This window comes from Cucurbita pepo, chromosome 6 (assembly GCF_057944985.1).
Source record: "Cucurbita pepo subsp. pepo isolate OVF chromosome 6, ASM5794498v1, whole genome shotgun sequence".
Taxonomy (NCBI): domain Eukaryota; kingdom Viridiplantae; phylum Streptophyta; class Magnoliopsida; order Cucurbitales; family Cucurbitaceae; genus Cucurbita; species Cucurbita pepo.
This window is the reverse complement of record NC_141803.1, coordinates 9,096,994-9,169,082: the sequence shown is the minus strand read 5'-3', so window position 1 is coordinate 9,169,082 and position 72,089 is coordinate 9,096,994. Positions and strand designations below refer to the sequence as shown.

The 72,089-nt window shown below is 36.1% G+C and overlaps 2 pseudogenes; both read right to left on the bottom strand.

Annotated features, from left to right (window-relative positions):
- Nucleotides 1–40,118: 40,118 nt before the first annotated feature.
- On the bottom strand, nucleotides 40,119–40,842 carry LOC147792272 (secreted RxLR effector protein 161 pseudogene; annotated as a pseudogene).
- A 22,271-nt stretch (nucleotides 40,843–63,113) lies between these two features.
- Nucleotides 63,114–63,794, bottom strand: LOC147792271 (secreted RxLR effector protein 161 pseudogene; annotated as a pseudogene).
- Nucleotides 63,795–72,089: the final 8,295 nt, after the last annotated feature.

Here is a 72,089-nt window from a genome sequence, read left to right as displayed (position 1 = left end):
AGTCTTCACTGAAGTAGTGAGAAATCATTTATTATTTATCTTATCATGAGGACTAACCATCATTAGACCTGCAGCATAAGGCTTATGAATGTCATCAAGATATAGTGTCTCGATATCGGCAACCATGAATGATTTCAGCTTCCCATAGGATATATCATTTATATATAAAGGATATATAAAGTAAGAAGTTCGATTTAGGAACTTTGAGTGATTGAATAAAGATAGAGAAGACGACTACTTTAGGTTTGTGTTGTAAGAGAAAAGTTCTCAAATTCTCAAACTCTACCTTGGCCACAAATCAAATATAGTAAGTCTTACTGTAACGACTCAAAATTTTCTACTTAATTTAAGGTCACTACTGTATACGTGCCATAAACATTGAATGTCGAAGACTTCATTCAAATTCCATAAAACATAACGTTTATCTTAAAACACAGCCATGAACTTGTTGGGATATGGAGCCTGGAGCCTGATGCAAATCTGGTACAAATATATTTGGAAGATATTTCATAAAGATATGATTTCATAGAGATATATTTGTTAGATTATATGTCTCGGTTTAAATCGCTATATTTAGTAAATTGAAATCATATATATACCCCATGAGGCAATGCTCTCAAAACGTATTCTCTTAATTCTCTATATTTTCTATTGTTGTACACGTCATCAATCATAAAACCTTTAGCCAATATTCCTCCTTGTATTTTCTCTCTCTTTCTTTTTGTGTTCATCTTGATCGAGTGTGTGCGTTGTTGAGAGATCCTAACAGTTGGTATCAGAGCTAACAACAGGTATCAATCCTAACAGAACTTACGTGTTTCAAAAATATCTTTAAAACGACACAAGAAAAGACTAAATAAAATAAATAAGCGTTTAAGTTAAAAACATCCTATACTAGCCTAAGTTTAAGAAAATAAATACCACTATCCTATGCATGTGTCATGGTCTCGAGTTGCGATGTCATCGTTAGCCGTACAAGAATGTTTTGCCTTAACCTGAAAAATGTAGTAGCACATGGCTTGAGTATTTAAAGAAATACTCAGTAAGTGACCCCACTATTGGGGTTAAATGCAAGAACATGCGAATGCAATGATGGGACCTATCCTTTCAATCTATTTACCTACGATACTGTCCTAATGGATAATTTGGATGTGTACCATATACTCTACACATAGCTTATACATGCGAGTATGGGCTCACCAGTCAGTTCCCACACCGCTGGGCCACTTTCATTGTCGGGCGAGCATACTGTGGGAGCTCCATAGGCCGGACACCCGTTAGAACTAGTGTAACGCCTCTAATTTTCTTTAACCTAATTAGTGACATCACCCATGCATACATAACTCATTAAGCGAAAACTCATCATAAATAATCTTGGAAGAGTCGTTCATAAAGATTCATAAATCCAAAACAAAACCTAAACTCCGAAAATAATAACTGAATCCAAAATAAATTCAAATAAAACCATACTCAATGCTATAACTTAAAACAATCTAATAAAAGTAAACTCCTAAAAATATCCCATCTCCAACTTCCATGGTGTCCTCGGCTCCGTTGTCAACCGTACATTGGCACCTTGCCTTTACCTGAAAAAATGTAGGTAGCACGTGACTTGAGTATTTTATGAAATACTCTGTAAGTCACCCCACTGTTGAGGTTAGGAATGCAAACACATGCAACATATGAGCGGGATCTAACTTTTCATAAACTTTACATGGCCTTGGGTGCTTTTTTATTCCGGGTAGGGTTGGATGTGTGGTACTCCTTCACACACGACCCATGTACGCGTACATAGACACACCAGGCGGGCTTGTATACATACCCCCTGGGCCTGGCTTGGTCGGGCACAACGTATTACACGTCGCCGGACACCACAGAAAAGAAAAAGGGCCGCATGATATCATGACGAACATAAATATTATAATTCATTCTTTCGTATCATAAAGGGGAAGAATCCCGATTCACGTGACATACATATATGCATGAGGTCCCTTTACATATCTAACATGGCATTACATAAGCAGTGCTAGCATCACATATATGTTTCTTACATTACATGGCATCTCACATGACTTACATTACATGACATATTATATAATATGAAAGTACATTCCAGTTGCATAAACATCTCATGACATGACTCGATAATTCTACGTGTATCTATGCCATCGATCAACATATTCATGGCATATAATACTAACATCTCATTCATAACTTCACATAACATAAAAAGTCAACAGTCAACATAATTCATACATAACATAACATACACAATCTACAGTCAACACAATCTATACATCACATAATCATATCACATAAATATGGTGCATGCAAGGGCCATAGGGCACGTACCATCATACAACACGATAACACGTAGTAAGCTAACTCCAAAGTAAGGTCACTTACCTCGATGGTCTTGGTTGAAGTCACTCACAACGAGCTAATCTCAGTGGTTAAATATGTCCTATGATAACCACATAAAAACTTAGGAACTTTTCATAACATACCCTAGCTAAACCTCATGTTATTTATCAAAATAAACCCCCGACCTAATCTGTCTTTAACGTTTAGGAACCATACTAACCTTGGATGGTAAAACTAAGGGCATAAACGACTTTAGAAGGGTCCAAAACCTTGGAATCGATATATTATAGTGATACCGAGTCACCAAGTTGAGCTGCCGAGCCGACCAACTAACCCGCCAAGCCGAGCCGCAGGATTTGACGGAGCTGAGCTACCGTACACATCAAGCCGAGCCGAGAACACGTGTGCAGAGCTGAGACCAAGGCTGCAGCGCGCGTCCGTGTTGGGCCGAAACGCACAGGGCCCGTGTCGTTCCGTGGGCCGGTTCAGAGGCCGAAACCTGACTCGACTTTGCATCTTCTCCGCCCGGTCCCTCACGAAAACCCTAATCTGATGTGCCACCGCCGCCGACACAACCCCTTCCGTTTCCGACGACGGTATGTGGCATCCTCCTCCTTCGTTCCGACGGTTTTCCTTCTTTGGCATAGCAATTCCGACGTTGATGTTAACTTCCACTCGACTCTTCCTCCAAAATAGCAACACAATCAGTTTCGAGAACTCGCCGAACAAGAAAACTACCCAGCAAACAACCCACACGTTTTCCCGACTAACACTCAATTTTCCCATACTCTCAGACACCCTCGAAAACACAAACAAGTTTGGAGAGCAAAAGTCGTTTTCCAAGGAAGGAGGAGAGTTGAATATAGAAACATAAAAGGTCTTTATGACTTTTCCTTTAAAGTAGTAACTTCCATGTTAGAAGTCGCATCCTTTTCCGGCGAGAATAAATGCTAGCATACTATCTTGTCATTTATAGAAATAAAAATAAAATCCAAATAAGGCAAAAATGGAAAATTTGAATCGTTACAACTAGTAACTGTCACGGCAGCGCTATGCAAAATATAATGATCGTTGTCCTGCAGTTGGATGTACTCGTCCGTACCCTCGTGATGGAATAGGGGTATCCCCCCAAATGCATGAGGTCCCCAATATTTCTACTTTTATCATTAATGAATATAACTCCGCTATCATCTTTCATGATTAACATGTCATTTCTCATTTTTCAGTCTACGTATCATGCATAATCCTAACGGGGTTACATTTCATTTCATTTATCGTGATATCATGTCATTCATAACATGCTGTATATATACAATTTAAAAAACATAACATAACGCTCCATGCTTTGAACATGTCATTTCATAACGTGCAATTCATACAAAAATTACCTCAATGGTCACACAAAACAATCTAAACATAACACATCGCATCACAATATATCGTATCATAAACATGTCATATCGTAAACACTTCGTGGTCATATCGTTTCCTAACATATCATGGCCTTAACGTTCTTATATCTATCACATTCATATCGTTACGTGAACGTATCTTAGTCATATCATCACAGGAATGTATCCTAACGCTATCGTTCTATCACTCTCTCACAAACCTATCCCTTTCTACCCATATCCTAACCATATTCTTTCATCAATCTCCCTATCCATAGCACTCCGGTATGTAACCTAACCTTAATGTTTCATGAACTTATCTTACTCTTATCGTTATCTTTCGTTTTGTGTATCCTTCTCGTATTCTATCTCAAACATATCCTTGCACACATCGTACCATAATTATTATCATGCGCTTCACATATTATGACATAACATAAACATAATATAAGCTACCGTTCCACAAATAATTCACACATATCATTATATATGACACGTGTGGAACCAAAGGCACGTGTCAACATCAAATATAACCAAGCCAATAGTAAGGCCACTTACCTGGTTAGCTTAAGTCGTTGTCACAAATATATCCTTAATTGAAGTTCAATTTCGTCCTTTGAAATCCAAGTCATCCTATGTGAGCCCATGACATAAGTTTCAAGTTATCCACACCCTCCTTTTTTTATTTCATTAATGGAATTTCAGTTATTGATTAAGGTGAAGTTCTATAAAAACCCCTGCCTTCTTTAAAATATTAGGAACAGTTCTGGTAGGTTGAGCACCCTTTTCAAGGAAATATAAAATAGTAGGAACATTTAAATAGGTTTGATCTCTTCCTTCTCTTCGGGCTCCAACATCAATTGCAATGATTTGATAAACGACTCATTGGAATAGATGTAAATTAACAATACTCCGCAGAACCGTATAAGAAGTTTTCTCTTCGTACGGCTCGAGGAAATTCAAAGTCATGTATAGAATTCTAATTAATGTCAAATAGATTCATAGTTTATGAAATCAATTAGACTATGATTTAAATACTTTTTGTTAATTCAAGTTTGAACCCTATAAAATTATTTCTCTCATAATACTTTTTGTTAAATTTAACTGAGTGTGTTTGTATTGGTCTTTGTTTTTTGAGTGTATTTATGGAGTTTGTGAAAGTGTGTACATAGTGGTTATTTGAGTGTATAGATTGAGAAAGGGGTCAATTTGAGTTTTGGGGTATAATAGGGGTCATGAGAAAAGCTTCTATCTCTATAGGATAACATTTTTCTAGGAGTACTTTTTTAAGTTTGAACCCTATAAAATTATTTCTCATTTACATTCGTCCTTGGTTCAAAGTCTTCAAATATTATATATTTATAATTATATTTTTATTAAAAATATTATTTTCCATGGTTACTGTTCTAAAAAAAAAAGTTATTATGAGCTTTACTACTCTTTGTATTTATGCTTCTCTCTATTTTTAGTTTGTGGTTTTTAACTCATGAATCTTCTTTCTTTTTTATCTATATTTATTCGGTTGCCTTTTAATTTTGTTCTCATGTATTCTAAATTTCTAGTGGATTCCTGTTTCCAAATCTTTCTTTATAAGTGTTTTTCAGTTCACAAATTTTCTTGGCCATTCTATATTTAATTTATTCATTTGGCTACTGATATAAATTTAACCTAATATTACTAATCTATCATGATTGACCTTTCTTAACTCAAAGTAAACCATTATAATAATTTGATGAAGATCTACTTATAATTGGTTGTGATTTCTAAAAAAAGAAATAGGATAAAAGAAAATGAAGATTTAATATATAATCAGATCTATCTTCACTTAAAAATCTTATTTGAATCTCAAGGTAAAGGCCATTCTTTTTTTCTCCAAGTAAATCTGACAACTGTTGCATTTCTATTTAGTAGTAGCTGTTACTTTCTCTTTCTGGTGTAAGAATTGGTTGAGGAGAGATAATTGTAGGAAGGGATGAGAGAAGTGAGGAAATGTGGTTTTTATTTATTTATTATTATTATTATTATTAACTATTTTTTTTATAATTACTTTTATTTGTTTCTTTGTTTAAATATTTCATTATTTATGATTTTATTTTTTTTATTTGTTTGGGCTATTACACATAGATCCATATGATTTACTAGTGCATTCAATTTGCATTGGTTGTTAGGGTGAAATTTTTAACCGTTTCATGTCATGATTTTGACTCAAAAAATCTACTAGAATTGGGGTAGGTAGCCCAAAGAAAAGAAGTATTACTAATTTCTTGATTTTGTATCGTCAAACGTGTTATATCATAAAATTTATCATATCTTTAGTACATCATCAGAACACGTGTCTATCTCATAGTCATGTTGTATCACACACATATCATGGACTTATCATCTTGTAAACATATCATAGTCATATTGTTTTGTCAGCCATATCATTTCATAAACATAACCTAGTCATATTCTTTCACAAAAATATCATAGTCGTATCATTTCATAAAAATATTCTTGTCATATCATTTCATAAAAATTATTATTCACCCTTTAAAATAATAATAATAATAAATTAATAAATAAAAAAATAAAAACAATTCTTCCCCACTTCTCTCATAAACCGTTTTGTTAAATCAATTTAGATCTTTTTCCCTTATCCAATTATTTAGATTTTTTTTTATTTTTTTATTTTTTTATTTTTTTATTAAGTTCAAATCACTCTAGAATCAATAAGATTTTATTTAAGAGTTTTAATAAATCATCAATAGTAAAACAATATTAAAAAATTGGCCTTGAATATATGAAACTTAAAAGAATTAAAATAAAATTAGGAAATACAGGCCAAGAATACTTGTCTTAATTAAACTTAATTACTCCAGGTAAGAAAATATAGAGAAATAAAATAAAAGTTTGGAAGAAAAATCAATTAGCAAAATTGGCCAATATTATTTGTAAAGAATATTTAATGAAAATAGAATTATATATATATATCCAAGACTCTAATCATAAAGTCTCCCATGTTCACGTGAGAAGTCTAACACATGGACCATTCTAAAATTTAGAGAATTGTAATTGAAATTGATGTCATGGTTCATATAGGTTAACTTGCTTAAGGATAAATGAAGGACACCAGCCTAAACTAATCAAGTAAGTAGCCTTACTATCGGCATGGTTATATTTGATGTTGACACGTGCCCCGTAGTTTTGCACGTGTCATATATATTGATATGTGTGAATTGTCTGTGGATTGATATGCTTCTTATATGTTATGTATATGTTATAATATGTGAATTGTATGATAATGATTACGGTATGACGTGTTCAATAATATGTTTGAGATAAGGATGCACAAAACGAAATGTAACGATAAGTAAGATACGTTCATGAAAAGTAAAGGTTAGGTTACATACCGGAGTGCTATTGATAGGAGAGAATGATGAAAGAATACAGTTAGATTATGGGTAGAAAGGGATAGGTTTGTGATAGATTGATAGAACGACAGCGTTAGAATATGTTATTTGTGATGATATGACTAAGGTACGTGAACGTAACGATATGATTGTGATAGGTATAAGAGCGTTAAGGCTATGATAAGTTAGGGAACAATATGACCACGAAGTGTTTACGATATGACATGTTTATGATACGATATATTGTGATGTGATATGTTATGTTTAGATTGTTTTGTGTGACCATTGAGATTATTGTTGTATGAATTGCACGTTATGAAATAACATGTTAAAAGCATGGAGCATTATGTTATGTTTTCTAAATTGTATGTATACAGCATGTTATAAATGACATGATATCACGATAAATGAAATGAAATATAACCCCATTAGAATTATGCATGATATGAAAACTGAAAAATGAGAAAAGATATGATATAAATGTAAAACGAAAGCGGCGTTATATTTAATAATGTCGAAAATGGAAAAATATTGGGACTTCATGCATTATGTGTGCTCATGCATTGGGCGATACCCCTATTTCATCACGATGGGCAGGGGTACGATCATTATGTTTTACAAAATGTTGCTGGCAGGGGTGTGATCATTATGGTTTACATAATGATGCCAGCAGGGTACGATCATTTTGTTTTACATAATGATGTCGCGGCGGTTACTAGTTCTAATGGGTGTCTGGCCTAAAGAGCTCCCAAAGTATGCTCGCCCAACAAGGAAAGTGGCCCCAGCAGTGTGCGAACTGACTTGTGAGTCCATACTCGCACGAATGGGCTGTGTGTAGAGTATATGGTACACATCTAAATTATCCGTTAGGACAGTACCGTAGGAAAATAGATTGAAAGGATGGGTCCCATCATTGCATTTTCATGTTCTTGCATTTAACCCCCAATAGTGAGGTCACTTGCTGAGTATTTCTTTAAATACTCAAGCCATGTGCTACTACATTTTTTTAGGTTAAGGCAAAGCATTCCTGTACGGCTGACGATGGCATCGTAATTCGAGACCATGATAGATGCATAGGATAGTGGTATTTAGTTTCTTAGACTTATGAAATATCGAGCAGTAGTAGAGGAATACTCAGCTAATAGTTGGAAACAGCAACAACAAGAAGATAGCAGCGGGAATAATTGCACTATACAACAAGCAGAATGGGAGAAAACGGTAAGAGTTTTTGAATCACTGGAATTAGAGGAAAGAATAAATTAATCAATGAAGTTATTTATTGATGACACACCCTTGAACTACATATTAGAAGAAGAATTATTTTATATATGGGAGATAGACTTCACAAAATTATTCCCACCCATGACAAGATGGAAACTTCCGAAGGGTCATCATTTCTTTGACAATGGATAACTAAAAAAAATGAAAAGAGAAAGAGGGAGCTAGTCACAGTTTGCAAACAAATATACGAAGCTTGGAGTAAATCATGAATAACTCGTATGCCCCAAAGAAGTTAGCCAATGTTGTAGATGAATTAAGAGGATTTAGATGCGGTTAGGAATGCTAATTTCAACATATTAAGGAGGCTAATTGCACTTATTAGTGCATGCTAGGATGTGATTGATGACAAATATTGTTCTCTTAGAGTGCATGTTGTCACATAGTTGTCTTGTTCATTTTCATTTACATGTGGTTTTATTTTATTTAAATGTTGTGCACTTTCTCATCCAACTACATGCAACGCACTACCAAAGAAATTTTTTTAGGAACATTCTAAAAGATTTTCTAACCCCTCAAAGGAAAGAAATTCATATGAAAAAGAGAAATGGACATAAAATAATTGTAAGACTTGAGTCCCAATGGAAAGTTTTAAATCTAATGTTCCTTTTATGTCAAACTTCTAAGATTTTATTGACCGTCTTAGATACCAAATTTGGAGATGAGGCATTAGAGAAATATGCTTGGAAATAACCGAGGAACTTACTAAAAATATAAAAGAAAAATGATAGAAAATTAGAAATATGGTCAAAGTCAACCCGGAGGGTAATTTGGTCACTATACCCTCCCTTCTCATTAAACACCTAAAATTGAGGTTAGTGACATGATTAAAAGAAAAAGGAGTATAACAGGGGAAAATAAAAGAATAGAAAAGGAAAGAAAGAGAGAGAAAAAAAGTTCTAGAGAGAGAAAGGGAGGTAACCGCCACTCCGCCAAGCCGTCTTCATGAAATCTTCACAAAACTTAGAGGAGAACATTCCAAAATCGTCGAGAAACGAGAAAAATCTAAAGGTAAAATTCTTGAATCTAGATTCTCGGCTTTCCTTTAGATCTTTGAGATATAGTAAGAGTTAGAATCTAAAATTTGAGTATGTTAATCTAGGGAGTATTACATTCAAAGCTGGTGAAGGAAGTTGTAGTTGATTCGAATTGGAAGTAGGAGTTCCGACATTTGTCAAAATAGGTAGGTATTGATGTTTCTTGTCATCTTTAGACTAAGATAATTATCTCTAAGATTAGAAATAAATTGCAAGAAAAAATACCTACTTAAAGATGGGATATACACTCTTTAAATCTCAGGAAGAAACCGTGTTTGTTCGAGTTATGTAGAAAGAAATATGGAGATGCAAAGATAATGGAAAAATAATCGTATTTTGGAAATCGCAGAAGGAAAATGGCGGTCGAGACACGATTCAGGCGGTGGAGCAATACATTACCAAAGAAAAAGGGACACGTGTCAATCATTAAACGACGGAGAAAATTTAATGAAATACTTTGCATCGGGTAGGAATAGAAGGCTAGCGGCCCGCTACCCGAGTTCGGGACCCGATGACCCACGCGCAACCCAGACCATCGACCCGGCTTCTTGTTGCCACGCATCAGCATAAAAGAATTTGGATTTCCAATGCATCCTTTCGGTTTCGAACCAACGACCTCGACCTCGACTGACCGCTCAGCAGGCGCCGCATGGCAATACCTCAGCACGCATCATCCCTCCCTCATGCGCGTTGCGCGTGGCCGTGCACGTGTAACACCTTCCCAAGCACGTGTGAGTACTTGCATGTGCGTGAGGTGCTGTTTTCAACCCGTTCGACTTCTGACCGATTTTCCAACTCTAACCCTATTTTTATATGAAATAGACCTAAATGGAGAAAATCGGTATTTGTGGACACGCTATTGGTGTAGAAACGCTAAACGTAGGACACACGTCAATCATGTAAGTCACCACACGAAACTTTAGGAAGAAATACTTGTAGGAGTCGCTTGGTTATGCATGCATGCAAGTTTAATTACCTTAGGTGGTAGCTTTCCATGATTGAATGTAGGTAACTTGTTTGCTAAGAGTATGGATGTATTATGTGAAATATTTTGAGAATTATCTGAGTGTTGCAATTATGTTTTAAGCTAGCGCTTTATATGTATATGTTTAATTCATGTTGAAAGAAAGATGGGAACTTGTGAACTCTGTGTCCCATTGAGCATGTATGTTTACTTTGCATGAATTAAGCATGATGATGCTAAATGATACTTGTGTGCACACTTAGTTAATTTTCATGACCCACATTTATGATAAGTCTAGGGATTTTTGGTTAGAGGGACGAGTTACTAAGTATAGACCTAACATGTCCCCTAAGAGTCTATGAAACTACCACGACATATGAACCACCTTCAGAGTACCCTTAGGTTACTTTTGGGAGACCAGGGGGTTCCTGATCAGGACTCGACTGTTCTAAAGCCGTTTTAGCATGAGAAACGGGAGACCCACGTTTAATGGACCATTTAGCTGGATGGGAATGGGGGAGGTAGCCCTCCCCGAACAAAGGGGGATTACAATGGGACTAGGGGGTTGTAGCTCACCTCCTAGGTAAGATACCAGGTAGTCTCATAGTCATGCCGAGGTAGTTACTCGCAGTACACCAGTCAAACATAGGTTGGCATAAGGGAACTCTTAGGGTTTAAATGAAAGGACGAAGAACCAAAGAAGCCCCAATGGACAAGTTCCAAGGGGCATGCTCTAAAGAGCTATGACCAGAACCAGATGTTTTAGAGCCAAAGAGAAGTCTGTGGAAATCTATTAAGCTTAGGATGCGATGAGAGCCTATGAAGTAGTGGAACGATTCCTGTATTGGAACGAGAAATATATCTTTGGTAGATCCAAAGATTTTCCACATTTGATGAACCAAAATGGGTAATGAATTTTATGAGCATTTTAGCAGAATTGAATAAACCAAGTGCTCGTAATTTTGATACCAAATGATATTGAACCACGCCATTTGATAATCTATGTATGAGAAAGAATGAGGAACAAAAGGTTTTGAAAAAGTTTTCTCCGTGTACGGATCTTGATTCCAGTACGTCGGATTCATGACTTTGAAAATTTTTTATTTTGAGTACGCGATTTTTGAAGGATCATTGCGACTCGAAATATGATTGGCCACGGGTGGGAATAATGGTCTTATGAAGATCTTCTGGGATATAGGAAATCCTGATGGATAGGCTTTCTTAACAACCTCGCTGATCTTTGGATTGGCCACGGGGAGGATGATTGGCTCAGGTAAACAATTCGGAGGTCTCTACCATATTTCTCCATCTCCAATCAATTCGGAGGTCTCTATGATACGTAGATTTACGACATAGAGACTAGTAAAGAGTTAACCAATTCATCTTATGATCATGTATAAAACTGTGATTGACAAATACGACTTTCGGGAGCCAAGTAATGAGTTATGATGTAACACCCCAAAAAAACTAAAAAGAAATTAGCTCCAATAAGAACAAGCGGACCGTGTAAGATCCAAAAGATTCAAGGAAAGAAAATAAGAGGGTCAAGCAAGGACAAGATAGTCTTATGCAAGTCATTTATACACAGCTAATTTTAAGAATTTAAGGCCTTTGGACAAATATTAGAAAGGAAAAAGTAGGTGAAAAGGGCAAAAAGGTCATTTTTTCAATTACCAAGGATCTTTCTCGATTTTTAATTCCTCATCGAGAAGGAAAAAATGACCAGCAACATCAAGGGATGAAAAAATTTAAGAAAAATTATAGATGTTTGGAGAATAATAATAATAAAATATTCAAAATGTGACAAATTACTTAAAATCTGAAGTTCCACTTAATTACAAAATTGTAATTAAAGAAAATTTCCAACTAGATTTGATTTCGTGGTCGAAGAAAATTAATTTGTATATTCACATCCAATCGTTGGATTGAGTTGCTATTTGGATATGTTTAACAAGACTCAAGGTTGGTAGATCCAATGGTTAAAGTTGAAAACCAATGTTGTTGTAGATGGTCATAAGTTTTGATTTGATTTGGTTATTTGGATTAGATTTGATTGGTTATTTAGATTATATTGGATTTGGTTTGGTTATTTGGATTACATTTGACTTATTTGAATGAGATGAGATTTGATTACTTGGATTAGATTTTGTAACACCAATAAGGGGGCTAAGTCAACTAAGGGGCAAAAATGTCATTTTGCCCATCCAGCCCTAGTAGGGGTCTAGGAGAACCCCGTCACATTCCCTGCAAAAGAAAAAGAGAGTTAGAGAGAAATTGGAGAGGAGTCAGCCGTGAAGTGTAATGGACCACCGTCGGAATCCACCTTCAGATGAGACTTGTACAAGGATTGAGAGGTTAGTGAGGCTGACGCTCCGTCAAGACCCAAGAACATTTCACGAGGTAAGGTTCTAAACGACATTTCTCAGATATGAGCTTTCCCTATGTGAATCGATCCTAAAATGCTGAAATATTCACCTAGGAACAACTCTACGCACGATCTGTGAAGAAGATTAGCCGAGACCTCAACCCGAAGGCGGAGATCCGAGAATCGTTCGAGAACGGTGAGCGAACTTCCGACGCTCTTAACTTGTCTAGTAGTCATGCAAAAATTACAAAAAAAAATATTAAGACGTAGCCCGTAACATGATCTAGAACTTTGCCGAAGAAATCATATCGATCCGATCTACGGATCGAAAGATATGAAAATCGAAAAAAGGGGTTGTGTTACAGATTTCAGAGGACAAAGAGGAAAAAAAAAAAAGGTCGGCCGGCGAGCGGCGGAGGGCGGCGTGACAGGCGCCAGACACACGTCGATCGTCGGCTAATGTAACATAGCTCCAGCGAGGCGACGACACGTGTCGCCTGCAAAGCCGAGCCGAACTGCAAATGCGAGCCGAGCCGAGCCAAACTGAACCGACCAACCCGCGACTACGCAGGAGTTGCCGCGCGTGGTAAGCGCGCGTGTGGCCTGCGACAGGCGCATGTCCACGCGTGTGGTCAGCGCACTGTTGGCGCGTGAGTGCGCGTGAAACTGCTGTTTTGGCCTGGTTGCCCTTTGTTTGCCGAATTTTTGTCCCGGTTCCAGTTCTAATATCGTTTTTACGTGAATAGGGACTAATAAAAGAAATTAGTGTTTTTAGACACCTCACGGGCAAAGAAACGTTAGCAAAAAGGTACGCATAAACCAGGTAAGTCACCACCTGGTATTTAGTTAGAAATACTTGTAGGATTCGCTTGGATTGCATGCATGTTAGTAATTTTGTCTCAGATTAGCTCTTCATGTAAAATATTAGCCAGATTGATTGGTATGAGTGTATTGGGTGAATTATCTGAGTGTTGCTTGTATGCTTTAAGCTTCCACCGTATGTATACATGCGTTTAATTTATGTTGGAATTGTGTATTCCGTGTTTTGGGTGCTTGATGGATGAGTTCACCCCATTGAGCACGAATTTTGTGTTCTGGGTGCTTGATGGAGGCCATCGTCCCGTTGAGCTAGCATGCCTAGTTTGCATGAATTATATATTATGATGTTAGAAGACAGTTGCATGCACACTCTATTCTTTATCTAGGACTCATTTTTATGATAAGCCTAGGGGATCACTATTAGGGGTGATATGTCGCTCTAGCCAGACTTAACTTTCCCTTAGGAACTTAGCGGTTTACCACGGCAAGAAGGTACCTCAGGAGTGTTCATAGATTGCTAGTGTGAGAACGGTATCTATAGCTTCGTGGGAGGACCAAGGGTCCCTGATCAGTCCTTATCGCTCTTAGCCATTTCACATAGGAAATGTGTCCCCACGTCGTACAACCCATTAGCTGCATGGGAACGGGTTGGGTCGCGCCCCCCATAGGGGGACTATATGGGCGTAGGGGTATTCAGCACACCCCTAGGCTAGATACCATGTAGTCCCAGATAGCCATGTAGAGGTAGCACCTCATAGAGAGATATCGACAATATTAGCTTCGCGTAAGGAACCTCTAGGCGTTTAATGAAAAGACGATGAACCGGTGAAACCCAAGGGGCAAGCTCCAAGGGACTAAGATTAGAACTAGATGTCCTAAAACCGAATTAGGAAACCGTGGGTACTTGTTAAATTAAGGTGCGAAGAGAGCCTACAAGTAGGTGGCTTACTGAGTATAATTTTTATACTCATCCTTGCTATGTTTTTTTTTTTTCAGGAGCACGAGGCATCGGTCAAGGGCAGGCGTGATGGGGACGGGGATTGTCACAGAGGAACGGGTTGTCCCGGGGCGTCAGTCCAGTCTTTATTTTGTGTTGGCATACTTTCAAAATTTATTTCCAAACTGTCGTGTTTTGTTGTTTGTAGTCCAAAAACTTTATTGGAATTTATGGATTTTCTTTATTTCATATTTAAATCACTTTGTGCATTTGTGTCTTGTCATTAGTCACGGTCCGTAGTAAAATATTGGGTCGTGACAAATTTGGTATCAAAGTAGTCAGGTTATAGGTCCTGTAGACATTTAGGATGCAGAGTCGTGTCCTCTGTGACCTCGCTCGTCAAACACATGGCGCTCATGACCAGACGTTCTCATGCGACGAAAACATAGAGACAAAGGTTAAGCTAGTATTTATAGAGTATACCACGACCGACTATGACATTATAATCGCACATTACCTAGGAGATGTGCTAAGAATGAATTGTAACCATAGTTCCTTTTTCTGTTGTGGTAGATAATGGCACCAAAGAGACGCGAACCATATGTAGGGCCCAGACCCAGAAGGGGAAGAAGAGAGGAAGTTCAGGACACCTCGGTTCCAACACCGGAAGAGGAACAACTTGAATTTCAGGAGGAGGTTGGGGATACGCCCCAAACTAGCGAGGGGATAGTACAAGGGCGGGCGTGATGGAGATGGGGATTGTCACAGAGGAACGGGTCATCCCAGGGCGTCAGTCCAGTCTTTTTTTTTTTTTGTGTTGGCATACTTTCGAAATTTATTTCCAAACTGTCATGTGTTTTGTTGTTTGTCGTCCAAACACTTTATTGGAATTTAAGGATTTTCTTTATTTCATATTTAAATCACTTTGTGCATTTGTGTCTTGTCATTAGTCACGGTCCGTAGTAAAATATTGGGTCGTGACAGATTTTGTCATACTAGATTTACTCATATCGAAATTTGATATCGAGATTTGGGAATGTTTTGTGTGTCACATTGTATTTCTTGAGTGACATAATGGTGAGAGTCTATATTGTATGATAGTGAGGTATTCACTTGTAACGTTTTGTTTGATTAGTGATTGATTGCTACCCGTGGATGTAGGGAAACTTCTTCTCTCCGAACCATGTAAATATCTTAGTGTCTCTTTGTGAACACGCTGAAGGAAAGATTTGAAGGTAAGAATCCCACCTCAAAGAAGAGGGAGAGAGAAGAAAAAATATTAAAAAAAAAAAAAGAAGATCTCATAAGTACTAGATTGTTATACTAGTAAATAAACATATATTCTTATTTATAAAGTAATTTTCAAATATATTATGAAACTATAGTATCAAACAAATTGTATGTCACTCAGCATTGTATTGTTAGACATATTATATTCCAAGAAATATTAAATCTAAATGGAAAGATTAAAAATTGGTTAAATACTTAATAAAAGTTAGGAGTTAGAATTACGGAAGGAATTCGGTAAATATCTTTAATAAGGTGAAGCACCTTGGCACAAGTGAGAACGAATTCGAGGAGCAAAAGCAAGCTAATTTGGAGTTAGATAGAACTTAGGCTAAGGCCATCCAAGTAAGTGGTCTTAGTATTGACATGGTTATATTTGATGTTGACACGTGCCTCGTAGTTCTGCACGTGTCGTATATATCAATATGTGTGAACTGTTTATGGATCAATATGCTTATAATATGATATGTATATGTTATAATATGTGAATTGTACAATAACACTCACAATACGAGGTGTTCAATGATATGTTTGAGATAGGATACGAGAAGGATGCACAAAACGTAATGTAACGATAGGAGTAAGATATGTTCATGGAACGTTAAGGTTAGGGTACGTATCGAAGTGCTATGGATATGAGAGATTGACAAAAACGATATGGTCACGATCGATTAATAAAAGAATAAGATTAGGTTATGGGTAGAAAAGGATACAATTATGATAGATTGATAGAAGATACCGTTCGATATGACTAAGGTACGTTCATGTAATGATATAACTGTGACATGTATAAGAACGTTAAGGCTATGATAAGTTAGGAAACGATATGACCACTAAAAGTTTACGATATGATATGGTTATGATAGGACATGTGAATGATGGATATATGTATATGTTGTCATATGATATGAAAATGACATGATATATGCCATGGTATGAGATATGTGATAAATTGACATGTCTACGATATGATATATTGTGATGCAATATGTTATGATACGATATGTCTATGATGAAATGTTATGTTAAAAGCATGGAACGTTATGTTATGTCTCCTAAATTGTATGTATACAGCATGATACGAATGTCATGAAATCACGATAAATGGCATGAAATATAACCCGATTAGAATTATGTATGATATGAGAAATGAAAAATGAGAAATGATATGATATGAATGAAAAACTGTAGCGAGGTTATATTTAATAATGTTGAAAACGAAAAAATATTGGGACCTCATGCATTATGTGTGCTCATGCATTTGGGGATATCCCTATTCCATCACGATGGTACGACGCGTACACCACAAGGCAGGTGAAGTATCATCATGTTTTACATAATGCTGCCGTGACGGTTACTAATTCTAACAGGCGTCCGGCTTAATTCTTCCACAGTCCCTTAAATTTTACTTAACTTAGGGTTCGTATAGATTTTTAACGATTCCTACCGGTAAAACTTGAGAAAAGTCTAGATTTGTTTGAAAAAATTCTATACTTTCCTCATCGTGAATCTCCCACTTCGCTCAATCTCAAGTCACGGTTTCATAATTGTATGTCATATTTTGGATACCTCATATCACAATCCATGTCGTACATTGTGACACCTTTAAATCACCTCAAAACTTTCACATCTACCGTTGTCCTGAAACGATCCTTTAAGTCTCACAATGATAGTTAATGGGATGTTAGGATTATTTTCACAAAGATAAGAAACATTAAAAGTGGAAAAGAAAATTTAAACATGTGGAATAAAAGTAATGTAAAATAATGCCACAAAAATTTTTACTTTCCCACTAGTTATCTCCATGTAAAAAAATAATAATAATAATAAAAAAAATAAAAAAAATAAAAAACCTTCGAGGATGTCGAGAAAAGGGGTAAATCTAAGTGTGACTGCAAGAGTTCATAGGACGCCATAGACGTCGAGCTTTGACATTATCGTTGTTACTCTTTTAAAGAGTTCAAACATGAAGCCTCGATTATTTCTTCTCCTTTTTCTTTTTTTCACCCTAGAAATTTGAATCTCTCTTGGGGGTATGATTTATGCAACTCTTGAAGCATAGATGGTTGGTTCAGTATAATTTTAAATGAATATTTGAAGGTATATATTTTATTCGGATTGAAATTAAAATTAAAAATTAAAAATTACCGTCCAATTTTGTTTTATTTATCTATATTAAGTGAATGCTGTATTATTTTAAAAAATAAAAACTAATAATTAGCTTAAATTTAGATCTTGAACAAATATTTTAATGTTGTGTTCTTGTGTGTTCTGTTTTCTTGTGTGTTTGAGCTTTCTTTTTTAACCTCACACTTTCCCTTTTCTTGTTCAACGCATTCTGGAATTTTGATGAACCTTATAAACACAGCGTTAATGGAGGGTGGAGAAGTTCGAAGACTTCATGTCGTTTATTTTCTTAGCCGGATGGGACACGTGAAGCAACCCCACCTCATCCGTGTTCATCATCTCCCCGTCGCGGCGGCGTTTATCTTCGAGGTATCAACTTTGTTTTCCTCTTCATACCAATCTAATTCATGTTAAGAATTGTTGGGAGAAGAGTCTGAGTATGCTGGACAATATCATACCATTATGGAGAGTTATTACAATTCATTTGATAACCTTATTAGTCGATGAAACCGTAGGACTCTATGATTCGTCAGAAAAGGGCATGATAGCTACTTTTTTATGTATAACAGGATTATTAGTTACTCGCTCGATTTATTTGAGGCATTTACCATTATTATTTCTTTGCGGAGTTTCTCCATTATTCATCTATTTACGTATTTTAAAAATATAAAAACCATTTAAGTGTAAGTGCAATAACTGCACCAAGTACTATTTTTATCCAAGGTTTAGCTACGTCATGTTTTTGAACTGAAATGCATCAATCCCCACTATTAGTTCCCGCTCTCCAATCTCATTGGTTTATGATGCACGTAAGTATGATGGTGTTGGGTTATGGTATAGAGTCATAGTCTTAATTTAGTCATGTCAATAGAATCCTCAAATGTCGAACAAAGTAGTTGTGAGTCTCGGAAGTGTAGTCAAAAGTGACTCAAGTGTCAAACAAATGGTGTACTTTATTTGAGAACTCTAGAGAAAGAGTCAAGCCTCTATTAAAGGGGAGGCTACTCGAGGGCTCCATGGTGTACTTTGTTCAAGGGAAAGTATTAAGGATATTTAGTAATAAATTATAGTTTACCATATATATTATATTTTATTATGAGACAATATCTAATATTCGTCTTATCAGCATAGGTATCTTTTCATTTATTGTTATTTCTATATCCTTGTAATTTATTTGATTATAAATAAGATAACTTTCACAACATTTAGGTGTGGTTCAGAAGGATTGTTGTGAATTGTTAGGAGGGAGTCCACGTTGGAATAGTTAGTCTCACGTTGGAACTTTAAATTTTATGAAGTAATATTTCCATTTAGATTAGTGTATATTGAATTAAAATGTCATTTTAAAAACTATCTCACAGGTGACAAATATTTTACAACATTTTATTATTATTATTATTATTATTATTATTCTTTTAAAGCAAAGTATGGCCCTTAGCTTAATTTTCAACTCCTTATTGTATGTTTATTAAATAATTTCTTAAAAGAGATAAATCATTTTGATATTTATTTTTTCTGGTCTAATTCAAGAGGTTTATAACGAAATTGATGAAATTTTGAATTAATGATTCTCGTTCCTATTAACCATGTCTATTTTTCTTCTAGTTAAATGTGCATAAAAAATTGATAAATATCCTTAAAAGAACTATTTACATCTCTACCTTAAATCTACTTGATAATGCTAATTAAGGAGAAAGTATAGAAAATGCAACCGTTCTAGATGTGTTTAACACAACTTTGTTTTTCCATCTCCACCAAAAATAGCAAACGAAAAAAAATTGATATTTATCATTCATAGCAATTAATTTTTTTTGGGTGGATATTAACCTTAAATCAGCTTCCCAAACAGCTTTAACAACTCGTTCAAACACAAGCTCTTCTTCTTCTTCTTCTTCTTCTTCTTCTTTTTTTTTTTTTTTTTTTTTTTTTTTTTTTTTTGCTATATAATGAACGAAAATCCAAATGATTAAGCATCAACAAAAGAGTTTTGAGTATCTAAAACAAAATGAAGACTCTAAGCGGCTTCAGTTTTATCTTATTGTTGGCTTTGGAATCAAGCATTCTTATTAACACATGTTTTGCAGGATTCAATAGACAAGTTGGAGGGGAAAAAGGGCAACAACCAGGAAGCAAATGGCAAATGACTATTTACAATTATTAAACAAACTCAGTTTTAAATGCTCATTGCAAGTAAAAAGATGACGATTTGAGCAAACGCGTTTTGGCCAAGCAAGCTCAATTCAACTGGAGCTTCAAAATGAACTTTTTGCGTACGACTCTGTTTTGGTGCAATTTTAATAGTTCTAATGGACATGCTTCATTTGAGGTATTTTGGCCAGAGAACTCGTATTGGCTTTCTGAAAGATACGACTTTAAAAACTGCATTTGGGCAGCTTTTGATGATGGGTTTTACTTAAAAAATATTCCTACCGAGAAGTTTGAATTGATACACCCTTGGAAAAAATGAAGTAAAGTTTATGTGGCTCATTTCGATCCCAAAAAACCTACTTTTTTTTTTCTTTTTATGTTTGATTGCTTTCACATGTAATAATTCTACCTAGAGTTGTAATAATTCTACCTACGAGATTGTGGAATCCGGTGAGTGACTAAACTTGGGAGGAATTTTGTATATATGAAGAGAGTGTTTGTGAGAGGTTTTTCTCAAGATTTTTCACCAAGAAGAAGAAGACCTTCCATGTACTATGATCACTCTATTTAAAGAGTCATGTTTGCATGTTCATGCAAATTTGAGATCACCAAATTTTGACACTTAAAATTCCACTCAAATGTTTGGGATTATGTGGCAAGCATGCATGTTTGAGTTAACCAAATTTTGACACTCAAAATTCCACTCACACTTGTGGGGTTTATTTGGCAAGCACGCAAGTTTGGTTAAACCAAATTGACACCTCACAATTCCACTAACATGAATTTTTCCATTGAATGAAGTAAACATTTTGACTTTCTTCCTTTTAATTCAACAATTAATTTGAATAATTAATTTCAAATGAAAGTAACATTAAATGATTAATTAAATTATTTAATTAATATTTAATATTAATTCAAATGCCAATTTCAATCGATTCCGACACATAATTGGTTAAGATATTTAAATCTTATTTAAATATCTCAGACTCTCTCTCTTTGTTTAATTCGTAAATAAAACAAAAATGCGGTTAAATATATCGGATATATGTAGCGCATATTCCCTAATTTGAATTCAAACACTTTGAACTCACTCGTCACACTGGTTTATGGTTTAGTCCGATATGAGCTAGCAGAGGGACCTAATGAACCTATAGATCATGGGCTCCAACGATCCAAGATGAACCGGTTAAACTCATTAACCTGGTTAACCAACATTCGTTAACTACTAGGACACTCCACTATAGCCTAGTAGTTGCACTCCCGTCACTATAGATATATTTCTGTCCATTTGATATAACCATGATTAGTAAGTCGATCCTTTAAAGGTTGTTCGTCACTAGAGTTGGGTCAATTTACAGTTTTACCCCTGAAGTTACTTTTTGTTCCTTATGCCTCACTGATCCTCTAATGAACAATTGGTTTGTGGTCCAACCTGTAAACCGAATCCCTCTCAGGCCAATGAGAGGATGGAGCCCCTTGTTCAAGACCTGGAGTCAGTGCTTAAGGGAACTACCTCTCTTCTATCCCCAAAAGTGGGTAGGAGTGAATTCCATCTTGCACCCCATGTCCCCAGCCATTCACCCAGTCTTACCCCTGAAATGGGAGGCCTATTGAGTCGGCGAACTAGAGCCACTCTCACCCATGAAAATCTTAGGATAATTCCGAAGAAACGGGAGTTCATGGTTAGCTCAGGATTAAAATCGAGTTACCTAGGTTATCGAATGAAAAGAAAATCAGTCTCAACAGTAAACGACATTATAAAGTGAGAGTGGTTTTCTTCATGGTCCGATCTTATGCAATACTCATTGCATAGGACGCCCCCACTCACATGTCTCCACATGTCCAATTTAGTGATCACATTGTTTATATCATATACAAAAGTGGGCCGCATCCATAATGTCCTCAGAATAAGGTACTCAGTCTTATCCTTATTGTAACGACCCGAAATTTTCTACTTAATTTAAGGTCGCTACTGTATACATACCATAAACATTGAATGCGGAAGACTTCATTTAAATTCCATAAAACATAACCTTTAACTTAAAAACACAGCCATGGACTTACGTGTTTCGAAAACATCTTTAAAACGACACAATAAAAGACCCGAAATAAAATAAATAAGCGTTCAAGTTTGAAACATCCTATTCTATCCTAAGTCTAAGAAAATGAATACAACTATCCTATGCATGTGCCATGATCTCTAGTTGCGATGCCGTCGTCAGCCGTACAGGAATGCCTTGCCTTAACCTGAATGCCTTGCCTTAACCTGAAAAATGTATGCCTTGCCTTAACCTGAAAAATGTAGTAGCACATGGCCTGAGTATTTAAAGAAATACTCAGTAAGTGACCCCACTATTCGGGTTAAATGCAACAATCACATGCAATGAAATGATGAGACCTATCTTTCATTTCGTTTCATTTCATTTCGTTTCGTTTCGTTTCATTTCGTTTTCCCTACGGTGTAATCCTAACAGGTAATCGTGGACGTGTACCATATACTCTACACGCAGCCCATACGTGCGAGTATGGGCTCACCAGCTAGTTCGCACACCGCTGGGCCACTGTCCCTAGCCGGTGGGCATGCTCTGGGGGCCAACGGGACCCGTTAAAACTAGAACCGTCACGGCAGCGCTATGCAAAGCATAACGATCGTTGTCCTGCCATTGGATGTATGCGTCCGTACCCTCGTGATGGGATAGGGGTATCCCCCCAAAATGCATGATCACACAATATGCATGAGGTCTCACTAGTCCTACAGTCATCATTTAATGAACATAACCCCGTGTCACGTTTTCATGCTTACATCTCATTCTCATTCTCATTCTGTTACATATCATACATATTCCTAGCGGGGTTATGTATCATGCAATTTACCGTATTTCATGTCATACAATTCACATATAATAACATAACATAACATAACATATAGGAAGCATATCGATCCTCAGACAATTCACACATATCAATATATATGACACGTGCAGAACCACAGGGCACGTGTCAACATCAAATATAACCTTGCCGATAGTAAGGTCACTTACCTGGCTAGCTTAAGTCGTTGTCACGAATATATCTTTAACGAAAGTTTGATTCCGTCCTTTGAAATCTGGGTCAACCTATATGAGCCCATGACATTAGTTTCGGGTTTGAATTCTACAACATTATTTCTCTAATTTACATTGGTTCATTGTTAGAAGTCTTGAAATGTTATATATCTATAATTATATTTTCATGGTTACTAATTTACATTGGTTCATTGTTACTGTGGTATAAAAAGTAGGTACAACTTAGTTATTCTGAGCTTTACTGTTCTCTCTATTTACCCTCTGTATTTACCTTTCCCTTCATATTTAGTTTGTGGTTTTTAATTCCCTAATCTCTTTTTTTTTTTTATTTGTTGCCTTTTAATTTTGTTCTCATGTATTCCAAATTTACAGTGGATCTCTATTTTAAATCTTTCATAATCTCAGTGTTTCCTACTTCCATCGGTTTCCTATTCAGAAGTTTTCTTGGTCATTCTATCTCTAATCTATTCATATTTAATCTAATATTACTAAACATGATTTACTAGAATTGTATAAATGATTTGACATTTAATTTCTAACTAAAAGATGATCATAGTAATAATTCAACAACTATAATTGGTTGTGATTTCTAAAAAAAAAAATAGGATAAAAGAAAATTAAGATTAAAATACATACCTTATTGATCAGATCTATCTTCACGTAAATCTTCAGCAAACCTCAATTGGGTAAATGTGTTTTTTTTCTAAGTAAATCTGACAATTATTGTTTTTCTTTTTCTATTTTAAGTAACTGTTACTTTTTGGCGTCACGATAGGGAGGAGAGACAATTGTGGGAAGGGATGAGAGGTTAGTGGAGAGAAGTGGGGAAATGTTGTTTTTATTTATTTATTATTAATATTTTAACTACCTTATTATAATTATTTTTATTTGTTTTTTTATTTTTTGGTGTTACACTTATACTATAGATCATTTTGACTATATACTTGAACTTGATCCACTCTTATGTCTCTACATATAGTTCAACCAGAGTGTTCTTAGTTTATTGGATTTAGATTAATGATCGTAAAGTTCACTTTATTCAATAACAACCTTTACTAAATAAACAACAATAATAACTTTATTGAAAACAGAATATGTTTTTGTTTACAAACTATGAGTTTTGTCCCCAACAAAGGAAGGAATGATTTTAAGAAAAATCATGGATTTTTTGAGAAAAATAATAATAAAATATTCTGAATGTGACAAATTACCAAAATACCCTTGAAGTTCCACTTCATCACAAAACGGCAATTAAAGAAGTTGTGCAGCCAGATTTGGTTCTTGAACCGTCCAACAGAAGGAAATCAATCTTATATTAACATCCAATGGTTGGATTGAGCTGCAATTTGGATATGTTTAATAAGAGTCAAGGTTTTGTAGATCCAACAGTTAAAGTTGAAAACCATTATCGGTAACACCTTCATCATTGTAGATATTTTTTATTGAAGTTTTAGAAATGCTTAAAATAAAAAACGAAAAAAATTCACCACAATTTTAGAACAATCAATGGCGGTGCAAGCTTGATCTAAAATACAAAGTTATGGCCAATGTTTTAAGACAAGAATCGAGTGATGAGGATTCATAAAATTCGAGTTTGAAGCTTTTAGATTATGAGTTTTTCTTCCTCAGATTTCTTCTAAATTCGAAGGTTGTGGTTAATCATTTTCCATCCTACCAACTCCTACACATTCCATATGTGATTTCCCATAAGTTTCGTGAAGGAGTTGGACAATGAAAAGCTCTAGAATCGGCTACCCTAAATAAAGGCGAGAAACATGTTTTCCGGCGAACTTTAGAAGGTTATAACTCAAGCTATAGACCACGACAAGGTATGAAATTGATCCTTACTTCTTCATAGAGCAGTAAAAAGGCAAAACCAGAGGGGTATGATAAGGAAAAATTGTGATTTTTTCAGTAACCAAGGAAGGAGATGAAGTCCAAAGTCAAAGGTCAAAGTTTGACCAATAAAAGTCAAAGGTAGCCATATGTTCACCTTTCTACACATTTTGATCAATTTTGACCCCTTCCAAATGTTCTCATGAAGTTCTTTATGGTTCCCAAAACTAGACTTAAAAGATGAATCTAATAAAGATAATTTCGAATAATTCGGATACCACAAGCTCAAGAACGGAAGTCTCGAACATCGACGCAAAGGTAAGTAGCCACCTTTGACTTTCATTAAGAAATACTTGTTGGAATCACTAGGATTTCTACATGAACCCTAAACCAAGTATGAATTAAGAATATATAAAAGAAAAACACAAAGAACCATGAGTTAAAGCCCTGAACTACTAAAATTGCTCGAGATTTAAGTAACATTCAAATAACCAATTAGATGAACTTTGCTACCTACGAAATTTTAATGTTGAGAATATAATAGCATGTTGAGGTTATATATGAAATTTGGTGGTCATTGGATAAGGATAAGTAGGTAAACCAAGAAATGGTGCAAAATGACCATATTGCCCCTAATCTACCTACAGTTCATGACCTAGAGGACCTCCAAATGCTATTAAATTCAAACACATTAAGCAGCAAAACCAATTATTAGGGGTAAAGGTCTATACGCGCTCCAAATGACTTGCTACTTCTTATAAGGCCTATTCCTAAGGACAAAAAAGTATGTTTAAGAGTTCAAGTTGATTAGAGCAAGCTTGGAACCTAAAGCAAGTTAGGACCAAACATCTTGTAATAGAAGTGGTCATACAATTGATGAGTGTCGATTCATAAGACAAAGTATCTCACCATGGGAGCTCCAGTACTCTTCGTCAAAAAGAAAGATGGATCCTTACGGTTGTGTATAGACTATCGGGAGCTCAATGAGGTTACGATAAAGAAAAAATACACACTCCAAGGATTGACGACCTCTTCGATCAACTCTAAGGGGCTTCAATATTCTCCAAGGTAAATTAAGGTTAGTATATCACCAACTAAGAATCAAAGAGAAAGACATACCTAAGATAGCCTTCAGAATAAGGTATGATCACTAGGAATTCATGGTTATGTTCTCTAGACTAACTAACGCCCTTACAGCCTTCATGGACCTGATGAATAGAGTATTCAAGAATTTGCTTAGCACACCTGTAATTATATTCACAGTCGATATCCTTATCTACTCTAAGACCGAGACAAAACATGAGTCTCAATTCATAATGCTATTAACAAGGTCAAAACCAGCATTTATACGCCAAGTTTTCTAACTGTGAGTTTTGGCTTTTTGAGGTGGCCATCCTTGTGCATGTCATAACAAAAGAAGGAATTTCCGTAGACGCGACTAGATTGGAAGCAGTAATGAAAATTCCTTAACCGAACAAGATCATAGAAGTCCAAAGTTTCCTAGGGCTAGCAGGTTATTACAAAAGATTTATAAAGAACTTCTCCAAAATACTACCACCTTTAAGCCAACTAACCAAGAAGGGTAAGACATTCACTTGGACATCGACATGCGAAAAGAGCTTCATGGAACTCAAGGACATATTGGTATCTTCTCTCGTCCTTCCATTGCCATGGAGTTCGCCCATAAGATGTGGCACACAATATTTATCGAGAAAGGATACAAGTATATACGGACCAGAAGAGCCTAAAGTATTTGTTCAAGCAAAAGGAGCTAAACAGAGACAAAGAAGGTGGTTGGAACTTGTGAAGGAAAATGACATATAAATCATATAACCATCCTGAAAAGCCTAACGTTGTAGCTATACCTTAAGCTGAAGGATGACCCACTCTTACGCACTAATCATAGGACAAACGAAACTCCAAGAGGTAATGATTGGGAACGACATCGAGGTTTTAATTAAGGGATTAACAACAAGATTGACTCGACTAACAGTCTAACCTACACAAAGAAGGCGTATAATCGATACTCAGGAAAAGGACCCTTACCTCAACAAAATCTTGCAAGAACAAGATATTGACCATCCTAAAGGATTTTCAATGTCTATAATAATCAGATCTCATGTTCAATTAATTAGATTTTTTTTTGTTAGCATTTGAAGTTATAGGAAATAAGGTTAGAATCAGTAAAATTTTAGTTGGCAGATCTATAAATCTATATGATAGTAGCCAAATAATCGATTAAAATTGGCCAATAATATCTGTTTAAATGAAAATGAATATAGGGCTAGAGATCTTGTTTACATAATTGAAAATGTGTACAGAATTGAAAATGTGTACAGAATTGAAAATCTATTTACAGAATGAAAATAATTAAAAAGAGAGAGGAGGGAAGATTGAGGAAAAATTTGTAGAAAAGAATTGAGACACAAGATAAAAAAAAAAAAAGATAAAAAAAAAAAAAGAAGATTGCGAAATTAAAAACCATAAACTAAATATAGAGAAAGTTAAATACAGAGTAGTAAAACACAGAATAACTTAAATAGTTGTATATTTTATACAACAGTAGCCATGTAAAATAAGATGTTTAATAAAAATATAATTATAGACATATAATATTTCAAGACTTTTTAACAATGAACCTATGTAAATTAGAGAAATAATTTTGTAGATTTCAAACTTGAAATTGATGTCATGGGCTCACATAGGTTGACTAGATTTCAAAGGACAGAATCAAACTTTCATTAAAGATATACTCGTGACAACGACTTAAGCTAGCCAGGTAAGTGGCCTTACTGTCGGCATTGTTATATTTGATGTTGACACGTGCCTGCACGTGTCATATATATTGATATGTATGAATTATCTGTGAATCGGTATGCTTATATTATGTTTATGTATATGTTATAATATGTGAATTGTATGATAATAATTACGGTACGATGTGTTCAAGGATATGTTTGAGATAGGATACAAGAAGGATGCACAAAACGAAATATAACGATAGGAGTAAAATACGTTTATGAAACGTTAAGGTTAGGTTACATACCGGAGTGGGATAAGAGAGATTGATGGAAGAATACGGTTAGGTTACGGGTAGAAAGGGATAGGTTTGTGATAGATTGATAGAATGATAGCGTTAGGATTGATAGAACGATAGCGTTAGGTTACGTTCTTGTGATGATATGACTAAGGTACGCTCACGTAATGATATGTCTGTGATAGGTATAAGAACATTAAGGCTATGATAAGTTAGAAAACGATATGACTACGAAGTGTTTACGTTAGAACTTGTTTATGATGTGATACATTGTGATGCAATATGTCATGGTATGATGTGTATATGATGAAATGTTATGTTAAAAGCATGAAACGTTATGTTAGGTCTCTTAAATTGTGTGTATATAGCATGATATGAATGACATGAAATTATGATAAATGACATGAAATATAACCCCGTTTGAATTATATATGATTTGAGAACTAAAGAATGAGAAACGATATGATATGAATGATAAACAATATCTGAAACGATATGGAAAATGATATGATATGTACATAATGCTAGCGGGGTTGTATTAAAGAATAATGAAAATGGAAAAGTTTTGGGATCTCTTGCATTATGTGTGCTCATGCATTTGGGGGGATACCCCTATCCCATCACGAGGGTACGGACGCGTACATCCAATGGCAGGACAATGATTGTTATGCTTTGCATTGCGCTGCCATGACAGTTACTAGTTCTAGCGGGTGTCCGGCCTAAGGGGCTCCCAGAGTATGCCCACCGGATAAGGAAAGTGGCCCAGCGGTGTGTGAATTAGCTGGTGAGCCCATACTCGCACGTATGGGCTGTGTGTAGAGTATATGGTACACATCCAAAATTACCCGTTAGGACAGCACTGTAGAGAAAACGGAATGAAAGATCGGTCCCATCATCTCATTGCATGTGATTGTTGCATTTAACCCTAATAGTGGGGTCACTTACTGAGTATTTCTTTAAATACTCAAGTCATGTGCTACTACATTTTTTAGGTTAAGGCAAGGCATTCCTGTACGGCTGACAACGGTATCGCAACTCGAGATCATAGCACATGCATAGGGTAGTGGTATTTATTTTCTTAGACTTAGGCTAGAATAGATATTTTTAACTTAAACTCTTACTCATTTTATTTAGTCTTTTTTGTGTCATTTTAAAGATGTTTTCGAAACACGTAAGTCCATGGATTTGTTTTAAGATAAAGGTTATGTTTTATGAAATTTAAATGAAGTCTTCCGCATTCAATGTTTATGGTATGTATACAGTAGCAACCTTAAATTAAATAGAAAATTTCGGCTCGTTACATTATCAGTCCTTTCGCAATACTGGAAAGGATTGGACCAGTGGCCTATAGACTCGTGCTACCCCTAAACTTGTATACGTTACATATCGTATTTCATGTATTCATGCTATAGAAGTATACCTTAGATCCTTTGCACGTACCTTAGATTTTTGTTAGCATTTTAATTATACGATAAGGTTATAACTTAGATTCAATAAAATTTTAGGTGGCAAATCTATCAACTAAAAGATTGTAGTCTGTACTTAAAATTGACGAGTAATATCTGTTTACACAATTGAAAAACCTATTTACAGAATGAAAAGGATTAGAGAGAGAGAGAGGGAGATTATGGAAAGATTTGTTAAGCAGTATTTAACAATAAAAGTAAATATCAGACGGCAGGCAGGCTCCTTTCAATTTTAAAACCTATTTACACAATGAAAAAGATTAGAGAGAGAGGGAGGGAGATTAAGGAAAGATTTGTTAAACAGTATTTAACAATAAAAGAAAATATCAAAGAGCTCCTTCCAATTTTGTGTAACAGAAAACATCACAATTTTTATTAGAGGGTAGTGAGATTCTTTAAATTTTGTGTAACAGAAAAGATCAGAATTTTACTATTGGCCAATGTAAATTAGGGAAATAATTTTATAGAGTTCAAATTGAAACTGATGTCATGAGCTCATATAGGTTGACTTGGATTTCAAAGGACGGAATTGAACTTTCATTAAAGATATATTTGTGACAACGACTTAAGCTATCTAGGTAAGTGACCTTACTATCGGCATGGTTATTTTTTATGTTGACACGTGCCCTGTGGTTCTGCACGTGTCATATATATTGATATGTGTGAATTGTCTGTGGATCGATATGCTTCCTATATGTTATGTTATGTTATATAATATGTGGATTGTATGATAATAATTATCGTACGATGTGCTCTAGGAGATGTTTGAGATAGGATACGAGAAGGATGCACAAAACGAAATGTAACGATAGGAGTAAAATACGTTCATGAAACGTTAGAGTTAGGTTACACACCGAAGTGCTATGGATAGGAGAGAATGGTGAAAGAATACGGTTAGGTTATTGGTAGAAAGGGTTAGGTTTGTGATAGATTGATAGAACGATAGCATTAGGGTACATTCTTGTGACGATATGACTAAGGTACGTCACGTAATGATATGTCTGTGATAGGTATAAGAAGATTAAGGCTATGGTAAGTTAGAGAACGATATGACTATGAAGTGTTTACGTTATGACTTGTTTATGATATGATGCATTGTATGCTAGATTATGGTGCTTAAGTACGTAGTTATGTGAACGTGAATGTATGCTTTTAGTCTGATGTGATGTGTAATGCATGTAACGATGTGTTGTCCTTGAACGATTATGGCTTGTTTGTATGAATATTTGAATGTAACTGCATGAATTGTATGACATGAAATACGGTAAATTGCATGAAACATAACCCTCTTAGGAATATGTATGATATGTAAAGAAATGAGAATGAGAATGACATGTAAGCATGAAAACGTGACAGGGGATTATGTTCATTAATGATAACAGTAGGACTAGTGGGACCTCATGCATATTGTGTGCTCATGAATTTGGGGGGATACCCCTATCCCATCACGAGGGTACGGACGCGTACATCCAATGGCAGGACAACGATCGTTATGCTTTGCATAGCGCTGCCGTGACGGTTCTAGTTTTAACGGGTTCCGGTGGGCCCCCAGAGCATGCCCACCGGCTAGGGACAGTGGCCCAGCGGTGTGCGAACTAGCTGGTGAGCCCATACTCGCACGTATGGGCTGCGTGTAGAGTATATGGTACACGTCCACGATTACCTGTTAGGATTACACCGTAGGGAAAACGAAACGAAACGAAACGAAACGAAACGAAATGAAAGGAAACGAAATGAAAGATAGGTCCCATCATTTCATTGCATGTGATTGTTGCATTTAACCCCAATAGTGGGGTCACTTACTGAGTATTTCTTTAAATACTCAGGCCATGTGCTACTACATTTTTCAGGTTAAGGCAAGACATTCCTGTACGCCTGACGACGACATCGCAACTCGAGATCATGACACATGCATAGGATAGTGGTATTTATTTTCTTAAACTTAGGATAGAATATGATGTTTTAAACTTAAACGCTTATTTATTTTATTTCGGGTCTTTTGTTGTGTATTTTAAAGATGTTTTCGAAACACGTAAGTCCATGGCTGTGTTTTTAAGTTAAAGGTTATGTTTTATGGAATTTAAATGTAGTCTTCCGCATTCAATGTTTATGGTAGGTATACAGTAGCGACCTTAAATTAAGTAGAAAATTTCGGGTCGTTACAGAAGTTGCCGCCCAAATAGCCCGACTGACAGTGCGCCCCACGCTCAGACAAAGGATCATAGACTCACAACGTAGGGATCCAAGCCTAAGTAAAATCCTAGACCAATTGGAAGTTGGCCCAGTGGACGGATTCACTAAATCAACAGATGACGGATTATTATGCCAAGGGCGTTTATGTGTCCAACCCATGAGCGAAATAAAGAATGAAATCCTAACGGAGGCACACAACTCAACCTTCTCGATACATCCAGGTGGAACAAAGATGTATCAAGACTTGAAACAACACTTCTGGTGGCGAAGTATGAAGAAGGATATCGCGGAGTACGTGAGTAAGTGTCTAGTGTGCCAACAAGTAAAAGCCCCTAGGCAGAAAACCGCCGGGCTACTACAACCTCTAAGTATACCGGAATGGAAATGGGAAAACATTGCCATGGATTTCATAGTAGGCTTACCCAAAACATTAAAGGGCTATACGGTAATCTGGGTGGTCGTGGACCGCCTGACAAAGTCGGCTCACTTCCTATCGGGTAAGGCAACATATACAGTAGACAATTGGGCACAACTGTATGTTAAAGAAATTGTGAGGTTGCATGGAGTACCAGTGTCAATTGTGTCGAATCGGGACCCGCGTTTTACGTCGGCCTTTTGGCGCGGACTCCAAAAAGTGATGGGTACCCGCCTCGACTTTAGCACCGCCTTCCACCCACAAACGGATGGCCAAACAGAACGATTAAACCAAATTCTGGAAGACATGCTTAAGGCCTGCGTTATGGATTTCACAGGGAGTTAGGACACCAAACTGCACTTAATGGAATTCTCTTACAATAACAGCTTCCAAGCAACTATCGGGATGGCACCCTTTGAAGCGTTGTATGGAAAATGATGTAGATCCGCATTGTGCAAGGACGAAGTAGGAGAACGAGAACTGATAGGACCCGAGCTGGTCCGTGTCACCAACGAGGCAATCCAGAAAATCCGAGTAAGAATGCGTACCGCGCAGAGTAAGCAAAAAAGCTACGCCGACGTTAGGCGTTGGAATTTAGAGTTCGAAGAGGGGGACCCAGTGTTCCTAAAAGCAGCCCCCATGAAAGGTATTCTAAGATTCGGACGCAAGGGGAAGCTTAGCCCCCGATTCATTGGACCGTTCGAAATTTTAGAAAGAGTAGGTCCGGTAGCTTACAAACTAGCTTTACCACCTTCACTTTCAAGCGTACACGATGTATTTCATGTGTCCATGTTAAGGAAATATATTCCAGACCCGACGCACGTAATAGACTAAAAACCAATTAAAATTGAGGAAAATTTAAGTTTCCAGGAGAAATCGATTAAAATTCTAGCCCGAGAGGTGAAAGCCTTACGTAATAGAAGTATAGGTTTCGTTAAGGTATTGTGGCGTAACCACCAAGTCGAGGAAGCTACGTCGGAACGAGAGGAGGAAATAAAGGAAAAATATCCCGAGTTGATCCACGAGTTCGAGGCTTTTGAGGACGAAAGTCCCTTTTAGGGGTAGGTAATGTAACGGAACCGAAAAAAAAAAGATGGTCGTCGGCAGAGCCAAAAACTCCGGCGAACGCCGGAGTTTTCGCTCACACACGACCCACAAAGGGCGGCCGAGGGCTGGGATGGAACAAATCGCGTCCCCAACCTTCAGCCACCCTCAAAGAACCTGCAAAGAAACGAAAACGGTAAGGAAAAAGGAGAGAGAACAGAAAACTGACGAAACTCCGGCGAAGCCGAACCGTACGAATCGACGTCAAAAACCCCCATTTCACACCACAAAAGTAATCCCAGAATTCTTTACACACATCAGGAGTAGGTTTTACACGAATCCCGTACGCTGAACACCGTCGGCAAGGAAGACGGAACGGCGGACTTCCGAGCTTCTCCAGATCCGGGAGTGCGAGGCCCTTACCAACGAAATCTGTACCAAAAACGAGGTTAGGGTGAAGGATAAGCTCAGGAACGGGGGAAAAAGGACGTCGGGACGACGTTGTCGAAGAGAGAGAGAGACCGCCAAAAAATCGCGCATGCAGTCGGGCGAAGAGGACGAAGTTTGACCCGCGATCTGGATCCAGAAACCTGAACCGAACCCCATCCCTTCGGTCAGCCCAGAACCCACGTTACCCACAGCCCAAACACCCGGCCTTCAACTGCGAGCCAGCCTATCAACCCGCGGCCAGTCACCAGCGAGCCGGCCCATCACCCTGCGGCCCGTCACCCGCGTTCGGTCCGAGACCCGTGAGCGGCCCGTTAACCCGCGCCTCGACCAGAGACACCTGCACACGCGTCGCTCTCGGATTGTGCCACGTGTCACGTCTGCAGTGCGGCTCCTCTCGGCTTAGGCAACTTCATCGGCTCCGGCGGCGGCTCGGCGACTTATTTGGCTCGGGAAACCTGTTTCCAGCCCGTTTGACACTGTTTCGACCCTCCCGGACTTGGTTTCGGCCCTGTTTAAGGTATAAAAGGGAACATTTTAAGGTCATATTTCACAAATTCCAGTTGGAAATTTATTCTTATTTGTAAAATACTAACGGAAGTGACTCATGAACCAATAGGAACCAACCACCAACGGAAGCGTAGAACGTCCACGAGGAGCTAGGAGCTTACGTTATATTCTAGGGAGTACTTCGGCTAAGGCCTACCAAGTAAGTGGCTCACCCGTTGTAGGTTACGCGTTAATTGCTGTATGTTGGCACGTGCCATTAAATTGTATGCTAGCTTAATGTGCTTAAGTACGAAATCATGTGAACATGAATGTATGTTATTTATGCTGCTTAGTTGATGTGATATGAATGCATGTGACGATGTGTGACCCTTGTATGATTATGGCTTGTTGTATGAGTATTGAAATGTAACTGAATGAATTGTATGATATGAAATACGGTAAATTGCATGATACATAACCCCGCTAGGAATATGTATGATATGTAACGAAATGAGAATGAGAATGACATGTAAGCATGAAAACGTGACACGGGGTTATGTTCATTAAATGGTGACTGTAGGACTAGTGGAACCTCATGCATATTGTGTGATCATGCATTTGGGGGGATACCCCTATCCCATCACGAGGGTACGGATGCGTACATCCAAATGGCAGGACAACGATCGTTATGCCCTGCATAGCGCTGCCGTGACGGTTTTAGTTTTAACGGGTCCCGATGGGCCCCCAAAGCATGCCCACCGGCTAGGGACAGTGGCCCAGCGGTGTGCGAACTAGCTGGTGAGCCCATACTCGCACGTATGGGCTGCGTGTAGAGTATATGGTACACGTCCACGATTACCTGTTAGGATTACACCGTAGGGAAAACGAAACGAAACGAAATGATAGGTCCCATCATTTCATTGCATGTGTTTGTCGCATAACCCCGATAGGGGGTCACTTACTGAGTATTCTAGAAATACTCAAGCCTCGTGCTACTTTACTTTTGCAGATAAGGGCAAGGCACCCATGTGACAACGACGACGGCATCGTACACCCCAGAATCGTGGCACATGCATAGGGTAGTTGGTTGTTCTTTTTTCATTTCGTAGTCTAGGCCGAATTTGGTTGCATCATTAATATAGGTTAGTATAGGATGAAATATATTTACATAATAAACCTTAGGGTAGAATAAAATATGCATTTTTGGTTTTTGTTTATTTTCCTTTCTTTCAATTTTCTGTTTTTCCCTTGTAACCATTTTTGTCTGAGGTAATAAAGGGCGAGTGCGAATCGCATTAATGAATAGGGCCCATTAAATGTATATTCCGCATTTCAAAATATAGTAATGACCTTAGATTAAACAGGTAAAATATTAGGGTCGTTACAATTTCTTAGGTAAAGGCAAGACACACATGTACTAGAACAGCGGCATCGTGAGCAGAGACTGCGGCACGTGCATAGGGTAAACTCATATTTAAATTCCTAGTCTTCGGTTAGAATATGTTATTTTGCATTTGATTGTTTTAGTTTATTTTTTTATTTGTTTTTGTTTTCTATAAATTTTAGTATTTCGTATTTAAACACGTAAGACCATTACTGCATTTTCCAGAGAACATGATTTTTTAAAATGTTTTTTACATTTATATTATAAATGATGTTTTCTTTTTAGAGTTATATTTTCGCATTAGAGATCATTAGACGTTAGTAGCGACTATGAGTATGTAGAAATTTAAGGTAGCGACTATGACTATGCAAAACTTTTTAAGAAAGAAGTTTTAGATTGACTTGAATAGTGTAAAGTGTAAGAATTGTTAGGGAATAAGATGTGATGTTTATTTATGACTTACCCTATGACTATATTACGACATATAATAAATCACTATATATATATATATATATATATATAGTAAATAGCTATATAGTAATAAGAGTAAAGAAGTATATACTAAATTGAATTATGAATATATATATATATATATTCTCCTAGGTAATCATTTGAAGATATACTTACTATATTTTCGGTAATCTTTCTAAGTCATTAATACATTAGTTCAATCATATTGTCAAATTTAGGCTTCACCACTTTGACTTCTTCAGCTTATGCATGCTTTCTTTGATGAACTCCTCCATTGTCTTGTCTCCTTACTTGAAGCTCAGAGAGGTCTCCTAATTCTCGAAAAATACCTCCTTAAAGAGGGACTAAAAAATTGTTTCCTCAATCATGCTTATCGTTCTTGAAGTAGTTTTTCACTAAAAGTGTGTCTTACCCTGTAAAATCAAGTGGCACATTGGACTTTATACGGCTCTAGGAAGATCATATAAATGGAAAGCAATCTATATTGCTTCTAATCATGCCTCAACGGCTACTGAATCCCCTTTTCTCCATCAAATGTTAGTAGATCGAATTTCAGGAAACAAAATTCTTCAAAGGTCCCTTGGGACTCTATGGGGTCTGTGCAGCCTAGCTAGCTAGCTGAGATAGCCTGTCGTATCTAGTTGGTCTATGTCTCCATTGTGGTACCATAAATGATTATAAGGCCTCAATAGTGGCCGTAGTAGTTCGTTGTACTCTAGGTGTAGCCTGACTAGGAATGGGTCTTTGTTGGGTCTCAGTTTGTGTGTTTCGAGCGCTGGACATTATTTCCTCGAGTGCACTCTCTGTGGAGTTTTTGGAGGCCAACCTTTTGCCTCTGTGCCTCACATTCTCAATTTTTGGTTCTTTTTACTTAGGTGACGTGATCTATCATGAAAGAAGATCTAGGGTTACAATTTAATTTTAGGCACTAAGTGCATCATAGTAAGTCTATCTTAAATAAGTAACCCTAATCATGCAACCATAACTTATAGAACTTAGGCATACTTAATCTTTACTTGGCATACTTACCTGGTCGCAGCGGGGTTTGTTTCGAGTTGGGTCATAGAGAATTAACAACTCTCTATCTAAACAAAGTTGGCATACTTACCTGGTCGCAGCGGTTTTTTTTTTTTTTTTTTTTTTTTTTTTTTTTTTTTTTGTCTTGCTCTCTACACTTCTAGTTATTTTGTACAACACAAACATTTGAATAAGATAACATACACAATGTATTTTCCTCTTACGTGAACTACAACAAATAATCCATATCCAAAGTGATGAAACACACAAGATAACCTAGTTTTTGTATAGCCGTCGATCTTCAGGTAAGTTGTGATTGAAGCTATTGGGTCTCTCTCAAAGTCAAAGATTTTAATTTTTTTACGACCAAACGAGAAGCTTCACCACCAAATGAAGGAAGGAAATTATAATACAACAAAGAATAACAACTCCCACCATTTCTTGCAAAAGGAACCACGCAATTTTAAAGGCATAAGAATTCCAATATGAGACATTTACAAGCCAAACTCCCAGCAGGTAGCTTTGTGATAAGGATGCAACGGCAATGCACATGGTTATTGTTAACATCCATGAACAAATTCTACTTTTTAAAGGCAATCGACCTTGGTCCACAAACTTCTCATGACCTTTTTTAGTGTTGATGATGTCGATGACACTTTATCACATTCTTCTTCAATTCTGCTTGGTGACCCCTTCTCATTCAAGACGACATAATTACTAATAATGTTTTTTTTTTTTTAGTTTTTATTCATGAGATAAACAATAAATATCGTACTATTTGCAAAATTTGTATAGTAATTAAATTCTAAAAAAACATTTAAAATCTTAAAAAAATTCTAAAAACAAAAATAAATTTTTTAAATAAATACTTTGACTTAGTTCTAAAAATATTAATACAAGTGAATATGTGAGCTAATAAAATTGAACTAACTTATATACTAACTTAGTAGAACAAATTACTAACTTATAGAATAATCTTAGTAAAACTGATAGTAAATTTAGTAGAATAAATTAGTAACTATAGTAGAATTGGTCTAAAATTTGTGGACCAAGTTTTGCACTCGTATTACGAAGATGGTCAATGATATGAGAGGGAAGTTTAGGAAGCTAGTTAGTGATTTCTCCTCTATAAAAAGTCATTAGACGTATGTTCTTTTCAGTAAAACATGAACAAAGAGAATTGAAAAGTTTAGTGCTTAAGCTTTCTTTGCTTCAAAAGATCTCTCCCCTCAAGGTGTTCTTTTGCTTCTTTTACTTCTTTCGGTATATTTCGATCGAAGTCACATCTAACAATAATAAATTCATACAAACTTGTGCAGAACTTGATGGTGTTAATATAACACATGCAGAAGCAATTTGGATCTTAAGCACTCTAAGTACATCAATTATAGTAAATTAGCTAGCTTATTCAAAAGCATTAAAATTCAATGAGTTTGAATACTAACCTTTTGTCGCTCAAGTTTCTTTTTCCTCATGAATCGGTTCCGAACCACCACTAGTGTCTTCTCCACTATTCTCTGACCTTAGAACGGGTTGTGGAATCCGGTGAGTGACTAACTTGGGAGGGATTTAGTATATATGAAGAGAGAGTTTGTGAAAGGTTTTTCTCAAGGTTTTTTCCAAAAGGAAGACCTTCCATGTACCATGATCACTCTATTTATAGAGTCATGTTTGCATGTTCAGGCAAATTGGAGATCACCAAATTTTGACACTCAAAATTCCACTCAAATGTTTCGGATTATGTGGCAAGCATGCAACATGGTTAATTCAAATTTTGACACCTCAAAATTCCACTAACTCAAAAATGGATTTTTCCATTAAATAAAGTCAACATTTTGACTTGCTTCCTTTTGATTCAACAATTAATTTGAATAATTAATTTCAAATTAGAGTAATATTAAATGATTAATTAAACTATTTAAATGCCAATCCCAATTAATTCCGACACATATTTGATTAAAATCTTAGATTCGATCTTTTTGTTTAATTCGTAAATAAAACAAAAATGCAGTTAAATATATCGTATATATGTAGCACATAATTTCCTAATTTGAATTCGAGCACTTCGAACTCACTTGTTACACTGTTCTATGGTTTAGTTCGATATGAGCTAGCAGAGGGACCTAATGAACCTATTTCTGTCCATTTGATATAACCATGATTAGTAAGTCGATCCTTCACAGGTTGTTTGTAACTAGAGCTGGGTCAATTTACCGTTTTACCCCTGAAGTTACTTCTTGTGCCTTATGTCTCACTGATCCCCTAATGAACAATTGGTTTGTGGTCCAACCAGTAAACTGAATCCCTCTCAGGCCAATGAGAGGGTGGGGCCCCTTATTCAAGACCTAGAGTCAGTGCTTAAGGAAACTACCTCTTTTCTATCTCTAAAAGTGGGTAGGAGTGAATTCCATCTTGCACCCCACGTCTCCAGCCATTCACCTAGTCTTACTCCTGAAAAGGGAGGCCTATTGAGTTGGCGAACTTGAGCCACTCTCACCCATGCAAATCTAAGGATAATTTTTCGAATAAACAGGAGTTCATGGTTAGCTCAAGATTAAAATCGAGTTACCTAGGTCATCGAATGGAAAGAAAATCAGTCTCAACAGTAAACGACATTATAAAGTGAGAGTGATTTTCTTCATGGTCTGATCTTATGCAATACTCATTGCATAGGACACCCCCACTCACATGTTTCCACATGTACAATTTAGTGATCACATTGTTTATGTCATATACAAAAGTGGGCCTTATCCATAGTGTCCCCAGGATAAGGTACTCAGCCTTATCCCCATACTATAGATCATTTTGACTATATACTTGAACTTGATCCACTCTTATATCTCTACATATAGTTCAAGTAATAATACTATAGTCAGAGTGTTCTTAGTTTATTGGATTTAAATTAATAATCGTAAAGTTCACTTTATTCAATAACATTCTTTACTGAATAAACAACAATAATAACTTTATTGAAAATAGAATATGTTTTTGTTTACAGACTATGAGTTTTAGGACATAAAACCCAACAAACTCCCACTTGGACTAAAACTCTAGTGGGGTTTTATAACGTTGAGTAGAGAGAAAGACATAAACACAATAAACTAGGGCATCACATACTCATGCCTTTTCTCCCACTTGCCCTAGATTACATTACTCGTAGTCCTAGACTCACTAGATGCCCTTCAAACACTTTAGCCATGAGGGGTTTTGTAAATGGATCAGCAATGTTGTGCTCTGAAGCTATCTGTGTGACGATCTCATCGTTGCACAATCCCTCTTATGAGATGATATTTGCGCTCAATATGTTTTCCTCGCTTATGGCTTCTTGGTTCTTACAAATTTCCAACTGCTCCACTATTATCACAATAAAGAGTGACGGGAAGATGCATATTTGGAACGACTTCCAAATCAGTTAAGAACTTCCTAAGACATACAGATTCTTTCGCTGCTTCACAAGCAGCAACATACTCAACCTCCATGGTGGAATCAGCAATGCAACCTTGCTTTATGCTTCTCCATATTATTGCTCCTCCGTTCAGAGTGAAAACAGATCCCGATGTCGATTTCCTCAAATCTATATCGGTCTGAAGATCTGAGTCAGTGTACCCTTAAAGGATCAGATCATTAGCGCCGTACATTAGCATATAGTCCCTCGTTCTCCTAAGATATTTGAGGATATTTTTAACGACAGTCCAATCAATATGTCCCGAATTGGAGTGTTGTCTACTGACAATTCCAAAAGCATAGCAATGTTTGGTCGGGTACACAGCATGGCCATACATCAAACTACCGACTGCTGATGCATAAGGAATATGTCTCATATCCTCAACTTCTTGAGGTGTCTTAGGACTTTGTTCCTTCGACAAATGAACTCCATGCATGAAAGGTAAGAATCCTTTCTTGGAGTCCTGCATCTTATATCAAACCAACATTTTGTTGATGTATGATGCCTGAGACTATGCTAGTGTTTTGTTCTTACGATTCCGAACAATTTGGATTCCAAGAACAAACTAAGTCTCTACCAAATCTTTCATTTGGAATAGTGTCGCTAGTCAATGGTTAATGTCAATCAGAAATCCCACATCATTCCCAATAAGTAGGATATCGTCAATGTACAACACTAGGAAAACTACTGTAGAGTTGACTATCTTCTTGTAAACACAAGGTTCATCAACATTTTGTTTAAAACCATAAGATTTGATCGCAGTATCAAATCTTATATTCCAAGATCGAGATGCTTGTTTCATCCCATAAATGAATCTTTTAAGCTTGCAAACCTTTTGCTTGTGATCCTGTTCAACGAACCCCTCTAGTTGACCCATATAGATACTTTCCTGAAGATTGTCGTTTAGAAAAGGAGTCTTGACATTCATTTGCCAAATTTCATAATCATAAAATGTAGCAATGCACAAGATTATTCTTATTGATTTAAGCATAGCAACAGGAGAGAAGGTTTTTTCATAGTCCACCCCCTCTCTTAAGGTATAACCCTTTGCTACAAGTCGAGCTTTAAAGGTTTGTACCTTACCAGCTTGGTCTCGTTTCCTCTTGTAGATCCATTTGGAACCAATAGGTTTTACCTCATCTGGTTGATCTATAAGTTCCCAGACTGAATTGAAGTACATTGACTTCATTTCAAGATTCATGGCTTTGATCCACTGATCTCTATCTTCTTCATTCATTGCCTATTTATAGGTCAATGAATCCTCAACGTCATCATCAGGTATGATGACCTGTGTTTCTGCCAAACCCAAGTAACGATCGGGTTGAGTTATAACACTTCCACTACATCGAGGCATTCTCAATTCTTGAGAAGGATGTGATTGACCAAAAGTACGAGCTCCATCAACAACTCTTGTTGAAGGACCAGCCTAATCAACAACTCCTTTTGTTTTATTAGTTGGTTCTTTAGAAATCTCACTCAATACTAGTTTGCTGCGAGGTTGATGATTTCTTACGTGGTCTTCCTCTAAGAATGTAACATTTGTTGATACAAACACTCTATTTTCTTGAGGTTCATAAAATAGACCACCTTTCTTCTCTTTGGGGTATCCTACGAATAGGCATAATTTTGAACGACATTCTAATTTCTTGGGGTTTTGCACAAACACATGTGCTGGGCATCCCCAAATCCTGAAGTGACGTAAACTACCTTTATGCCCTCTCCATAACTCATAAGGTGTTTTTGAAACACTCTTATAAGGAACCATGTTCAAAATGTATGCAACAATCTCCACTACATATCCCCAAAACGAATCAAGTAATCAAGCGAAACTCATCATAGACTAAACCATGTCTAATAGAATTCTATTTCTGCTTTCCGATACACCGTTCTATTGGGGTATACCAGGGGCTGACAGTTGAGACGTTATTCCATGTCCTATCATATAGTCCTGGAATTTTAAGTCCATATACCCTCCACCTCGATCTGATCGAAGTGTTTTAATAGTTTTTCCTAATAGATTCTCAACCTCAGCCTAATACTCTCTAAACTTTTCAAGAGCTTCGGACTTGTAATGCATTAGGTAAAATAGCCATACCTTGAATAATCATCAATAAAACTGATGAAATATTCATACCATCCCCATGCTTTGACATTCATTGGACCATAGAGATCTATATGCATGAGTTCTAAGGTTTCTTTGGCTCTATAACCTTTTTCGGAAAAAGGTCGTTTAGTCATTTTACCCTCAAGACAAAACTCACATGGAGGTAGAGAGTTGTCTTCTAACTCATTTAGAAGTCCCCTTTTAACCAATCTCCCAATCCTATTGAGATTAATGTGGCCTAGTCTTAAGTGCCAAAGATAGGTATTAGAAGAATCCTTTTGTCATTTATTTTGAGTTTCAGCCGTTTTAAACATCACGGTATTTAAAATAGCTTTTGTTTAGCTCGGTTTTAACATATATAAGTTGTTTTCTAGTTTTGCAGAACAAATATGAATACCTCTTTTGCAAATGAACACTTCATTGATTTCAAAATATATTTTATACAATTGTTCTAATAAACAAGAGATAGATATTAGATTTCTTTTTATTCCCGGAACAAAAAGTACATTATCTAATATAATGAATCTATCTCCAAAAAAACAACTTTAAATTTCCTACTGGTCTTGCTGAGACAATTTCTCCTGTTCCAACCCTGAGTGTTATTTCACCTTCCGCAAGCATTCTCCAGTAAGTAGTTACCTGAGAAAAAAAAAACATATTTCTACAACTAAAACATACTTCTACAACTAAAACTTACTTCTACAACTAAAACATATTTCTACAACTAGTATATCATATGTAACACCCAAAAATGAAGGAAAGCCACCTATGCAAGACCCAAAGGATCCAAGGAAGGAAATTAAGAGGATTAAGCAAGGAAAGGGTCTTAGCAAGTCATTTCTATACCATAAGAAGTAATCTTAAGGACTCAAGACCTTTGGAGAAGGAGTGGGAATGAAAGTGTAAGCGAAAAGGACAAAAAGGTCATTTTTCCAATTATCAAGGATCTTTCTGAATTTTTAATTCCTTATCTAGAAGGAATTTCAAGATGTTCAAGAAGGGAAAAATGACCAACATGGGATGAAATTTTTTTAGGAATATTATGGATTTTTCGAGAAAATAATAATAAAATATTCGGAAAGTGGCAAATTACCAAAATACCGTTGAAGTTAAGGATAATTACAAATTTGTCATTCTGCTAAAAAATTAGAACCTTCACAGTTCCTTCTACACAAAATCCTTCGAATCTTGACTCTTAGCCGTTGGATCGCCTCCAAACTTGGATATATTCTAGAACACTCACGGATCATCACATCCAACGGCTAGGATTCAAAACCAAGGTCGGTGAGGCTCTGATCGGAGTAGATATTTCTGATGAATTTTTTAGAAAATCCAACCGACAGTTCACGACGATTCTGGAGCTCTCAGTGTTGGTTTAAGTTTCCCCTATAAATTCTGAAGTTGGGGCAATCGTTTGGAACAAGAATCGAGCAAGGTCGAGCTCCCAGTCGTTGGCAATACGTGTGTAGATTTTGGGTCTCCTACTCTGAGTTTCTTCCAAATTCAAGAGCAATTCTCCACCATTCCTCTCCAAACTTGTTCCTATAGCTTCTAAACAAGATTACCCACACTTGCTATAAAGGAATAGAGTCTTGAAAGTTCCTGGAAACAATTCCCCCAATCCAATCTGCCATTAAAGAGCTTCAAGGAAAACTCAATATCCCAATTTGAAGATACACAAGTATTCTTCGATCAAGGACGATCCCAATAAGCTTATGCACCTCCAAGGAATGTTTCCGTAGAAGACCACGAAGAGAAATAACCCTAGGAACATTCCCAATTGAAGAAAATTCGTTTCGGGTTCAATTTGTGGGTAAGTGTCGAATTCCAATCTACGACCTCTTTTCTTTCAAACCAAGGATTCATCTAACTTGAGAGGAAGAAGATGAGTAACTTTGATGAAGGAATCAAGAGCTGAAACGTCGTAGAACAAGATACCTAAGAGATCGAAAATCGGAGGTGTCGGGTAACTTTCAGATCGAGAGTGATTTCTCAAAATTAAGGTCTCACACTCAAATTCGTTCCTCCAAACCAATTCCTTTAGCTTGAGGAAACGATAAGGAAGAGGATTTGTGAGAGATCGAGCCTTGAAAATCCCTAGAATTGCCCAATAAGAAATCCTCAGTTTTTACTCCGGCGAGAAATCATGTTTCATGAAGGAATTGAGGGGAGAAACGGTGAAATCAAAGCTGGGGAGGGCGAGTTCCTGACTACGGCGTTATATGTTGGCCCCCTCTTCTTCCTGTCTGGTGGAAGAAGACGATGACGTGGCCGGTTCAGTTGAACCGACCATGTCAACCCAAAACTTGACCTTCCCTCGAATTTTCTCAATTTTAAGCCCTTTCCAGACCGGTTCTCATGAAAAACTTTATGGTTCTAGAAAGTAGACACAATAAGGAGTCTATGGAAGGACATTTGAGGTAATTAGGATATTGGAAGCTCAATAATGGAGGTCACGAACACCAACAACGAGGTAAGTAGCCACCTTGGACTTTTTGTTAAGAAATACTTGTAGGAATCGCTTGGATTTTCATATGAATCCTAAAACAAGTATGAACTAGGGATAGATGAAAGAAAAAGTAAAAGAACCGCGAGTTAAGACCCTAAACCGATCAAATTGCTCGGTGATTAGGTAAAATTAGAATAACCCACTAGATGAACTCCGCTGCCTATGAAAATTTAATTCTGAGCATATTATAGCATGTTGAGGTTATATATGAAGTTTGGTAGTCATTGGATAAGGATAAGTAGGTAAACCAAGGAATGGTGCTAAATGACCATAATGCCCTTAAGCATATCTACCTACGGTTCATAACCTAGATGACCTCCAAATGCTTTGAAACCCTGAAGTAGATCTTATATGATGTTTGATGATTTGGTGAAGTTTGAAAGCCATTGGAACATGTTAAGTAGCAAAACCAAGAATTAGGAGTAAAATGACCAAAATGCCCCTAGGACTACTTATGAGATTTCAAGGTCTATACGTGCTTCGAACAATTTTCTACTTCTTATAAGGTCGATTACGAAGGACATGAAGATAAGTTTGAGGTTTCAAGTTGATTGGAGCAAGTTTGGAACCTAAACCAAGTTATATTTTGGATACCTCATATCACAATCCATGTCGTACATTGTGACACCTTTAAATCACCTCGAAACTTTCACATCTACCGTTGTCCTGAAACGTTCCTTTAAGTCTCACAATGATAGTTAATAGGATGTTAGGATTATTTTAACAAAGATAACAAACATTAAAAGTGGAAAAGAAAATTTAAACATGTGGAATAAAAGTAATGTAAAATAATGCCACAAAAATTTTATTTTCCCACTACGAGTCATCTCCATGTAAAAAAAAAATAAAAAAATAAAAAAATAAAAATAAAAAAAACAAAAAAAAAAACCTTCAAGGTTGCCGAGAAAAGGGGTAAATTTAAGTGTGACTGCCAGAGTTCATAGGACGCCATGGACGTCGAGCTTTGACATTAACGTTGTTACTCTTTTGAAGAGTTCAAACATGAAGCCTCCATTATTTCTTCTCCTTTTTCTTTTTTTCACCGTAGAAATTTGAATCTCTCTTGCGTGTATGATTTATGCAACTCTTGAGTATAATTTTCAATGAATATTTGAAGGTATATATTTTATTGGGGATTAAAATTAAAATAAATAAAACAAAATTACCGTCCAATTTTGTTTTATTTATCTTATTGAGTTAATGATGGATTATTTTAAAAAATAAAAGCTAATAATTAGTCTAAACAATTTATTTAGATTTTGAATAATAGGCTACTCAATTTAAATTTTATGAAGTAATATTTCCATTTAGATTAGTGTATATTGAATTAAAATGTCATTTTAAAAACTATCTCACAAGTGACAAATATTTTACAACATTTTATTATTATTATAATTATTATTCTTCTTTTAAAGCAAAGTATTAGCTTAATTTTCAACTCCTTCTTATTGTATGTTTATTAAATAATTTCCTAAATCATTTTCATAAATCATTAGTGGGCTAATTCAAGAGATTTATAACAAAATTGATGAAATTTTGAATTAGTGGTTTGTTCTGATTCTCGTTCCTATTAACCATGTCTATTTTCTTCTAGTTGAATGTGCATAAAAAATTGATAAATATCCTTAAAAGAACTATCTATATCTCTATCTTAAATCTACTTGATAATGCTAATTAAGGAGAAAGTATAGAAAATGCAACCGATGTGTTTAACATAACTTTGTTTTTCCATCTCCACCAAAAATAGCAAATGAAAAAGAATTGATATTTATCATTCATAGCAATTAATTTTTTTGGGTGGATATTAACCTTAAATCAGCTTCCCAAACAGCTTTAACAACTTGTTCAGAACAAGTTTTTTTTTTTTTTTTTTTTTTTTTTTTTTTTTTTTTTTGGCTATATAATGAACCAAAATCAAAATGATTAAGCATCAACAAAAGAGTTTTGAGTATCTAAAACAAAATGAAGACTCTAACCGGCTTCAGTTTTATCTTATTGTTGGCTTTGGAATCAAGCATTCTTATGAACACATGTTTTGCAGGATTCAAGAGACAAGTTGGAGGGGAAAAAGGGCAACAACCAGGAAGCAAATGGCAAGTGACTATTTACAATTATCAAACAAACTCAGTTTTAAATGCTCATTGCAAGTCAAAAGAAGACGATTTGAGCGAACGCGTTTTGGCCAAGCAAGCTCAATTCAACTGGAGCTTCAAAATGAACTTTTTGTGTACGACCTTGTTTTGGTGCAATTTTAATAGTTCTAATGGACATGCTTCATTTGAGGTATTTTGGCCAGAGAACTCGTATTGGCTTTCTATAAGATGCGACTTTCAAAACTGCATTTGGGCAGCTTTTGATGATGGGTTTTACTTAAGAAATATTCCTACCGAGAAGTTTGAATTGATACACCCTTGGAAAAAATGAAGTAAAGTTTCGGTGGCTCATTTTGATCCCACAAAACCTACTTTTTTTTTTTTTAATTTTTTTTTATGTTTGATTGCTTTCACATGTAATAATTCTACCTAGTGTTGTGGGGTTTTCTGGTAGACTTAAGATGTTGTATATTTAAGTCTAATAAAAGTTGGAGGAATAGTTTGGGATTTTATAGTTATTTTGATGTTGATAATTTAGTTGGGTTTCAAGTTTCTAGTTGCAACGACCCATGTTCAAGCTTGGAAATATGGATTTGGCATTTAATGGCCCTAATACTCCCCTTACAATATTGTCACGTTATTTACTCCTCGCTTCTAAGAGTGAAAACTATCACCACAGACCGACATAAGTCCTTCCGGCATGTCTTTTCCTCACTCCCATGTTTGCTCCAAGAAAAGCAAATTTAATCTCGAAGTTCTTATGATTAAGGCACCAAAAAAGCAAGTGCATCTGGTTGATATAGGTGGTAAGTTTCAATTCTTTTTAAGCATTTCTTAGTCATCTATACTCTAGATCACTTTCATTCGGATAGAATCCATGTTTATTCATGTACTCTCTTTAACTCGGATATCACTCTACTCAAAATCCTTTAAGGATTAAGAAATATTTGAGGTTTTAAACTTGAAAGGGTAACAATTTAAGACGAAAAGAAAATATGTATAATAATTTAAAATAGTAATGTTAAGGATATATGGAAAGAACTCATGTAACGACCCGAAATTTTCTACTTAATTTAAGCTCGCTACTGTATACATACCATAAACATTGAATGCGGAAGACTTCATTTAAATTCCATAAAACATAACCTTTAACTTAAAAACACAGTCATGGACTTACGTGTTTCAAAAACATCTTTAAAACGACACAACAAAAGACCCGAAATAAAATAAATAAGCGTTTAAGTTTAAAACATCCTATTCTATCATAAGTCTAAGAAAATAAATACCACTATCCTATGCATGTTCCATGATCTCGAGTTAAGATGCCGTCGTCAGCCATACAGGAATGCCTTGCCTTAACCTGAAAAATGTAGTAGCACATGGCTTGAGTATTTAAAGAAATACTCAGTAAGTGACCCCACTATTGGGGTTAAATGCAACAATCACATGCAATGAAATGATGGAACCTATCTTTCGTTTCGTTTCGTTTCGTTTTTCCTACGGTGTAATCCTAATAGGTAATCGTGGATGTGTACCATATACTCTACACGCAGCCCATACGTGCGAGTATGGGCTCACCAGCGAGTTCGCACACCGCTGGGCCACTGTCCCTAGCCTGTGGGCATGCTCTGGGGGCCCACCGGGACCCGTTAAAACTAAAACCGTCAAGGGAGCGCTATGCAGGGCATAACGATCGTTGTCCTGCCATTGGATGTACCCGTCCGTACCCTCGTGATGGGATAGGGGTATCCCCCCAAATGCATGATCACACAATATGCATGAGGTCCCACTAGTCCTACAGTCATCATTTAATGAACATAACCCCGTGTCACGTTTTCATGCTTACATGTCATTCTCATTCTCATTTCGTTACATATCATACATATTCTTAGCGGGGTTATGTATCATGCAATTTACCGTATTTCATGTCATACAATTCATTCAGTTACATTTCAATACTCATACAACAAGCCATAATCGTACAAGGGCCACACATCGTCACATGCATTCATATCACATCAACTAAGCAGCATAAATAACATACATTCACGTTCACATGATTTCGTACTTAAGCATAATAATCTAGCATACAATGTATCATATCATAACCAAGTCATAACGTAAACACTTCATAGTCATAACGTAAACACTTCATAGTCATATCGTTGTCTAACTTACCATAGCCTTAACGTTCTTATACCTATCACAGACATATCATTACGTGACGTACCTTAGTCATATCATCGCAAGAACGTATCCTAACGCCATCGTTCTATCAATCTATCACAAACCTATCCCTTTCTACCCATAACCTAACCGTATTCTTTCATCAATCTCTCCTATCCATAGCACTCCGGTATGTAACCTAACCTTAACGTTTCATGAACGTATCTTACTTCTATCGTTACATTTTGTTTTGTGCATTCTTCTCGTATCTTATCTCAAACATCTCCTAGAGCACATCGTACCATAATTATTATCATACAATCCACATATTATATAACATAACATAACATATAGGAAGCATATCGATCCACAGACAATTCACACATATCAATATATATGACACGTGCAGAACCACAGGGCACGTGTCAACATAAAAAATAACCATGCCGATAGTAAGGTCACTTACCTGGTTAGCTTAAGTCGTTGTCACGAATATATCCTTAATGAAAGTTCGATTCCGTCGTTATCCTTGATGAAAGTCTATTGAACTCCAAGTCAACCTATGTGAGCCCATGACATCAGTTTCAAGTTTGAACTCTATAAAATTATTTCTCTCATTTATGTTGACCCATGTGTTATACTTCATGCGAACGTTAGAGTCTTGAACGTTAGGGTCTTTGCTTGAGTTAGGTGTTGAAATATTTATATATGTTTGTTATAGTATTATTTTCATACAAACCATTTAATACTCATTAAAATTTACTAGATATTCTATTTTCTCTCATGGTGTTTAATACCCTCTTAACATTTTCAAGATAATTTTCAATTATATTCACAGTCTTCCCTCTCTGTCTCTTACTGTGTTTTCTTTCTTTTAATTATCTCTCTCTATTTGAGAATGACTTTTAATATCATTAAATAAAATAAAAGAAAACTAATGATCTCTTCAGATGCAATATCTCTTTTTAGCAAAATATCTCTTTCTACCCAAAAAAAACTTAATCTGAACGGGTTTTGTGCTTGTTTTTTCAAGAGAGAATAAATTCTGATTAGTTAAATTTGTTTAATCCTTTCTTTTTATTTTTGTTTGTTACTTTTTCAATTAGGTTGGCAATTACTTCTCCCCAATTTAATCATTCTATTTTGTTTCTGCTATTGATCATGACATATCTTTCTAATTAAATTGCTAACTAAAACTAATCATTCTATTTTGTTTCTGCTATTGATCATGACATATCTTTCTAATTAAATTGCTAACTAAAACTAAATAATTGGATAAAAGAAAAGGAGATGTGAGATATAACTTACAGATAAATCTCAAATCTCTCTCCCCTCCCCGAGGTAAATCTTGATCATCTCTGTCAACCCATCTCCTATCAATTTGATGCAAGGCATGTCTGTTTTCTCAAATCTGAGATTTTTCATTTCTGTTTCATTTGGCAGGATTGTGAGGTGTGTTGAGGAGAGATTATTGGGGAAGTGTCTTACAGGAGAGGAGAGAAGAGGGAATAATGGTTATTTATTTATTTATTTATTAATTTATTATTATTATTATTATTTTCTTTTTATACATAATAATAATTTTTATTTGTTTATTTATTTATTTTTGGGCTGTTACAACTCAAGTCAACTAATCCATTTACCAGGATAGATTAAATATTTTTTTGTCTAATCTTATACAAACTGATCGTATATGATACCCCCATCACTTGTCTTAACATGAACGATATGGATCAAATCATTTGTAACAACTACAAAGTGGGCTTATCAATAGTGTTATTCAAATCATTTGTAACAATTACAAAGTGGGCTTATCAATAGTGTTATCTTAGTACTTGAAGTAGTTATCTCTCCATAAAATTCGTAAATTTTACTAACCTTCATGTATCATCTAGAAATTCTTCGTACTGAGGGCTGAGGCTAGCAAAATCCTTAATTTCTTAAGGCTCTTCTCAAAATCTCGATATAAATGTGAGTTGTGCTCTCCTGAATCGACGGAGTCAAACTTGGAATATTTGAACAAACCTTCTCTATCATCAAAAGCAATAAAACTAACAACTTTATGACTCTAATCATGTCTTGACCAACTACAAGTCCTTCCTCATTGAAATTTGAATCTCTCTTGGGTGTATGATTTATGTAACTTTTGATTCATAGATTTTATGTAACTCTTGATTCATAGATGGTTGGTTCAATATAATTTTAAATGAATATTTGAAGGTATATATTTTATTCGGGATTGAAATTAAAATTAAAAATTAAAAATTATGATCCAATTTTTAATTATTTATCTATATTAAGTTAATGATGGATTATTTTAAAAAATTAAAGCTAATAATTAGCCTAAACAATTTATTTAGATTTTGAATAAGAGGCTACTAAATTTAAATTTTATTACTTAATCTTTCCATTTAGATTCCGTGTATCTTGAATTAAAATGTCGTTTTAAAAACTATCAAATAAGTGACAAATATTTTACTAGCATTTTTTAAAAACTATCTTGAATTAAAGCATGGCCCTTAGCTTAATTTTCAACTCTTTTTTATTGTATATGATGGTGTTAATATAACACATGCGGAAGCAATTTGGATCTTAGGCACTTTTAGAACATGAATTATAGTAAAATAACTAGCATGTTCATAATTATTAAAACTTAATGAGTTTGAATACTAACCTTTTGTAGTTCAAACTCCTTTTTCCTCACGAACAAGTTTTGAACCACCACTAGTGTCTTCTCCACTATCCTCCGTGCTTAGAACGAGATTGTGGAATCCGGTGAGTGACTAAACTTGGGAGGAATTTTGTATATATGAAGAGAGTGTTTGTGAGAGGTTTTTCTCAAGATTTTTCACCAAGAAGAAGAAGACCTTTCATGTACTATGATCACTCTATTTAAAGAGTCATGTTTGCATGTTCATGCAAATTTGAGATCACCAAATTTTGACACTCAAAATTCCACTCAAATGTTTGGGATTATGTGGCAAGCATGCATGTTTGAGTTAACCAAATTTTGACACTCAAAATTCCACTCACACTTGTGGGGTTTATTTGGCAAGCAGGCAAGTTTGGTTAAACCAAATTGACACCTCACAATTCCACTGACATGAATTTTTCCATTGACATGAATTTTTCCATTGAATGAAGTAAACATTTTGACTTTCTTCCTTTTAATTCAACAATTAATTTGAATAATTAATTTCAAATGAAAGTAACATTAAATGATTAATTAAATTATTTAATTAATATTTAATATTAATTCAAATGCCAATTTCAATCAATTCCGACACATAATTGATTAAGATATTTAAATCTTATTTAAATATCTCAGACTCTCTCTTTTTGTTTAATTCATAAATAAAACAAAAATGCGGTTAAATATATCGTATATATGTAGCGCATATTCCCTAATTTGAATTCGAACACTTTGAACTCACTCGTCACACTGGTTTATGGTTTAGTCCGATATGAGCTAGCAGAGGGACTAATGGACCTATAGATCATGGGCTCCAGCAATCCAAGATTAACCGGTTAAACTCATTAACCTGGTTAACCAACACTCGTTAACTACTAGGACACTCCACTATAGCCTAGTAGTTGCACTCCCGTCACTATATGTCACGACCCGATTTTCGAATTTGTAATACCCGAAGAAAGAGAGATAGAAATAGAAAAAGAAAAAAAAATAGGAAAAGTCGAGAGGGGTCCAAATGAAACCCCTCCATAGTCCTGCAAAAGAGAGATAGTGAGAGAAAGGGGTAGAGAGAACCTATAGAGAGGAGAAAGGATGAACCGCCGGAAGACTCACCGAAAACTACCGTCGGAGTCTATTCCGGTGAAGATCATGATGCAAGGAGGTGAAGATCATGCAGAGAGACTTTCTTGGAAGGGAAAAATGTGGGTGGCCGGAGTCCCATTTTTCATCAAGAAGTCGGAAAACCCGCAAGGTAAGGATCTTGAACGTTTTCCCATATCTACGGTTTTTCTTTGTGAATCAAGATATGAAATCTTGATATATTCATCTAGGAACAACTCTACGCATGATCTGTGAAGAAGTTTGGCCGAGACCTCTACCCGAAGGCGGAGATTCGAGCGTCGTCCAAGAACGGTGAGCGAAATTCTGACCTTCTTAACTCGTCCAGTAGTTAAGCGAAAATTACGAAAAAAAAATACGAGGACGTAGCCCGTAACACGATCTAAAACTTTTCCGAAGGAATCATGTCGATCCGATCTACAGATCGAAAGATATGAAAATCGGAAAAGAGGGTTGTGTTTCGGTTTTCAAAGGGCAGAGAAGAAAGAAGAAGAAAAAAAAAAGAAAAAAAAGAAAAAAAAAGGAGTCGGCCGGCGAGCGGCGAACGGCGGTGACAGGCGCCGGACGCGTCGACAATCAGCTGGAGCAACGCAGCTCCGACGAGGCGTCGACACGTGTCGCCCACAAGTCAGGCCGAACCGCGACGCGAGCCGAGCCGACCGGACCGGCCAACCCGCGACTATGCGGAGGCGGGCGTGTGTGGCAGGCGCGCGTGTAGCCTGCGACTGGCCCCTTCCCGCGCACGTGAGAGCGCGTGGAACGGCCAATTTGGCCCGGTTGTTTTTTGTTTGCCCGATTTTTGTCCCGGTTTCAGTTCTAATACTGTTCTTACGTGAATAGGGACCTAATTTAAAGAAATCATTACTTTTGGACACCTCACGGGCAAAGAAACGCTAGCAAAAAGGGCACGCGTCAACCAGGTAAGTCACCACCCGGTATTTAGGAAGAAATACTTGTAGGGTTCGCTTGGATTGTATGTATGCATGTTAGTAATTTTGCCTTAAATTAGCTCTCCATGAATGAGATTAATCAGATGGATTGTTATGATGTGTTGGGTGAATTATCTGAGTGTTGCTTGTATGCCTTAAGCTTTTGTTGTACGTATGCATGCGTTTAATTTATGTTGGAATTGTGTATTCCGTGTTTTGGGTGCTCGATGGATGAATTCGCCCCATTGAGCGCGAACTTTGTGTTTTGGGAGCTGGATGGAGGCCATCGCCCCGTTGAGCCGGTGTGCCTAGTTTGCATGAATATTAGGATGTTAGAAGACGGTTGCATGCACACCCCATTTTTTCTAGTGTCATTTCTATGATAAGCTTAGAGAATTAGTGTTAGGAGTGATATGTTGCTCCAGCCAGACTTAATTTTCCCCTAGGAACTTAGCGGTTCACCATAGCAAGAAAGTACCTAGGAGTGTTCATAGATTGCTAGCGTGAGAACGGTATCTATAGCTTCGTGGGAGGACCAAGGGTCCCTGATCAGTCCTTACTGCTCTTAGCCATTTCACATAGGAAATGTATCTCCACGTCGTACAGCCCATTAGCTGCATGGGAACGGGTTGGGTCGCGCCCCCCATAGGAGGACTATATGGGCGTAGGGGTATTCAGCACACCCCTAGGCTAGATACCATGTAGTCCTAGATAGCCATGTAGAGGTAGCGCCTCATAGAGAGATACCGACCATATCAGCTTGGCATAAGAAACCTCTAGGTGACTAATGAAAGGACGATGAACTGGTGAAACCCAAGGGGCAAGCCCCAAGAGACTAAGGTTAGAACCCGATGTCCTAGAACCGATTAGGAAACCGTGGGAGTTCTGTTAAATTAAGATGCGAAAAGAGCCTACAAGTAGGTGGCTTACTGAGTATAATTTTTATACTCATCCCGTTCTCCTTTATTTTTTCTCAGGTGTTCGCTGGCTGCTGGTCGAGGTAGAGGAGCGTTTGAGAGCTGTACACTCACAGAGGGGGTCGTTCAGGAGCGTCAGTCCCTTTTCGGTTTTTTAGAGTCTTTTATATTTCATTTTATATTTGAAATTTCTTTTGTAATAATTAACAAACAAAATTTCTCTTTTTTGTTTTAATTCAAAGTATTTTTATCTTTTTACTTTGCTTTTCTTTTATTTTATTTTCCTTTGGTTTGTTTTTGATTTCGTCTTTTTAGTCACGATTCGGTTTTTCGAAGCGTAAAAAATCAGGTCGTGACACTATAGATATATTTCTGTCCATTTGATAGAACTATGATTAGTAAGTCGATCATTCAAAGGTTGTTCGTAACTAGAGCTAGGTCAATTTACCGTTTTACCCCTGAAGTTACTTTTTGTTCCTTATGTCTCACTGATCCTCTAATGAACAATGGGTTTGTCGTCCAACCTGTAAACCGAATCCCTCTAAGGCCAATGAGAGGGTGGGGCCCCTTGTTCGAGACCTGGAGTTAGTGCTTAAGGGAACTACCTCTCTTCTATCCCTAAAAGTGGGTAGGAGTGAATTCCATCTTGCACCCCATGTCCCCAGCCATTCACCCCGTCTTACCCCTGAAATGGGAGGCCTATTGAGTCGGCGAACTAGAGCCACTCTCACCCATGAAAATCTAAGGATAATTCCGAAGAAACGGGAGTTCATGGTTAGCTCAGGATTAAAATCGAGTTACCTAGGTTATCGAATGAAAAGAAAATCAGTCTCAACAATAAACGACATTATAAAGTGAGAGTGGTTTTCTTCATGGTCCGATCTTATGCAATACTCATTGCATAGGACGCCCCCACTCACATGTCTCCACATGTCCAATTTAGTGATCACATTGTTTATATCATATACAAAAGTGGGCCGCATCCATAGTGTCCCCAGAATAAGGTACTCAGCCTTATCCTTATACTATAGATCATTTTGACTATATACTTGAACTTGATCCACTCTTATGTCTCTACATATAGTTCAACTAGAGTGTTCTTAGTTTATTGGATTTAGATTAATGATCGTAAAGTTCACTTTATTCAATAACAACCTTTACTAAATAAACAACAATAATAACTTTATTGAAAATAGAATATGTTTTTGTTTACAAACTATGAGTTTTAGGACATAAAACCCAACAAAGAAAGGAGAGATTTTAAGAAAAATTATGGATTTTTCGAGAAAAAAAATAATAAAATATTATGAATGTGACAAATTACCAAAATATCCTTGATGTTCCACTTAATCACAAAACGGAAATTAAAGAAGTTGTGCAGCCAGATTTGGTTCCTGAACCGTCCAACAGAAGGAAATCAATCTTATATTAACATCCAACGGTTGGATTGAGCTGCAATTTGGATATGTTTAACAAGAGTCAAGGTTTTGTAGATCCAACATTTAAAGTTGAAAACCATTATCGGTAGCACCTTCATCATTGTAGATATTTTTTATTGAAGTTTTAGAAATGCTTAAAATAAAAAACGAAAAAAAATTCACCACAATTTTGGAACAATCAATGGTAGTGCAAGCTTGATCTAAAATACAAAGTTATGGCCAATGTTTTAAGACAAGAATCGAGTGATGAGGATTCCTAAAATTCGAGTTTGAAGCTTTTAGATTATGAGTTTTTCTTCCTCAGATTTCTTCTAAATTCGAAGGTTGTGGTTAATCATTTTCCATCCTACCAACTCCTACACATTTCATATGTGATTTCCAATAAGTTTCGTGAAGGAGTTGGACAATGAAAAGCTCTAGAATCGACTACCCTAAATAAAGGCGAGAAACATGTTTTCCGACGAACTTTGGAAGGTTATAACTCAAGCTATAGACCACGAAAAGGAATGAAATTGATCCTTACTTCTTCATAGAGCAGTACAAAGGCAAAACCATAGGGGTATGATAAGGAAAAATTGTGATTTTTCCAGAAACCAAGGAAGGAGATGAAGTCCAAAGTCAAAGGTCAAAGTTTGACCAATAAAAGTCAAAGGTAGCCATATGTTCACCTTTCTACACATTTTGATCAATTTTGACCCCTTCCAGATAGGTTCTCATGAAGTTCTTTATGGTTCCCAAAACTAGACTTAAAGATGAATCTAATAAAGATAATTTGGAATAATTCGGATACCGCAAGCTCAAGAACGGAAGTCTCGAACATCGACGCAAAGGTAAGTAGCCACCTTTGACTTTCATTAAGAAATACTTGTTGGAATCACTAGGATTTCTACATGAACCCTAAACCAAGTATGAATTAAGGATATATAAAAGAAAAACACAAAGAACCATGAGTTAAAGTCCTGAACTACTAAAATTTCTCGAGATTTAAGTAACATTCAAATAACCAATTAGATGAACTTTGCTACCTACAAAATTTTAATGTTGAGAATATAATAGCATGTTGAGGTTATATATGAAATTTGGTGGTCATTGGATAAGGATAAGTAGGTAAACCAAGAAATGGTGCAAAATGACCATATTGCCCCTAGTCTACCTACCGTTCATGACCTAGAGGACCTCCAAATGCTATTAAATTCAAACACATTAAGCAGCAAAACCAAGAATTAGGGGTAAAATGACCAAAATGGCCCTAAGACTACTTATTTAAGTTAAAGGTCTATACGCGCTCCAAATGACTTGGTACTTCTTATAAGGCCTATTCCTAAGGACAAAAAGGTATGTTTAAGAGTTCAAGTCGATTAGAGCAAGCTTGGAACCTAAAGCAAGTTAGGACCAAACATCTTGTAATAGAAGTGGTCATACAATTGATGAGTGTCGATTCATAAGACAAAGTATCTCACCATGGGAGCTCCAGTATTCTTTGTCAAAAAGAAAGATGGATCCTTACGGTTGTGTATAGACTATCGGAAGCTCAATGAGGTTACGATAAAGAAAAAATAGACTCTCCCAAGGATTGACGACCTCTTCGATCAACTCTAAGGGGCTTCAATATTCTCCAAGGTAAATTAAGGTCAGTATATCACCAACTAAGAATCAAAGAGAAAGACATACCTAAGATAGCCTTCAGAATAAGGTATGATCACTGCGAATTTATGGTTATGTTCTCTAGACTAACTAACGCCCTTACAGCCTTCATGGACCTGATGAATAGAGTATTCAAGAATTTGCTTAGCACACCTGTAATTATATTCACAGTCGATATCCTTATCTACTCTAAGATCGAGAAAAAAACATGATTCTCACCTTATAATGCTATTAACAAGGTCAAAACCAGCATTTATAAGCCAAGTTTTCTAACTGCGAGTTTTGGCTTTTTGAGGTGGCCATTCTTGTGCATGTCATAACAAAAGAAGAAATTTCCGTAGACACGACTAGATTGGAAGCAGTAATGAAAATTCCTTAACCGAACAAGATCATAGAAGTCCAAAGTTTCCTAGGGCTTGCAGGTTATTACAAAAGATTTATAAAGAACTTCTCCAAAATACTACCACCTTTAAGCCAACTAACCAAGAAGGGTAAGACATTCACTTGGACATCGACATGCGGAAAGAGCTTCATGGAACTCAAGGACATATTGGTATCTGCTCTCGTCCTTCCATTGCCAGACAACTTGTGAAACTTCTTGGAGATAGCAACTATGGAGTTCGCCCATAAGATGTGGCACACAATATTTATCGAGAAAGGATACAAGTATATACGGATCAGAAGAGCCTAAAGTATTTGTTCAAGCAAAAGGAGCTAAACAAAGACAAAGAAGGTGGTTGGAACTTGTGAAGGAAAATGACATAGAAATCATATACCATCCTGAAAAGCCTAACGTTGTAGCTATACCTTAAGTTGAAGAATGGGCCACTCTTACGCACTAATCATAAGACAAAGGAAACTCCAAGAGGTAATGATTGGGAACGACATCGAGGTTTTAATTAAGGGATTAACAACAAGATTGACTCGACTAACAGTCTAACCTACACGAAGAAGGCGTATAATCGATACTCAGGAAAAGGACCCTTACCTCAACAAAATCTTGCAACAACAAGATATTGACCATCCTAAAGGATTTTGAATGTCTACTGATAAGGGCCTCTCATGGAAAGGGCAGTTATGCGTGCCTAAAGATGAAGGACTAATAAAGGTGTTACTTATGGTGGTTTGGTAGCTATTATTATAAGTGAATTCCATAAGGTGTAGATACTCGTCAAAACTTCTTATGAAGTCCATCACACATGCCCAAAACATGTCTTCCAATATTTAGTTAGCCCTTTCTGTCTGACCATTTGTTTGTTAACTTTGTTCTGAGTGCCTTTTGAAGACTTTTCCTGAAGCAAGATGTAAACCTAGCATCTTGGTCTGATACTATTGATACTGTTATACAGTGTAATCGCACTATTTGCCATATAGAGTTGAGACCACTTATCTGCCCTGTAGGTAATCTTCCCCAAGGTTAAATGAGCGGACATTGTTAATCAATCAACGATGACCCATACGAGGTGAAACCCTTCTTGATCTTAATCTCGCTACCAGTAGTAGGTTCTTAAGTTGTGTAAACTTTGATGCTTCTAGGGTGGATGGCGAACTACAACTATTAGAGTTAGAGTTAGAGTTGGTACAAATCATCAATGTCATAGTCCAAAAGATCAAAGCTAGAATACAAACTCCACAAAGCCGACAGAAAAGCTATGTAGACCTAAGACACAAAAACTTTGAGTTAAAAGTAGGAGACCATGTATTCCTAAAAGTTAAACTAAGTCCTAGGTTTATTTGTAATAGCAAAAATAATAATAATAATAATAATAATAAATAAATAAACAAATAAAAATAATTAAAAAATATATATATATATACATCAAAATAATAATAATAATTCATAAATAAATAACTAAAAAGGATTACTTAAAAATAAAAATAAAAATAAAATTTACCAACCTCTCTTCACTAACCTCTCATCCCAACAGGCATCCTCTTTCCTCCATCCCATAGTATGTTCCTCCAAAAATAAAAAAAAAATGTCAGATTTGAGAAAAAGTAAAATGGAATTTCAACAGAAGCAGATATGATAAAGATTTACCTAAAGAGATTTTGGTCTGTTATTACCGTAAAATCTTATCTCAATTTTCTTTTTCATAAAAGAAATTAATTTAGGATAAAATTTATTCCATATTTTACCGGATCTATAATAATCAGATCTCATGTTCAATTAATTAGATTTTTTTTTTTTTTTTTTGTTAGCATTTGAAGTTATAGGAAATAAGGTTAGAATCAGTAAAATTTTAGTTGGCAGATCTATAAATCTATATGATAGTAGCAAAACAATCTATTAAAATTGGCCAATAATATCTGTTGAAATGAAAATGAATATAGGGCTAGAGATCTTGTTTACATAATTGAAAATGTTTACAGAATTGTTAACATCCATGAACAAATTCTACTTTTCAAAGGCAATCGACCTAAATTGAAACCAATCACCTTTATATTCAAGGTTCTTCGTCCACAAACTTCTCATGACCTTTTTTAGTGTTGATGATGTCGATGACACTTTATCGCATTCGTCTTCAATTCTGCTTGGTGACCCATTCTCATTCAAGGCGACATAATTACTAATAATGTTTTTTTTTAGTTTTTATTCATGAGATAAATAATAAATATCGTACTATTTGCAAAATTTGTATCAGTAATTAAATTCTAAAAAAACATTTAAATTCTTAACAAAATTCTAAAAACAAAAATAAATTTTTTAAATAAATACTTTGACTCAGTTCTAAAAATATTAATACAAGTGAATAATAATACAAGTGAATAATGTGAGCTAATAAAATTGTACTAACTTATATCCTAACTTAGTAGAACAAATTACTAACTTGTAGAATAATCTTAGTAAAACTGATAGTAAATTTAGTAGAATAAATTACTAACTATAGTAGAATTGGTCTAAAATTTGTGGACCAAGTTTTGCCGTGGTATTACGAAGATGGTTAGTGATATGAGAGGGAAGTTTAGGAAGCTAGTTAGTGATTTCTCCTCTATAAAAAGTCATTAGATGTATGTTCTTTTCAGTACAACATGAACAAAGATAATTGAAAAGCTTAGTGCTTAAGCTTTCTTTGCTTCAAAAGATCTCTCCCCTCAAGGTGTTCTTTTGCTTCTTTTACTTGTTTCGATATATTCCAATCGAAGTCACATCTAACAATAATAAATTCATATAAACTTGTGCAGAACTTGATGGTGTTAATATAACACATGCGGAAGCAATTTGGATCTTAAGCCCTCTAAGTTCATCAATTATAGTAAATTAGCTAGCATATTCAAAAGCATTAAAACTCAATGAGTTTGAATACTAACCTTTTGTCGCTCAAGTTTCTTTTTCCTCACGAATCGGTTCCGGACCACCACTAGTGTCTTCTCCACTATTCTCCGACCTTAGAACGGGATTGTGGAATCCGGTGAGTGACTAACTTGGGAGGGATTTAGTATATATGAAGAGAGAGTTTGTGAGAGGTTTTTCTCAAGGTTTTTTCCAAAAGGAAGACCTTCCATGTACCATGATCACTCTATTTATAGAGTCATGTTTGCATGTTCATGCAAATTGGAGATTCCCAAATTTTGACACTCAAAATTCCCCTCAAATGTTTGGGATTATGTGGCAAGCATGCAAGTTTGAGTTCACCAAATTTTCACACTCAAAATTCGAGTAAAATTTGTGGGGTTTATTTGCCAAGCATGCAAGTTTGGTTAATTCAAATTTTGACACCTCAAAATTCCACGAACTCAAAAATGGATTTTTCCATTAAATAAAGTCAACATTTCTACTTTCTTCCTTTTGATTCAACAATTAATTTGAATAATTAATTTCAAATTAAAGTAATATTAAATGATTAATTAAACTATTTATAAATGTCAATCTCAATCAATTCCGACACATATTTGATTAAAATCTCAGATTCGATCTTTTTGTTTAATTCATAAATAAAACAAAAATGCAGTTAAATATATCGTATATATGTAGCACATAATTTCCTAATTTGAATTCGAAAACTTCAAACTCACTTGTTACACTGTTCTATGGTTTAGTTCAATATGAGCTAGTAGAGGGACCTAATGGACCTATTTCTGTGCATTTGATATAACTATGATTAGTAAGTCGATCCTTCACAGGTTGTTCGTATCTAGAGCTGGGTCAATTTACCGTTTTACCCCTGAAGTTACTTCTTGTGCCTTATGTCTCACTGATCCTCTAATGAACAATTGATTTGTGGTCCAATCAGTAAACTGAATCCCTCTCAGGCCCATGAGAGGGTGGGGCCCCTTATTCAAGACCTGGAGTCAGTGCTTAAGGGAACTACCTCTTTTCTATCCCTAAAAGTGGGTAGGAGTGAATTCCATCTTGCACCCCACGTCCCCAGCCATTCACCTAGTCTTACCCCTGAAATGGGAGGCCTATTGAGTTGGCGAACTCGAGCCACTCTCACCCATGCAAATCTAAGGATAAATCCGAATAAACAGGAGTTCATGGTTAGCTCAAGATTAAAATCGAGTTACCTAGGTCATCAAATGGAAAGAAAACCAGTCTCAACAGTAAACGACATTATAAAGTGAGAGTGATTTTCTTTATGGTCTGATCTTATGCAATACTCATTGCATAGGACACCCCCACTCACATGTTTCCACATGTACAATTTAGTGATCACATTGTTTATGTCATATACAAAAGTGGGCCTTATCCATAGTGTCCCCAAGATAAGGTACTCAGCCTTATCCCCATACTATAGATCATTTTGACTATATACTTGAACTTGATCCACTCTTATATCTCTACATATAGTTCAAGTAATAATACTAGTCAGAGTGTTTTTAGTTTATTGGATTTAAATTAATAATCGTAAAGTTCACTTTATTCAATAACATTCTTTACTGAATAAACAACAATAATAACTTTATTGAAAATAGAATATGTTTTTGTTTACAAACTATGAGTTTTAGGACATAAAACTCAACAAACTCCCACTTGGACTAAAACTCTAGTGGGGTTTTATAATGTTGAGTAGAGAGAAAGACATAAACACAATAAACTAGGGCATCACATACTCATGCCTTTTCTCCCACGTGCCCTAGATTACATTACTCGTAGTCCTAGACTCACTAGGTGCCCTTCAAACACTTTAGCCATGAGGGGTTTTGTAAATGGATCAGCAATGTTGTGCTCTGAAGCTATATGTGTGACGATCACATCTCCTCGTTGCACAATCCCTCTTATGAGATGATATTTGCGCTCAATATGTTTTCCTCGCTTATGGCTTCTTGGTTCTTACGAATTTCCAACTGCTCCACTATTATCACAATAAAGAGTGACGGGAAGATGCATATTTGGAACGACTTCCAAATCTGTTAAGAACTTCCTAAGACATACAGATTTTTTCGCTGCTTCACAAGCAGCAACATACTCAACCTCCATGGTGGAATCAGCAATGCAACCTTGCTTTATGCTTCTCCATATTATTGCTCCTCTGTTCAGAGTGAAAACAGATCCCGATGTTGATTTCCTCGAATCTATATCGGTTTGAAGATCTGAGTCAGTGTACCCTTAAAGGATCAGATCCTTAGCGCCGTACATTAGCGTATAGTCCCTCGTTCTCCTAAGATATTTGAGGATATTTTTAACGGCATTCCAATCAATATGTCCCGAATTGGAGTGTTGTCTACTGACAATTCCAAAAGCATAGCAATGTCTGGTCAGGTACACAGCATGGCCATACATCAAACTACCGACTGCTGATGCATAGGGAATATGTCTCATATCCTCAACTTCTTGAGGTGTCTTAGGACTTTGTTCCTTCGACAAATGAACTTCATGCATGAAAGGTAAGAATCCTTTCTTGGAGTCCTGCATCTTATATCGAACTAACATTTTATCGATGTATGATGCCTGAGACAATGCTAGTGTTTTGTTCTTACGATTCCGAACAATTTGGATTCCAAGAACAAACTAAGCCTCTTCCAAATCTTTCATTTGGAATAGTGTCGCTAGTCAATGGTTAATGTCAATCAGAAATCCAACATCATTCCCAATAAGTAGGATATCGTCAATGTACAACACTAGGAAAACTACTGTAGAGTTGGCTATCTTCTTGTAAACACAAGGTTCATCAACATTTTGTTTAAAACCATAAGATTTGATCTCAGTATCAAATCTTCTATTCCAAGATCGAGATGCTTGTTTCAACCCATAAATGGATCTTTTAAGCTTGCAAACCTTTTGCTTGTGATCCTGTTCAACGAACCCCTCTAGTTGAGCCATATAGATACTTTCCTGAAGATTGCCGTTTAGAAAGGCAGTCTTGACATCCATTTGCCAAATTTCATAATCATAAAATGTAGCAATGCACAAGATTATTCTTATTGATTTAAGCATAGCAACAGGATAGAAGGTTTTTTCATACTTCACCCCCTCTCTTTAGGTATAACCCTTTGCTACAAGTCGAGCTTTAAAGGTTTGTACCTTACCAGCTTGGTCTCGTTTCCTCTTGTAGATCCATTTGGAACCAATAGATTTTACCCCATCTGGTTGATCTACAAGTTCCCAGACTGAATTGAAGTACATTGACTCCATTTCAAGATTAATGGCTTTGATCCACTGATCTCTATCTTCTTCATTCATTGCCTGTTTATAGGTCAATGGATCCTCAACGTCATCATCAGGTATGATGACCTGTGTTTCTGCCAAACCCAAGTAACAATCGGGTTGAGTTATAACACTCCCACTACATCGAGGCATTCTCAATTCTTGAGAAGGATGTGATTGACCAAAAGTACGAGCTCCATCAACAACCCTTGTTGAAGGACCAACCTAATCAACAACTCCTTTTGTTTTATTAGTTGGTTCTTTAGATATCTCACTCACTACTAGTTTGCTGCGAGATTGATGATTTCTTACGTGGTCTTCCTCTAAGAATGTAGCGTTTGTTGATACAAACACTCTATTTTCTTGAGGTTCATAAAATAGACCACCTTTCTTCTCTTTGGGGTATCCTACGAATAGGCATAATTTTGAACGACATTCTAATTTCTTGGGGTTTTGCACGAACACATGTGCTGGGCATCCCCAAATCCTGAAGTGACGTAAACTACCTTTATGCCCTCTCCATAACTCATAAGGTGTTTTTGAAACACTCTTATAAGGAACCATGTTCAAAATGTATGCAACAATCTCCACTACATATCCCCAAAACGAATCAAGTAATCAAGCGAAACTCATCATAGACTAAACCATGTCTAATAGAATTCTATTTCTGCTTTCCGATACACCGTTCTGTTGGGGTATACCAGGGGCTGAGAGTTGAGACGTTATTCCATGTCCTATCATATAGTCCTGGAATCTTAAGTCCATATACCCTCCACCTCGATCTGATCGAAGTGTTTTAATAGTTTTTCCAAATAGATTCTCAACCTTAGCCTAAACTCTAAACTTTTCAAGAGCTTCGGACTTGTAATGCATTAGGTAAAATAGTCATACCTTGAATAATCATCAATAAAACTGATGAAATATTCATACCATCCTCATGCTTTGACATTCATTGGACCATAGAGATCTGTATGCATGAGTTCTAAGGTTTCTTTGGCTCTATAACCTTTTTTGGAAAAAGGTCGTTTAGTCATTTTACCCTCAAGACAAGACTCACATGGAGGTAGAGAGTTGTCTTCTAACTCATTTAGAAGTCCCCTTTCAACCAATCTCCCAATCCTATTGAGATTAATGTGGCCTAGTCTTAAATGCCAAAGATAGGTATTAGGAGAAATCTTTTGTCATTTATTTTGAGTTTCAGCAGTTTTAAACATCACGGTATTTAAAATAGCTTTTGTTTAGCTCGGTTTTAACATACATAAGTTGTTTTCTAGTTTTGCAGAACAAATATGAATACCTATTTTGCAAATGAACACTTCATTGATTTCAAAACATACTTTATACAATTGTTCTAATAAACAAGAGATAGATATTAGATTTCTTTTTATTCCCGGAACAAAAAGTACATTATCTAATATAATGAATCTATCTCCAAAAAACAACTTAAAATTTCCTACTGGTCTTGCTGAGACAATTTCTCCTGTTCCAACCCTGAGTGTTATCTCGCCTTCCGCAAGCATTCTCTAGTATAGTTACCTGAGAAAAAAAATATATATTTCTAAAACTAAAACATACTTCTACAACTAAAATATATTTCTACAACTAGTAAATCATATGTAACACCCAAAAATGAAGGAAAGCCACCTATGCAAGACCCAAAGGATCCAAGGAAGGAAATTAAGAGGATTAAGCAAGGAAAGGGTCTTAGCAAGTCATTTCTATACCATAAGAAGTAATCTTAAGGACTCAAGACCTTTGGAGAAGGAGTGGGAATGAAAGTGTAAACGAAAAGGACAAAAGGTCATTTTTCCAATTATCAAGGATCTTTCTGGATTTTTAATTCCTTATCTAGAAGGAATTTCAAGATGTTCAAGAAGGGAAAAATGACAAAAATGGGATGAAATTTTTTTAGGAATATTATGGATTTTTCGAGAAAATAATAATAAAATATTCGGAAAGTGGTAAATTACAAAAATACCGTTGAAGTTAAGGATAATTACAAATTTGCCATTCTGCTAAAAAATCAGAACCTTCACAGTTCCTTCTACACAAAATCCTTCGAATCTTGACTCTTAGCCGTTGGATCGCCTCCAAACTTGGATATATTCTAGAACACTCACGGATCATCACATCCAACGGCTAGGATTCAAAACCAAGGTCAGTGAGGCTCTGATCGGAGTAGATATTTCGGATAAATTTTTTAGAAAATCCAACCGACAGTTCACGACGATTCTGGAGCTCTCAATTTTGGTTTAAGTTTCCCCTATAAATTTTGAAGTTGGGGCAATCGTTTGGAACAAGAATCGAGCAAGGTCGAGCTCCCAGTCGTTGGCAATAAGTGTGTAGATTTTGGGTCTCCTACCCTGAGTTTCTTCCAAATTCAAGAGCAATTCTCCACCATTCCTCTCCAAACTTGTTCCTATAGCTTCTAAACAAGATTACTCACACTTGCTATAAAGGAATAGAGTCTTGAAAGTTCTTGGAAACAATTCCCCCAATCCAATCTGCCATTAAAGAGCTTTAAGGAAAACTCAATATCCAAATCTGAAGATACACAAGTATTCTTCGATCAAGGACGATCCCAATAAGCTTATGCACCTCCAAGGAATGTTTCCGTAGAAGACCACGAAGAGAAATAACCTTAGGAACATTCCCAATTGAAGAAAATCCGTTTCGGGTTCAATTTGGGGGTAAGTGTCGAATTCCAATCTACGACCTCTTTTCTTTCAAATCAAGGATTCATCTAGCTTCAGAGGAAGAAGATGAGTAACTTTGATGAAGGAATCAAGAGCTGAAACGTCGTAGAACAAGATACCTAAGAGATCGAAAATCGGAGGTGTCGGGTAACTTGCAGACCGAGAGTGATTTCTCAAAATTATGTTCCCACACTCAAATTCGTTCCTCCAAACCAATTGCTTTAGCTTGAGGAAACGATAAGGAAGAGGATTTGTGAAGAGATCGAGCCTTGAAAATCCCTAGAATAACCCAATAAGAAATCCTCTGTTTTTACTCCGGCGAGAAATCATATTTTGGACGAACTTTTGAAGCAAATATCTTAGGCTACGATCCATGGAAAGGTATGAAATCAATCCCTAGCTCTTCCTTGTAACACCCTCTTTAAGTTTCATGAAGGAATTGAGGGGAGAAACGGTGAGATCAAAGTTGGGGAGGGCGAGTTCCTGACTACGGCGTTATATGTTGGCCCCCTCTTCTTCCTGTCTGGAGGAAGAAGACGATGACGTGGCCGGTTCAGTTGAACCGACCATGTCAACCCAAAACTTGACCTTCCCTCGAGTTTTCTAAATTTTAAGCCCTTTCCAGACCATTCTCATGAAAAACTTTATGGTTCCAGAAAGTGGACACAATAAGGAGTCTGTGGAAGGACATTTGAGGTAATTAGGATACTGGAAGCTCAATAATGGAGGTCACGAACATCGACAACGAGGTAGTAGCCACCTTGGACTTTTTGTTAAGAAATACTTGTAGGAATCGATTGGATTTCCATATGAATCCTAAAACAAGTATGAACTAGGGTTAGAAGAAAGAAAAACTAAAAGAATCGCGAGTTAAGACCCAAAAACCGATCAAATTGCTCGGTGATTAGGTAAAATTAGAATAATCCACTAGATGAACTCCGCTGCCTATGAAAATTTAATTCTGAGCATATTATAGCATGTTGAGGTTATATATGAAGTTTGGTAGTCATTGGATAAGGATAAGTAGGTAAACCAAGGAATTGTGCTAAATGACCATAATGCCCTTAAGCATATCTACCTACGGTTCATAACCTAGATGACCTCCAAATGCTTTGAAACCCTGAAGTAGATCTTATATGATGTTTGATGATTTGGTGAAGTTTGAAAGCCATTGGAACACGTTAAGTGGCAAAACCAAGAATTAGGAGTAAAGTGACCAAAATGCCCCTAGGACTACTTATGAGATTTCAAGGTCTATACGTGCTTCGAACAATTTTCTAATTCTTATAAGGTCGATTATGAAGGACATGAAGATAAGTTTGAGGTTTCAAGTTGATTGGAGCAAGTTTGGAACCTAAACCAAGTTAGGACCCAAGAACCACCAAAAGGAAATACCACAAGACTCTAGACTCTTCTAGAACGCTCTAAAGAAATCCCTAGGAATCTATGACCTTCTAGAACAACTAACACTAAGATGTGTTCATATGGTTACAAATAGAAGTTACAACTTATACCTCAAGGAATTAAGGACCTTAGAAACTTACAAAATTAAGAACCAAGAACAATAGCACACAAGCTTTACAATTACCCAACTAAGAAGAATGTAGGTACCACTCAAGGATGAAGGACCAAGGTCCCCAAACTCAGAAACTCAAGAATGCTAGGTAATACTCGAGTCATGTCCAAAGTGACCCATGACCTCCCACCAAGCGGTGCCCAAGAATTCCTTTTCTAGGTGGGATGCCCTGCACCACGTTAACTTTGCAGGATGTCATGCCTTAAGCGTCCCTCACCTAGAAGAGATGCCCTACAGACTTGCAGGACGCCATGTTCAAGAACCTCATAAGACCTCCCACGGTACAACATGCTCATGACATAGACTACGCTGCTTGGAATGGCGCCAATGTACGGTGGACGGTGGAGTTGAGGACACCATAGAAGTTTGAGATGGGATATTTTAGTAGAAGTTTACCTTTATTGGACTGTTTTAAGTTATAGCATTGAGTATAGCTTTATTTAGATTCATTTTTAAATTCAGTTATTGAAAGTTTATTTTTTTTTTTGGAGATAGGTTGTTTTGGAGTTATGAATGTTTATGAAAGACTTTGTTTTGTTTCCATGGTTATTTATGATGAGCTTCTTCTTGATGAGTTATGTATTCATGGGTGACGTCACTAATTAGGTTAAAGAAAATTAAGGGCGTTACAGCTGCAATTGTTTAGGTTTGAGTTAGAAATTAGATGTCAATACATTTATACAAATTTTAGTAAATCATATTAATTAGTAATGTCACGTCAGTCATTATCAGTAACTTCGTATCAATAATTTCATATAAGTGGACAAATGAATAAATTAAAAATTGGTCAAATATTTGTGAACACGCTGTAGGAAAGATTTGAAGGTAAGAATCCCACCTCAAAGAAGAGGGAGAGAGAAGAAAAAAAAAATAAAAAAAAAATAAAAAAAAAACAAAAAAAAACGAGAAAGACTTCAATGAAAAGCAGATGAGAGAGAAAGGAAGAAAAAAAGAAAGAAAGAAAGATCTCATAAGTACTAGATTGTTATACTAGTAAATAAACATATATTCTTATTTATAAAGTAATTTTCAAATATATTATGAAACTATAGTATCAAACAAATTGTATGTCACTCGGCATTGTATTGTTAAACATATTATATAACAAGAAATATTAAATCTAAATGGAAAGTTTAAAAATTGGTTAAATACTTAATAAAAGTTAGAAGTTAGAATTACGGAAGGAATTCGGTGAATATCTTTAATAAGGTGAAGCACCTTGGCATAAGTGAGAACGAATTCGAGGAGCAAAAGTAAGCTAATTTGGAGTTAGATAGAACTTAGGCTAAGGCCATCCAAGTAAGTGGTCTTATTATTGGCATGGTTATATTTGATGTTGACACGTGCCTCGTAGTCCTGGACGTGTCGTATATATCAATATGTGTGAACTGTTTATGGATCAATATGCTTATAATATGATATGTATATGTTATAATATGTGAATTGTACAATAACACTCACAATTCGAGGTGTTCAATGATATGTTTGATATAGGATACGAGAAGGATGCACAAAACGTAATGTAACGATAGGAGTAAGATATGTTCATGGAACTTTAAGGTTAGGGTACGTATCTAAGTGCTATGGATATGAGAGATTGACAAAAACGATATGGTCACGATCGATTGATAAAAGAATAAGATCAGGTTATGGGTAGAAAAGAATACAATTATGATAGATTGATAGAAGATACCGTTCGATATGACTAAGGTACGTTCATGTAATGATATGACTGTGACATGTATAAGAACGTTAAGGCTATGATAAGTTAGGAAACGATATGACCACTAAAAGTTTACGATATGATATGGTTATGATACGACATGTGAATGATGGATATATGTATATGTTGTCATATGATATGAAAATGACATGATATATGCCATGGTATGAGATATGTGATAAATTGACATGTTTGCGATATGATATATTGTGATGCAATATGTTATGATACAATATGTATATGATGAAATGTTATGTTAAAAGCATGGAACGTTATGTTATGTCTCCTAAATTGTGTGTATACAGCATGATACGAATGTTATGAAATCACGATAAATGGCATGAAATATAACCCGGTTAGAATTATGTATGATATGAGAAATGAAAAATGAGAAATGATATGATATGGATGAAAAACTGTAACTTTGTTTTCCTTTCACATAGAATGGAAATCATCACCTACATTAAAAGGACTCAAGTCAGCAACATTGAAAGTAGAACGTACTGAAAATTCTCAAGGAAGTTCAATTTTATATGCATTGTTATTAATTCTCTCAAGAACTTGATAAGAGTCATCTCCTCTTGGATGTAACTTTGTTTTCCTTTCACATAGAATGGCTACTTGCAAAAATGTATCAATATAGCCTAATCCTATTTTAGAACTTAAGGGATACAACATTCATCAATATATCCTAATAGTCTTTTATCACCTCAAGGCTTACCTAATTAAATTATTTTATCTAACTTTTGAGTACCTATAGTTAACTTTTTAATAGACTCTCTAGCCTTACCACGTTCTTGCATAGTATTTAATTCATTTTCTTTGAGCAATTTAATTAATTTATCTTCTTCCCAACCATCAATTAATGCATTTTTCTCTTCACAGTCAAATACATACTTTTCACAAGGTATATCAAATTTTATAATATTATGATCATTCTCTTCGAAGCCATAAATTTCTTGTTGAATCAATTAAAGAGTTATTGGATTGTTTGGGGAATAGGTTTTGGGCTCTTTAAGCATTCATTGCCTGCCGGAGTTAGAAACAGAGGATTTCTTAGGTATGACTACGGATTTCTTTCATACTTACCACCAAATTCTGCCAGAAACTTATTTGCTTGTAGGCTCGAATTGGATTGTTTGGGGAATACGTTTTGGGCTCTTTAAGCATTCAACTCCTTCGTAGAACTTGTGGTAGAAGCTGTATGAACAAGTTTGAAGGGAAATGGTGGATAATTGCTCTTGAATTTGGAAGAAAATCGAGAGTATGAAACCCAAAATTTAAACAGCTATTACATGTGATTAGGAGCTCAACTCAACTTGATTCTTGTTCCATAATAGTGCCCCTGCTTTAGACTTGATAGGAAAAGCTTAAACCGACGTTGAAAACTCTGAAATCGTCGTGATTTAGAGAATAAACTTTTTGTTGGGTTTTATGTCCTAAAACTCATAGTTTGTAAACAAAAACATATTCTA